Genomic DNA, 72,089 nt, shown 5'->3' on the forward strand with positions numbered 1-72,089 from the left:
AACTGGGACATGTGAAAGGCCTCTCATGTGTCAGGACAAAGCCACTCCATCTGCAGGTGCAACTGTGGTATAATGTACCACAGGTCACAGCCATTATCCAGGGCCATCAGTCCATCTTCAAACTCCACGTGGTGCAGGCTGGACGTGTGGTTGCCATGTTACAAGAGCTGGCTTCTGATCTGAGTGTGCTTTTCAACAGGTGGAAGGTCACCAAAGCCCAGTTACAAGGAATGTTCCAGCTGTTCCAAGATAGGCTACTTACTCATCATTGTCAACAATCTCATTTACTTATTTGATTAAAAAGAGTTAATAGATAAATGCTTAGAACTGTAGACTTTTTTTTTGACTGAAAAATATTCTACCTTGTTACTTGTTTGCCATATTTGAGTATTATATGAACACGAAGAGCTTGAACCCTCCTAGGCTCCAGGGATTATGTGAAATTATTGTGGATCTCTTGAGAGACCCAACTAAGGATTTCTCATGAATAGACAGTGGCCTGCTGTTTCTTTCTTCAAGGTGGAGAAAATAAGGGCTGTGACATTAATAAGAGTCCTTTGTAGGAGCCCAAAGTAAACATGACTGAGGGCCCCCTGTTGCCTGTACTTTGACCCTTGCTTTTTCCCTAATTTTCCTCTTTCAACTGTCTTGTTTTCTTCCCTGCCTTGAAACTTAATTAATGGGAAGCTGTAAGACTTGCCAAAACAGTTCTTGAATGGGATTCTGAGACTTAGTGGAATACCTCATCTCACCCACAATCCCCCACAATCCCCAGCGGGATGCACGGGCACAAGAACACTCTCTTACTGTTGCAAGGGCAAATTCTGCAGCAGCCAAGGACAAATTATATCTGAGCCCCGATTTGATTTATAGCTCAAGAAGTCTCAGGTCCCCTCTGATGTTCATCAGCAGAGTAAAGACAATGTTTGAGCCACCTTCACTGTTTTCTTTCTAGAATAGAGAGTAGGAAAACCCTTCCCATTGTACTTCTTAGGAATCTTCCTTCTGTCCAAGGGACTACATGGATGTTTCACCATAATCTCTCCCAGAGAATCCTGAAGTCCCAGTAGAAGGAGTAACAGTGGATGGACTTCATGCATTCCAAGAGAATATGAGCTCTTTGGGGGTCAGGCCATCTCTCTGCCAGACACATAACAAGCATTCATGCATTTCCTAAATAGTGACTGGCTACACTATTTCCTATAAATAGAACATTAGGTTAACTTCTTTTTCTTTTCATTTATTTATTCATTCTTTTCTTTTTTGAGACAGGGTTTCTTTGTGTAGCTCTGTCTGTCTTTGAACTCACTCTATACATCAGGCTGGCCTCAAACTCACAGAGATCCACCTGCTACTCTGCTTACTGAGTGCTGGGATTAAAGGTGTGCACCACCAGCAGCTGGTTGTGTTAGCTTCTTGCCTAATCTGCAATGTAGATCTGAACCTAGCCAGAACTTAGCATCTAACAGTGCCAAAAGAATGTCAAAAGCCAAGGAAATCTCTGTAGGTGTTATTTGCATAGTTAGTGGTTGGTCAGCATAGATTAGATACTACTGAAGAAAATGAGCACTTTTGATCTATCATAGTAAATTACTACTGGTCATTCCACCAATCTCATTTCAGCCTTCTAGCTATGTTCATCCTCTATTTCTGTTGCCTTTCTTATGAGTTGTGTTTCAAGTTTGAATGCATGGGGGTTTAAATTCCTTCATAGACACAGTAGTATTTTGGTAACTGATGGTTCCCCTGGAAAATGGATGCTCTTTCTGAGATTGCTATTTCTTTGAAGAACCAAGTCTCTCAAGCCCCTTAGGATCTTCATAGGTCCACTTTATTATCCTTATTTTAGACTTTCCTTTTCCTTCTATTTCCTCAATTGGCTTATTAAGCTTTATTTTGCCATCCTAGAACATACCACAGTAGATGTATCTTAGATATTTGCTGTGTGAGGGAAACAGACAATTGGGAGTCAAGGTCATCAAGACACATTGCATCATGATAGGAATGAGAGCAGATGTCGCTGGAGGTAAGAGGGTCGGAGTTAGGACACTCAGGCCTGGTGCCTCCATTTCTTCTCTTCTCCGTTTGTCTCCTCCACATCCCTGAAGCCATCAGTAGGAAAGACTTCAAGACTATTGCTAACGGATTTGCCATTTTTCAAATCAATTTTCTCCAAGTGGGTTCCAAGAGACTTTAGGTCCACAGCTGTAGAGGCCACTTTGTTACACAGTGTGGTAGATGCTGATAATGGCCACCTACCACTTCTTGGCACTGACCATTCCAGAACTTCTCATGGCTCCTCTTTGCAGTTTGACTTTCTCTTGCGAATTAGGTCTGTGAATAGGTCATGATGGCGATGTGGAAGGGACAGATACACCTAAGCAATAGCATGGACTGCTCAGTCATTTTCTCAATGACATGGCTGAATTTGTTTCACACTGGTTCCAGAAAGTCTCCAGAGGAACGTGCTCATTAATACACACTATATTGGCTTTCTTCTCCATCCTTAATAATCTGTATTTACAGCATAATCTTAAGTCCACTTTATAGGAAACAATGCTAAAGATGTACTTTAAATAGACTCCTGAGTTAGGAAATTTGGAAAGTATTAAGCGAAGCTCACATCTAAGAATTGCTTCTTAGATGGAGAGGATTAATTTAATTAGCATAGTCTTCCCATACCAGCATTTTACGAGGTATAATTTTCAGGATCAGTATAGCAGTCCTACTTTCAGACACTCAAATCCCAGCAACACTTCTTTGTATGGAGTATTTTTTCTACAAGCTGCCTATCCTTAAGACACAAGGATTTTTTTTCCCTGTTGGAATCATTAGTTATGAATACCCTGCACAGATTCCCAAATCTGTGAAACTCTGAACTGTGATGAATTCATCACTTGAGTTCCAGGCAGGATGGCCACTCTTGGCAAGCAAGCTTTTCAGGGAGACAATGAGATAGATGACTAGACTCAGGTGCTGAGAACTCAGCAGAGCAAGGATGACCTGAAGAACACCATGGCAGTAATGGAATAACTCACTATATGCTGCAGCTTAGAGATCTCTGTATGTCTCTCTACACCATCCTAAAGAAAAATTGTACTCATTGCTTACAATTTTTAAATATTCCTTCAATATCTTTCTACCCTCCTCTCTTTTGAAGATTCCAATTTGACATGTATCAGGGAACTTGAGGCATATTTGATGTTCATTTTCTCTGCTGTTTTACACCCTCTGGTTCTTTTAGAATGGTTTCTTTCATCTCATCTTCAAGCAATAATCATTTCTTCCATGAAGTCTAGTCTTTAATGTATGTATTTCACCCAAAGTGTCCTTAAAAACATCATCAATCTTTAATAAAGTGTAGTTTTTCTTCTGTGTTTTTGATATATGGGATGTAGTTACAACTGTTCATTGCTTCTGTTTCATTTCTTGGTTCTTGTATTTCTTCTTATGAACTTATAAGTTTTCTCCTTATCTGGGATGTTTTTCTTCCTTTCTTGAATTTTGGTACTTTTAAAAAATTAACTTGACCTCATGTACAAAGTTATAGTAAAAAATACATATGCATTGAAAATAGTATATGAAATTATATTGACTAAAATATATAAATCATAAAAGGATTTTAAGTTCAATTTGTGTCCTTCCCCTTCACAATCTCATAATATATATGAAATATTCTCAAAAAGTCCAAAATTTGAACCATTTCAGGTGAGGGTTCCCTGCACCTTGATTCTCTCTCTCTCTCTCTCTCTCTCTCTCTCTCTCTCTCTCTCTCTCTGTGTGTGTGTGTGTGTGTGTGTGTGTGTGTGTGTGTTTGCATGTCTGTCTGTCTCTTTCTCAATTATTTTCTCACATAAAATATCCTACTTATGGTTTCTCTTCTCTACCCCCTCCAGTTCCTCCCCAGTTTCCTCCCATCACATCCACCCCTTCCTGTCTCTCATTAGAAAAGAACAGGGTAAGTGATATCTATCGAGGAAATTGTTCATTTCTGACAATGTTTTGAATTTTGTGGAGTATAGGTTTTCAAAGTATGACCCGAAGATTCTCTGTATTTCCTCTGTGTCCACTGTTATGTTTCCCTTTTCATTTCTGATTTTGTTAATTTGCATGTTCTTTCTCTGTCTTTTTGTTAGTTTGGATGAAGCTTTGTCTATCTTATCTATTTTCTCAAAAAACCAACTCTTTATTACATTGATTCTTTGTATTGTTTCCCTAGGTTCTACCTTATTGATTTCATCCCTCAATTGGATTATTTTCCGGGTAAGTTTGCTTCTTTTTGTTCTAGAGCTTTCAGTTATGCTGTTAATTCTCTAATGTGACTATCCTCCATTTTTTTTTTTTCAATATGGACACTTAGTGCAATTAACTTTCCTTGTAGCACTGCTTTTCAAAATGTCCCATAAGTTTGGGTATGTTATGTCTTCATTTTCACTGAATTCTGGGAAGTCTTTTTATTTCTTCCTTGACGCAGGAATGGTGCAATTGTGCATTGTTCAAATTCCATGAGTTTGTAGGGTTTCTGCACTTTGTGGTGTTGTTGAATTCTAACTTTAAAGCATGGTGGTTTGATAAGATACAGGGGGTTATTCCAAATTATTTCTATCTGTTGAGGTTTGCTATATTGCTGAGTGTGTGGTCGATTTTAGAGAAGGTTCCATGTGGTGCTGAGAAAAAGTTACGTTCTTTTGTGTTTGGATGGAATGTTCTACAAGTGTCTGTTAAACCCAATTGGGTCATAACTTCTGTTAGTTCTTTATTTCTTTTTAAAGCTTCAGTCTGGTGGTTCTGTATAGTGGTGAGAGTGGGGTGTTGAAATCTCCCACTATAAGTGTGTGAGGTTTTATGTGAGATTTAAGTTTTAGTAATGTTTCTTTTGCGAATGTGGGTACCTTTGTATTTGGGGCATAGATGTTCAGAATTGAGACTTCATCTTGATGGATTTCTCCTGTGATGAATAAGAAATGACCTTCTTCATCACTTTTGATTGACTTTAGTTTAAAGCCTAATTTGTTAGATAGAAGTATTGCTACACCTGCTTGTTTTTTGGGTTCATTTGGTTGGAAAGTCTTTTCCCCAACCCTTAACTCTGAGGTGACATCTGTCTTTGAAGTTGAGGTGTGTTTCTTGTATGCGGCAGAAGGATGGATTCTGTCTTCATATCCATTCTTTTACTCTGTGACTTTTTATAGGTGAGTTATGAACATTAATATTGAGGGATATTGTGATCCTTGATTGTTCATTCTTGTTTGTTTTGGATTTGGTGGTGGTGGTAGTATTGTGTGTGGATTTCCCCCATTTTTCTTTTGGTTGTGGGTAAATTGGGATTATCTATTGCCTATCTTTTTGTGGGTATAGTTAACTTCCTTGGGTAGGAGTTTTCCTTCCAGAACTTTTTGTAGGGCTGGATTAGTTGATGTGTGTTGTTTAAATCTGGTTTTGTCATGGAATATCTTGGTTTCTCCATCAATAGTTATTAAAAGCTTTGCTGGGCATAGAAGTCTGCACTGGCATCCATAATCTCTTAGTGTTGGCAGAACATCTATGCAGGACCTTCTGGCTTCAGTGTTTCCATGGAGAAGTCAGGTGTAATTCTGATAGGTTTATATGTTACTTGGCCTTTTCCTTTGCTGCTCTTAATAGTCTTTCTTTACTCTGTATGTTTGGTGTTTTGATTATTATGTAGCAAGGGAACTTTCTTTTGTGGTCCACACTGGTGTTCTGTAAGCTTCTTATACTTTCATTGTCATATCTTTCTTTAGGTTGGAAAAGTTTCTTCTATGACTTTGTTGAATATATTTTCTGTACTTTTGAGTTGGGTTCTTCACCTTTTTCTGTACCTATTATTCTTAAGTTTGGCCTTTTCATGGTGTCCCATATTTCCTGGATATTTTGTGTCAGTGATTTGTTGGACTTAAGTTTTTTTTCTTGGTCAGTGAATCTATTTCTCCTAGTGTATCTTCAACAGCTGAGATTTTTCTCTTCCATTTCTTGTAATCAGGTGGTTATGCTTGCATCAGTAGTTCCTGATCATCTGCCTAACTTTTCAATTTTCAGCATTCCCTCAGACTGTGTTTTATTTTTAATTGTCTCTATTTCAGCTTTTAAACTTTGTACTGTTTAAATTGTTTGTCTTTTCCTCCATTTCTTGAATTTTTTTCCATTCCTTTAAGGGATTTTTTAATTAAATCAAGACCAAATAAGCAATTTAAATAACCCCTGATGAAATTGAAGCAGTCATCAAAAGTCTTCTAACCAAAAAGGAAGGGCCAGATGGTTTCAGTGCAGAATTCTACCAGAAATTCAAAGAACAACTAATACTCCTCAAAGTGTTCCATACAATAGAAGCAGAAGGGTCATAGCCAAACTATTTTTAGAAGGCTATACAAACCACACAAATACACAACTAAGAAAGAGAACTACAGACCAATTTCCTTCATGAACATTGATGCAAAAATCCTCAATAAAATACTGGCAAATTGAATCCAAGAACACATCAGAAAAATCATCCATCATGACCAGGTAGGCTTCATCCCAGGGATGCAGGGATGGTTCAACATACAAAAATCTATCAATATAATTAACCATATAAACAAACTGAAAAATAAAAGCGAGACTACTATCTCACTAGATGCTGAAAAAGCCTTTGCCAAAGTCTAACAGCTTCTCATGATTAAGGTCTTGGAGAGATCAGAGATAACAGGAACATACCTAAACATAATAAGGGCAATATACAGCAAAGCAAGAGCCAACATCAAACTGAATGGAAAGAAACTCAATGTGATTCCTCTAAAATCAGGAACAAGACAGGGCTTCACATTCTCCCCATATCTCTTCAATGATGTATTTGAAGTTCTAGCTGAAGCAGTAAGACAGCAAAAGGAGATCAAGGGGATACAAATTGGAAAGGAAGAAGTCAAACTTTCACTACTTGCAGATGATATGATAGTTTACATGAGTGACCCAGAAAACTCTACCAGGGAACTCCTACAGCTAATAAATACTTTCAGCAAAGTAGCAGGATACAAGATTAACTAAAAAAGAAAAAAAAGTAGTCCTAATATATACAAATGATAAAGGGGCTGAGAAAGAAATCAGAGAAACATCACCCTTTACAATAGCCACAAACAACATAAAGTATTTTGGGGTAATGCTTACTACAGAAGTGAAAGACTTATATAATAAGAACTTTGAATCTTTAAAGAAAGAAATTAAAGAATATACAAGAAAATGGAAAGATCTCCCATGCTCTTGGATAGGTAGGAACAACATAGTAAAAATGGCAATCTTGTTGAAAGCAATCTACAGATTCAATGCAATTCTCATCAAATCCTAGCACAATTCTTCACAGACCTAGAAAGAACAGTACTTAACTTTATATGGAAAGAAAAAGACCCAGGATAGCCATAATAACTCTGTACAATAAAGAAACTTCCAGGGCCATCACCATTGCTGACTCCAAACTCTATTATAGAGCTATAGTCCTGAAAACAGCATGGTATTGGCGCAGAAATTGACAGGTAGACCAATGGAATCGAATTGAAAACTCTGATATTAACTTACACACCTATGAACACCTGATTTTTGACAAAGAAGCTAAATTTATACATGGAAAAAAGAAAGCAGCTTCAACAAATGTGCTGGCATAACTGGATTCTGGTGTGTAGAAGACTATAGATAGATCCACATCTATTGCCATGAACAAAATTCAAGTCCAAATGGATCAAAGACTTCAACATAAATCCAGCCATACTCAACCTCTTAGAAGAGAAAGTGGGAGGTACCCTTGAACGCATTGGTATAGGAGACCACTTCTTGAACATAACTCCAGTAGCATAGAATCTGAGTTCAACAATTAGTAAACGGCACCACCTTAAACTGATGAGCTTCTGTAAGGCAAAAGTGAACAAGAAAAAACAGCAGCCCAGAGAATGGGAATAGATCTTCACCAACCCCACATCTGACAGAGGACTGATCTCCAAAAATATACAAAGAACTCAAGAAGCTACTCACCAAAACACCAAATAATCTAATTAAAAAGTGAGGTACAGAAGTGAATAGAGAATTCTCAATAGAGGAATCCAAAATGCCTGAAAGACACTTAAGAAAATCCTCAATATCCTTAGCCATCAGGGAAATGCAAATCAAAACAACTCTGAGATGCCATCTTACTCCTGCCACAATGGCTTAAATCAAAAACACCAAAGACAGTTTATGCTGGAGAGGATGCTGAGAAAGGGGAACACTCCTCCTCTGCTGGTGGGAGTGCAAACTCATACAGCCATGTTGGAAATCAGTATGGCGGTTTCTCAGGAAAATGGGAACCAGTCTATCTCAAGATCCAATAATTCCAGTCTTAGGCATACACCCAAAAGTTGCACATTCATACAACAAGGGCATTTTTCAACTATGTTCATAGCGCATTATTTGTAATGGCAAGAACCTGGAAGCAACCTAAATGCCCCTCAACTGAAGAATGGATAAAGAAAATATGGTACATTTACACTATGGAATACTACTCAGCAGGGAAAAAAAATGGAATCCTGAAATTCGCAGGAAAATGTTGTCAGATTTCTTGATGATCACTACTGTTCTGATTGGGTGAGGTGGCATTCAAGGCGCTTTTAGTTTATATTATAGGTAGTTATGGTAAATATTGAAAAAGTAGTCATTTCCCATTTGTGTTTCTTTCTTTGAGACTACTTTGTTGATCTTATTAGTGCATTTGTTGGTAGAACAGTTTTGTTTTTATGGTGATCAGTTTTGTAGTTCTTTAAAAATTCTGGATGTTAATCCCCTGAGTGGAGTGTAGCTGGCGAAGGTTTCTCTCCGATCCTATGGGCTGTCTGTTTGCTTTGTTGATAGTTTCCTCTGCTCTGCCGAAACTTTTAAACTATAATCCCATTTGTTGATTGTTGAGTCTGCCTTCTGTGCTTTAGATGCCTATTCAGAATGTTTTGTCTAAACATATATCTTAAAGTTTATCCTGTATGTTTTCCCTCAGGATTCCTGCATTTCAGATTTTGAGTTAAGATCTTTGATTCACTTAGAGTTAGTTGACTTGTACAGGATAACTATAAGAATTTTATTCTTCTGCAAGTGTATATCCTGCTTTGCCAGCACCATTTTGAATAGATTATCTCTTTTTTTTTCTTTGCATGATTTTGTCCCTTTGACAAAAATTAGGCATCCATTTCTGTTTTATGCCAGTCCTATGCTGTCTTGGCCCTTCAGTAGCAGAATTTGAGGACAGGTGTTGTGATATCTCCAGCCATATTCTTTTCTTTTTAGAATCATTCTGGCTATTCATGATTTCTTGTGGTTCCATATGAATTATTGCTTTTTTGTCTATTTATGTGAAGAATGTCATCAGAATTTTGATGAGAATTGAATTCAATCTGTACATTACCTTTGGAAACATAGCCATCTTCATGGTGTTAATCCAAGAGTACTGAAGATTTTTCCATTGTCTAGTATCTTCTTTTCCAATATCTTGATGTTTTTATTATAGGATACTTCCACTTACTTGAGTATGTTTATTCTGTTGTTTTTGTGATTATGAATGCAATATTTTCCTTAATGCCTGTATCTGCATGGTCATTTTTTTTTTGTAGAGATGGTACTGATTTTTATAGATTGAATTTGTATCCTGGACATTTTCTGAAAGTGTTTATTAGATCCTATAGTCTGTAGGGATTTTAAGTATAGCATCATGCATGCCATCTCTAAGTAAGGATAGTTTGACTTCCTTTTATGTATTTTTATTATTGTCTTATTGTCCTACATCAGACTTTGTGCTAAGCAATAGGTAAAAAGATAGTCAGAAATGGGACATGCTCTGTTTCTCCCTATTTATTACATTGTTGTCTACGGGTTGTATGCATGTGGACTTCATTATTTGAGGTATGTTCCATCCATTCCTATTGTTCTACCCATTTCTATTCTGCATGGCCAAATATTTATCACACAGGTGTGTTGAAAGTCTTCAGGTGCCTTTTCTGTATCATTGGTGATGATGCTGTGATTTCTGTTCTCTAGTTTGTTTATGTGGCTTACTATGTTTATTAATTTCTGTATGTTGAACCAACTTTGCTTCTTCAGGGTGAAACCACTTGATCATCATGACATTCAATCTTCTTAAATTGTCATTGTGTTCTGTGTTGTGGATGTAGAAAAATGGGGGCGTAGTAATAAAGTCCTATCCTGGTGATATAGAGGCTAAAGCTCAGTGATTTGTCAATTAATGTACAAATTTCCAAGCAGTGTCTTAGAAATAGCAATTAAAAACTAAACTATTAAAAGGCCAGAGAAAAGGATAAAAAAAAAATAAAGGATGCAACCAACCAAGCAAAGACAGAATAAAAACATACATATCTACCAACCAATCAACCAACCGACAAACCAACAATGCAGAAAAATGAAGGAAACACGAGAAAGGGAAAACAACCACATAAGAGCAGAAACTAAAATAAAGCAAAGCCTTACCCTCGTTCCAGTCTGTAATCCCTGTTAGCCTTTCAAAAACCAAGTGTTCTGAGCACCTGAGATTCCTAGAGCTGCACCTGTATCAAGTTCAGCCACAGAGAGTGCTGAAGCTTGATGTTGACTCCTGGTTGGTTCATGGCAAGATTGTGTCTTGGCTACATGACAGAAAGGTGAAAGGTGTGGCTAAAGCTGTTGGTATGCATGCTTATCACCACATGGATGATCACTAGGATGGATGGTTGGAGTCAAAGCCCTGGTATCTCTCTGATCTCTGGGGTTTGGTATATTTTGACTGGATGAAAATACTATAAGTTTTATAACATAGAAATGACATTTAATATCTATATGTTCACTGCTAAGATAAAGCAATATCACAAAATTTTGTATATTTATCTTATATTCTTGATATCATTGTACTCTCTATAGAAAATCATGTCATTGTTTGATAGGATCTTTTTTATCTACGTGTATATAGTCTTCCTGTCTTCAAGTTCTTTTTAAAAACATGTTATTAGTTATTACACTGGCTTTACTTTCTAGCACCACATGAGTAAAGGTGCTAAAAGCTTTGTCTTATGTGTACTGTGGGAGAAAGATTGCTCAGGTTTTTTTTCTTTTTCCCATTCATTATCATTTCTGGAGCTGTTTGGTTTTGTAGATACTCTTAAACAACCTGGGCACATTTCTTTCTAAACCTGGTGTGTATGTGTGATCTCTGTAAGTGTCTGTGTGTATCGTCTCGTGTATACGCATGTGGACACTCATTGACATACATGTAGAGGTTTGAGGATAACCTCAAGTGTTGCTCTTCTGTTTCCTCCTTACTTGAGAAAGGATTTACTTATTGTTTTCAGTCAGGCTAAGTCCTGGGATTTTCTTGTGCCCATCCCCCATGTCCCTACAGGGTTGCTCTGTGTCCCTCTGTGTGTTGAGCTTTGACATGAGTCCCAAGGGTTCAGACTTGCATTCTCATGCTCACATGTCCCCAAAGCATCTCTCCAACCTATTTTCCCTGAACATTTTTATAAAATAGATTGCTCAATCTTGTCAACCATTTTTCTCATAAATCCACACGATTATGAGTTTTCTTTCTTAGTCTACAAACATAGTACATTATATTTATTGAACTTTGGATATTTCTGCAATGAAGCAAATCTCATTTGCAAATTTTCTTTTTGTATAATGTGTATTTTATTTGCTTATATTTTGTTATTATGTTCATGAGAAATATTTGTAGCATTCTTTGTTCACACTATTCTATCATTGCTATTCATTTTTGTGTCAGAGTAATACTTTCTGTGTAGAATGAATATGGATAGATCCTATCACCTTTTATTTTCTAGAAGAAACTGTATGCATCTAGAGTTGACTTTATTTAAACATTTAGTAGAAATCTCTGTTAAAATCATATCTGTGTGGGTTTTTTGAAGATTTTGTGTTGCATATTTCAATTTCTTTGCTTGTTATAGGGATAAGCAGTTGATCAACTTCATGTTAAATGAGTTTTGGTAGTTTGAATTTTAAATGAAATCATCCATTTTGTCCATATTATTCAATATTTTTTTTTTGTGTGTGCAGGATTCTTGGTAGTATTGCCTTAAGCATTTTTTAATGTGTTCTTTATAGTGTTGATTCCCTCCCATTGCTTGTATTGCTTTGATTATGGTAAGAGATAATCTGAGACATTTTCTGTCTGTCCCCTATTAGAGATTCAACAGCATCTTCCTAGATTAGGACAAATGACTGGAGCAAAGGACCATTTGCAAAGACAGTTCTCAATTCTCTAGGAATTATGAATTTTGACTGGTGAACAGAACTTTCTCTGATCACTCCTTTGGGAGACTGACTCACATATTGCCCAACCATGTGGATTCACTTCATACCCATCTATGAGGACATACCTAAAGGTAGAATGGATGAAAATCAAAATTATCTGGGACAACTGCGTGAGAACACTGAGATGCAATAGCAGAAATAGTATCCCAACTGAGTCCTTCTTTGGGAGGGATTCGTTTTAATGGAGCAAAATGACCTACACTGATAACTGAAAATTGTGGGAGAGAGCTTGCTTTTGTCGGACACTGTCTTGTCAATAAGTAAGGATACACGCTTCCCCAGAGTCTGTTAAGGAAGATTCAGGAGAAACACATGGGTCAGAAAGCAATTACTGTAGAGAAGATCAAGGTGGCAAGAAGGGCAAATGACAATCAAAGGCCTGAAGGGGCTTCTAATATAGACAGCAGCATTTCATTTTCAATCTCCTCTCATTAGCCTATTGTGCCGGATAGCTTATGTCAACTTGACATGAGGATAGAATCTCATTTAAAGAAATGCCTCCATACAATCCAGGACATTTCTTGGTGATTGATGGGAGAGGGACCAGCCCATTGTGAGTAGGGCCATCCCTGGACTGGTGGTCCTGGGTTATAAACGAAAGAAGGTTGAGCAAGCCATGATGAGCAAGCAAGCCAGTAGGCACCACCCTCCATGACCTCTGCATCTGCTCCTGCCTCCCGGTTTCTGCCCTGTTCAAATCCATGTTCTGGCTTCCTTCAATATAGAAGCATAAGCCAAATAAATCCTTTCCTCCCCAGTTTGCTTTTTGGTCATGGTGTTTCATCACAGCAGTAGAAACCCTAACTCAGTCACCTACGACCCCTTTGAAGGGGGACCACACTTGCACAATCCTTTTGGATGCTCCAACCAGTGCTGCTATAATGCTAGGAAGTGTATTTTAATTGGAGAATGGGAAACACATTTTTATTTTGATTAATGATCCAAGTTACTCAGTTTCTTTATAACATACGCTATTTTTAAACATCCCAATAAAAGTACCTAATAACTCCCTCCAAAATAATTGTATTCTAAAGCAATGTATCTCAGCTCTGTGGTGTAGCAGAATCATTTGGTACAATGATTAATTATATGTGTCAATTTCTTTAGACTCTAGGGCCCAGGTGTTTAGTCAGATACTAGTTTAGCTTTAGTTCTGAGAACATTTTACAGATGTGATTAAAATTGTTGACTTGAAGACAAGCAGATTGGCTACCAACCATAATGCAAGTGGACCTCGGTCAATTAGGTTAGAACACAAGAGCATCCTAGTTACTTTCTCATTATTGTGGTAAAATAAAAAAAACAATTTGAAGGAGTAAAAGTTTATTTTGACATATAGTTTCAGAATGACATCACTGCCTCTAGTTGAACTCTACCTCCAAAAGGTCCCACAGTCTTCCCAAATAGTTCCATTAGCTGGAGATCAAGTGTTCAAACACATGGGCCTGGGGGGGGGACATTTTATATCTAAAACATAACATTTCTGAAAGACATAATTCTGTTCAAGACTAAATGAAGAGAGCTATAATAATAGCTATTCTAGTAAGACATGCCATCTGGTACAGTTATGGCATAAACATCATGGGAGTAACCAAGCTTACTGATGAGATTTAAGTTCATCTTTACAAGATGAAACTCATACCTGGCAATATTATCAGGTTGAGAACCTATGGCTAGAGAGTTCATAGGCCCTAAAGGAAATTTATTACTATTATTCTGCTCAATATACTTAGTATTTAACTGGCTCACAATGACTTATTTTATACCTCTATATGATCAACGCATCATCCAACCTTCATCAGGAAATCTGTGTAGTAGATGGCAATTGATACAGAGAACCACAAAGGGCCAGTTTTCAGAGGGTAAGAGCCGGGAGAGTGCCTAGCCCTAAATGGAATGCATTTACCATGCCCTCCCTTCAAGGCTTGGAGATAATTATTGAAGAGCAGTTGTTTAAGAGCCAGAGGCAGTGGATAACTACCAGGAAATACTATCTTTTTGACACAGCAGGGCAGTTGCACATAGGAACTCACAGCAGTGATGATAGCATGCATGAGACCTAAGCAAAGTTACAACAGACCAAACCCTAGTGTGGAATGGAAGCTGGGCATGGAAGGCCACCTGTGCTGGAGAAACTTTTTATCAGTTGCTAGCTGTAGGTATATGCAGAGACCGTGGAAAGACCCTGGTTAAGTCAACCAAACATTGAAGAATATTTGGGCAGCACTAATTGATCTCTTTGATTTTAAAGATAAAGATACAAAGTAGGATGTGTATGGGCACGGGGTTGTATCTAATAATAGTTGGGGGGACACAAACATGATCAAAGCTGTTGTACAAATTTCTCAAACAAAGAAATAAATTCTGCCCATGCTTCTAGTATCTTGATTTTTCTCAATAGATTTTGGGCTCAGGACAACTGCATCAACTCCTACCTGAATTTCATGCCTGCTGGATTCCAAACGTGTCATCCACACAAGTACGTGAGCCAATTCCATAAAAAGTCTCCCACCCTTTAGAAGACAGATGCCCTACACCATTTTTAGGTAAATTGAATATGTAAGTCAAGGTTTTCCAGAGAAATAAAATAAATATCCCATCTATTTGTACTCTAAAATAGGGGGCCTTACATGTCCTACTTCCTTAGGAAACTATTGCTCATGGTGACTTCTGTATGTTTGTATGGTGTAAAGTAGTTCTTCCTTTTTTGTTTTTGTTTTTTTGTTTTGTTTTGTTTTGTTTTGTTTAACCTTGCACAAAGTAGTGTATACTCTGTTGAGAGGAAACAAAAATTTCCCCTATAGGTTTTTTTTTTTTTTTTTTTTTTTTGGTTGTTTTGTTTTGGTTTTCATGGAGTAACCAAACATCTGATAAGAAGCAGCTTAAAGAGTAAAAGTTTCTTTTGGCTCATGGTTTGAGGGGATATAGTCTATAAAAGCAGGGAGGTAATGACAGTAGAAACTCACTCACAATGGAGCAGATCTGGAAACAGAGAGAGGGGAGGGAGGGAGGAAAGAAGACAGAGAGATGGAGGAAGAGAGGAAGAGAGACAAGGAGGCAGAGATGGGGAGGGAAAGAGAGAGAGAAAAGGAGAAAGCAGGTAAATAGCCTGCTCATTGTTGCATCCCAATGCACCACTCTGAGCTGGAGATGTGACCAACAGTCTCCTTAACGGGGGCATCTCAGAACTCCACTGTGCAGCTTACTGGTGAGAAGGACAAATGCATTCTGTCTGAAAAAATGAACAAAAGGACAATAAAGGACTACCAGCTGGGACATGATGTCTTTGGTCTGAAGGTCGGATAGGAGGCAGACAGGTGTCTGTTGTTGTTTTTAAACTCTCATTTTTAATTGTGTTTGTCAAATGAAGAAACACAAAAGGAAGTTATTTCTTGCTTCTGTGGCGTTGCATAGGAGGCTGTTAGCAGAATTCTAATGCTCTAATAATATCTGTGAAGCTTGAAGAGTAAAGTACCAGAAGTTCCTAAGGAGCACTGGGTATTGCGGAGTGGGAAGCATGCTTTACAGGCAGGAGAAAGCAAAGGCTTCCCTTTGATTTAGTTAATCATCCTACGAAGAGGAAAGGGAGGCCTAAAGGGAGGGAGGGGCAGCTCCCCAGCGAGTACATTGCTTACAACTACAGGATGGGACATTAAGCAAAAGTATTTACACCTCCTAGACTGCATGCATACCCTGGAGCTATAAGTGAAAACTTTTTAACCCTGAAGGTTCAGTTCCATCATGCACTTGCTTGTTTGGGTCTTAAGGCTGGGGACGGTGCATTCATATTCTGGGTCAGATAGTTAATTCTCACTGCAGTGGAAAATAAATGCAAATGTGGAGCCCGAGTGATGGCTCAGTGGTTAAGAGCACTTGCTGTTCTTGCAGAGGACCCAGGTTTGGTTCCCAGCACACACACATGGCTCACAATAGTCTATAACTCCAGTTCCAGGAGATCTAGAGTCTTCTTGTTGCCTTTCTGATACCAGGCACGTACATAGCACATAAAGCATGCACATGCATGCAGGCAGAACACTCATGCATATAAAAATTCAAAGTAAATAAATGTTTAAAACACAATGTAACTGTGAGGGTGGAAACAAGAGCGTTAAGATCTACGCAGTAGGAAGGGAGGGGGCAGGAGAGGGAAGCCGAGTTTGTCTCTGCATCTGCTGATATCCATGCTGTAAACATTTGCACTACAGCTTTTTCCAGCTGTCAGAATGATACAATTGATTGTATGGGGATGTTTTGGATGGATGGGTAGCCAGCTGCTGCATCACTGGTAGGGAGAGGCCAGGGTAATGTTAATGGATTTTATCGCGAAAGCACAGAGTTCTACCTCTGTGGCTAGCTGGGTAACTTGTCTTTTCTCCAAGCTCAACTGTAAAACCGGAACACTCATACCAATCCTTTGGTATTATTAAAAAGAGGAGATTAAACATGCAAATTTATTTAAATCCTCATATTAGAGTGTCCAGTATACAATAGAGCCCTATAAATGTAATTTCTCTTTCTTTTCTTCACAACTATTACCATTTCCAAACTGCATCACTTTTTAATCTTTCCCCAGTCTGTGGGTTTTGAAAATGCCACCCTCTGTTTTAATATGCATGAGAAAATCCTTGAGGTGGTGTGAGGGGGTAGGCACTAGTGGGGTTTAATCTTGTTCTCTTTTCTCTTTCTTTTCCCGTTGCAGCTTTCCTTGCCCCCACAAAGGACCACAGAGTGGCTGGGGCTTTTATAAAGCTATTCAGAAATGTTAAATCACTTGTTTGTGGGTATCCGTGGAGTATGTGAAAAGTCAGAAATTAAACCATTCGAGGTTTCCTGTGGCCTGCACTGCGTTTGGACCTTTAGTCGTTATCTGTATGAAGGTGGGGACTGGCGCTTACACCTAGAGTTACAGCCGTTTGCTTCTTCCAGGAGAGGCAGAGTCATAGAAAGCGACACTAACAGGGGTTGCCTGTGTGTAAGGAGAAGACAGTGTGTGTGAGCCAGTGGCAAGGTCCAGTTGAGTTTGTCCAGTGACCAAAGTGATGCTGACTTTGTACCTCTTACCCAAGACCTCAGGGACAGCGATGATGAACACTCAGGGGAGTTGGAAGGCACCAAGAATGTGTGAACTGTGGTTATCAACACCTTACCGCCTTCCCATGTAAGCCTACTGCAGACTCAGGAGGCAGCAGGAATGTGTCAACTGTCTGTCCTCATTCTTATCCCAATGACCTTCCTAAGCAAGTTCACTGCAGAGTGGCTATCACGCAAGCTATGGAGTCGCCACATCTCACCTGGAATTCCAGTTCTCCCACTCACTGTCGGGCCAACCCAGGATGAGCTCCTCACTCTATTTGAGGCTCAGATGCTCACTTGCTACTCTGTTACTGTGGTGTGATAATAATGGTGTGATTAAGATGTATAAATGCAAGCATGGTAAGGCTCAACATGGCAGCTGCTGTCTTAGAAACACGGTTTGTTTCGTGATTATCATAGTTGTTATTATTCTGTGTTGAATTTTGCTCTGCCTGTGGTGGTGGGCTTTACTTGTGCACAGGGGCTCTTGCAAAGAGGCAGACCCCAAAGGACCCTGCCTAGGACGACTTGTGTCCATTTCTAGTTTCACACTGTGAAGCCTCTCCGTGCGGCTGCAGCTGCTCCGCTATGGAAACCCACAATGAAACTAGATCCTTCTGAGAGTCATAGGTGGGTCAGGCTCTCTCTTCTCCTCAACAGCAATGGTTTCTATTGTCATCTTCTCTTATGGATGGACATTCTGTCTCTGAGTGCTCATGACCTCCATAGGGTCATGAGCTTGGTTAGCTAAGCTGGCCGCTAGGCCCAGGACTGGTTGATTCCAGAGCCCGCTCTGCCGTCTACCCTGCAGGCTGATGGTTTAGGACCACAGTTCTTAAAATGAGGTAGCTAGGCTACCAGTGGCAACAGTGATGTGGTTCAGGGGGCATTAAAAGACTCAACCAGCATGCCTGCGTAGGGCTGGTGTGAGTGTGGGATGCCTCCCTGCATTTGGAAGCACTCTAAGAACCGAGCCTCCTTACACTTCTCTCCTTGCCCTGTCTTCCAGTGTGAGTGAGGGACACCCCTGGAGCCCTTTCCACCATCCTGTTTCTCTTTCTAGGGAAATTCCCCGTAGACCAGGGCATCACTGTAATTAATTCATTAGAATAAATTAACAGCGCTCCTTACATTCTTAGCATGCACCTGGTGCCAATAGTATTTTTAATTTCTCTGCAGCATTTCCCCAAGAGGTGCGGAGGAACCCGGCTTCAATGAGTATTCCATTGAAGTCCCTGCTGTTCCTGGCAAGAGAAACAACTGGGTTGCTCCCCAGGTCCCAAGCGAAGGACCCGCCTGCCTCTAGCAAAATCTTTTCTCTCCTCTCATCTCAACACGATGACTTAGAAACAACTCTCTGATGTTAGATTTATGATTTCATTCCAGGAAACATTAATGCTTTTTCTTTTATTGACATTCTCATCTACTTAGGCCGTTGAAAACACTCGGGGTGGGGTGTGAATCGAGACAAGCTACAGAACGCTGTATTTTGCGCCCTACCATGGAGGAAGAAGGGGCCAGGGAAAACTACCTCCAAATACTGCTCTGTGATTAAGGACATTTGAATAATTCATAGTTAATTATCTTCTGAGGGAAGGCGCTTGATGTTTCTAGCATACCTTTCCTATTTGCACATCTGGCCAAGAGGCTTCAGCAGGAGAGTGTTTGTCAGGAAAGAGGCATGACATGCTGTTATCTCAACAAAAACTGTAGCCACAACAACGTCCAGCGTCAAGGAAACGATACGATATTTAAGATCACAGCCCACGTCCACAGAATGGGGGAGAAAGACACGAGGGTTGGCTCAGTCCGCCACTGAAGTCTCCATGGGTGCTGCTCCTTTATTTTTGCAAGGAGTGTTTTTAAGACACCAATGTTTCCTCATTCATCCCAATCGGTCATTGTCCTTTCCAGGAGCACTGTCTGAGGCTGAGCTGTAGTGAGACTGTTGGGATTGAGTCTAGTGTGACTGCAGTGCTACTGAATGGGTGAGCTCATCAGAAATTTGGTGTCTCACTGTCTTAGCCTATCTTTAAATGGCTGTGCTTTATAAGGAAGAGACGTTTATCAGGTCCCAGGGTTGGAGGCTGAAAGCCCGAGCTTGGGAATCTCTGTCTGTCCAGTTTCCAGTGGCAGCCTTGTGGCAAAGGACACGGAGACCATGGGGACACACACAGATAGATCACAGGGAGCGTGCAGGCTTGCTCTTTTTGTAAAAACTTGCTCTAGAGAAAACCACCCAGCATATTTGTTTTTGTATTTTTTTAATTAATTTTTAAATTTAAATTAGAAACAAACTTATTTTGCATATCAATCCCAGTTCCCTTTCCCTCCCATCCTTCCATGTCCCCCACTGCCCCCCCATTCCATCCCCTGTCTGCTCCCCAGGGAAGGTGAGGCCTTCCATGCTACCCAGCATCTTAAGAGAACTATATTAGCTCCCTCTGAGAGCAGTGCCCACAGTGATTTAATCACCCTTTTCTAGACCCCGCTCTGAAAATCCCCATCACTTCAATGCCACTAGTATGGTGATTAGACTCCAGCTCATGGACCCCGGGGGGCACATCCAAACCATATCCAAGTCATAGCACACCTAAAAGGAGACAATGGCGAGGACTCCACAGTTCTCACAGAAGTAACTGCAGGAGGGCTGTGTGAGAGAAAAATTGAAAGTATGTTTACTAATATGTGAACCTAGGCAAAATTTTTAAAATGTTCTTTTTGAAACCACTCCTGGACTCACTGCTGCTGGCCTGAGAGAACCCGGCCTTTGTTATGTCACGCTGATGATGGTGGTCTCTCTGTGTAGCTAACTCAGAGGCTGAGGGGTTGGGGAGGCCAGTGAAAATCCTCTGGCTTTGGAAAAGCAAAGGATACTGGTGGAGTTGAATGTGAGGCTCTTAGCCTATGAGGTGGCTCTGTGAATAAAGGTTTCGGCCACCAAGCCTAAAGGCCTGAGTTCGATCCCCAGGACCTATGTGGTAGAAGGCAAGAACTCACTACTGAAAGTTGTCATTTGACCTACATGTCTGAGATATGGATTGCATATGGATTCCACCCACACAAAATAAACAAATACAATTAATTATTATTATTATTTTAATGTGTGAGGCTCTGAGTCAGTTGCTGGGGCATAAAAGGAGAAGGTTGAAAAATCACAGAGAATAAATTCTGATGTACTGTAAATTCAATTTCCTTTCATGTTCTTTAAGTAGTAATTAGAAATACTCTTAAAATATTTACGGTCATTGAATTAGATTTCTTTGATTAATACATAATTTCTAAGCAGGACCACCCAGGGCAATAGCTCACATTTGGGGTACAATTTGTTTAAGAAGCATTTCTAATTGAGCATCAAGTAGAGAGTTAATTGGCAGAAGGACTCAGAGCGCAGAGAAACAGAAGGATGGCTTAAATGGATAGAGAAATCTTATTCCCAGCATTGACTCCCTGGCATGTGTCGTATGATATGAGGCTTTTTTTTTCAGATATATAAACCATTGAAATTATTTGCCTTTATATAAATGAGACAACAACCTTTTTCCAAGGGGGGAAATGCCATTCTTTTGATCTCCACTCAAATCTAACAAGATGCAGTTGAAGAGTGATTTGTTGACACTCAGCAGCGACTTCCCAGTGGCATGGAGCTCTTGTTTCTTCCCCCCCCCTGAAGTCTGCTGACTTTGATCTCTAGGATCTCTGTGACACAGGTAATGCTGTGTTCTGGGCCTGCTTCTGTGTTTTCATTTGATGACTCCACAGGTGATTTCTACCCTCATCTCCCTGAGCTTCTGGCAAAAGTGCAGCCCAGTCCGTGTTCCAAACATCTCTCTGTACTGATGAGTCACATACTGATATATCAGATGTCAGTCCTTTAGCTTCCTCTCAAGTCTGTTTGTTCTTCACCACTAGTGAATACACGACCCCTTCTCCTTCTAAAAACTAAAACTTGGAAGTTTGGAGTCCTCCATTGCCTTGTGGTCTTCCCAAACCCAGCACTCACTCAGTCACAATTCCCTGTTAATGTACCCTGCTCAACACTTTCAACGAAGTGCTCTCCCCACTTCTCACAATAACAAGTGAAAAAGATTGTAAATTCCAAGAACTTTGTTGTAGGCTTTTCTTCTTCAACTGACAAACAAACATTGTGTATACATATATTGTACAACACGATATGACATATGTGTACATAGTAGAATGGTGAATTTCATTAATTAACAGACCATCTGTGTCTGTGTGTAGAACACTTAAAGTCTCCTCTTTTAGTTTTTCTTTTTTAATTATATTTTTATTATTTAAAACAATTTTAAATATACATATGTTTTGATCATATTCTCTTTCCTCAGGTCTTTCCAGATATTCCTCTCCAACCCAACTTTAAATTCTTTCTTAAAAAAAACTAAAACCCAATACAAAAATAAAACCCAGAAAACATATAAATCCACGCCCAAAAAAGGAAAACTGTGGAGTCCATTAATGTTGGTTAACTACTTCTGAAGGCGAGGCCTTCCTGGAGTGCTTGATGTACCCAGTGTTGATCTATTAGAAAAAGCTGACTTTTCCTTCTTCCAGCAGATATAAGTGACAATTCCATTGTTAACCTTTGTCCTGGTGGCCAGGATTTCATTCATCCATTTAAAAAATATATATATAACAAAATAAAACATAATAAGATAATACAAAAACCATCGCATTGAAGTTGGACAAGTCAAACCAACAGAAGGAAAGGAGCCCAAGAGAAGGTTCAAGAATCATAGCTCTCATTCACATACTCAGGAACCCAATAAAACCACTAACCCTGAAGCCGTAACGTGTACACAGAGGATCTGGTGCAGACGCATGCAGGCCCTGTGCATGCTGCTCAGACTCTGTGAGGTCAACAGCTTTGTCCAGTTGATTCAGAGGCCATGTTTCTTGCTGTCTCCCATGACCTGTGGCTCTTAGGATTCTTCCACCTCCACTTCCAAGAGGTTTCTTGAGCTCTGGGAGGGATGTGATGAAAACACCCCATTCAGGGATGTCTGCCTTGTCCATTATTTGGTGGTTTCATTTAGAACATATGTGTATAATGCTGAGGGAACTTCTCTGTAGTGTTTCCAGACTGTCTCCTCACATGACCCTTAATTTTGACTGTTTCTCCCAGTGTTTCTGGCTTCATCCACTTATAACCTCCCCAGCCCACTCCTCCCATTCCAGGCCCCATCCACCCATAGCTGTCTATTTTATTCTTTTCTAACAAAATCCATCTTACCCCCAGCCACTTACTCTGTACATAACCTCTGTGATTCTATGGGATGTAGCTTGGTAATCATTGACTTAACAGCTAATGTCCACATAGAAGCAAATGCCCAAGTCTTAGTGTCCAATTGCTGTGAAGAGACAAAATGGCCTCAGCAATTTATATAAAGGAAAACATTTAATTGGGGCTTGCTTATAGTTCAGTAGTTTAGTCATCATAACTGAAGCATAGCAGTACAGAGGCAGACATGGTGCTGGAGAAGTAGCTGAGATCCTTTATCTGGATCGATGGGCAGCAGGAAGAAAGAGAGGACCACTGGGCTTGGCTTGAATATTTGACACCAAAGCCTAGTCCCAGTGACACCCTTCCTTTAATAAGACCACTCTCACTCCAACAAGGCCACACCTTCTAATCCCTGTCAAGAAGCACCACTCTCCAATAACCAAGCATTCAAATATATAAGCTGACAGGGGTCATTCCTATTCAAACCATCACATTCTATTCCCTGGCCCTCATAGACCTATAGACATATTATAACGCAAAAATGCATTCAGTCTAACTTTAAAAGTCCCCGTAGTCTATCACAGTCTCAACAAGTTCAAAGTCTCTACTGGGGCTCAACATCATCTCTTTAACTGTAATCCCCTACAAAACCAAAATCATAAATGAGGTCACATACTTACAACACATAGTGGCAGAGAATACACATTATCATTCCAAAATGGAGGAAGGGAGCAAGCATAGTGAGGAGATCCTGGACCAAAGAAAGTCTGACAAACAGCTGGGCAAACCCCAAACACTGCACCTCTCTGTCTGCTGGCAATGTGCTTTTTACATCTGCAATTCCATTTAGCTTTTGTGACCACGGCACACTTCTCTCTCATGGGCTGGTTCCACACCTGGTCTGCAGCTTTCTGTGGCAGGTATCCCAAGGCTCCAGATTCTCCAACATCTTGGGTTCTCCAAGGCAATCCAGGTGTCACCTTTCTTTATGCAACGACCTCTCTGGGCTTCCATTCAGGGACACTCCTGGCACATGCCTGGTCTCAGGTGCTTTTCTTAGCAGTGGAGAGAGATTCCACACCCCCTTTTTGTATCCTTGACTCTAAAACCAGAACAATGTGGCTGAAGCTGTCAAGTTCTTCTATTTGCTGGAGCTGGAACAATGCCCCCTTGTTAAATACATTTCACAGGCGTTATGGTTTCAGCGATTTCCTTTACTGCTTAAGCTTTTCTTGAATTCCTTTTTACAAGTTAGAAGCTTAGTTGGATGGGATCTTGCCCTGAGGTCACTACTCCTTTTATTCCATTCTGCATCAGGCTCTTCTTTAATCTGTTTATCTCACTGGGCTGAGAATTTAGCCCCATTACACTGTACATTTTGTATTTTCATTTGCTCAGCTTGCTTCTTTTCATTATAAATCTGTGTAAGACTGGCCCTAATAATCACACAACACAGTCAATACTAGGCTGTTTTTAATCTCCTCTGCCAATGCCTTTAATCCAAAACTCTTTAATCTAGCCTCAGGCAGACTTTCAGACAAGGGCAAAAAGCAGCCACATTCTTCACCAAAATATCATGAATAAGATCTTCTCTTCTGAACCCTCTTGAGCCAGGCTGTCAAAATCTGTTTTGCCCTTGGTACCACTGACTTCCCCGCTCCTACTAGTGTGGCCCATTAAGCCCCACTTAAAGCACTCAACTGTTGTCCTAATCCAAAGACCCAAAGTCCAAATTCTACCAACATGGAATATGGTAGGGCCTACCACAGCAATGCACCAACTTCTGTCTTAGGCAGTGTCCAATTGCTGTGAAGAGACACAATGACCATGGCATTTTTATAAAGGAGATCATTTAACTGGGTGAAGTTTATTGCATTGTTATCATAGCAGGACACATGGCAGCATGCAGGCAGATGTGGTGCAGAGAAGTAGATGAGAGTTTTGCATCTGGATTGGCAGGCAGCAGGAAGAGGGAGAGCCACTAATCCTGGCTTGGGCATTTGAAATCCCAATGCCCACCTCTAGTGACACAGTTCTTCCAACAAGGCCACACTTACTCCAGCAAGGTCATGTCTCTTAATGCCTGTCAAGTAAGTAGTGCTGCTCCCTAATGACAAAGTATAGGCGCCGACGGGGACCATTCCTCCTCAAACTAGGACCATGTGCCATATTTGTCTTTATAGATCTGGGATACCTCACTCCAGAAGATTTTTCCTAGTTCCATCTGTTTACTTGGAAATTTCTTGATGTTATATTCTTATTGTCTGAGACCTCACTGTACAAATGTACCACATTTTATTTGTCTAACCTTCTGTGGAGGGATATCTAGGTTGTTCCCAGTTTGTGACTATTATGTACACAGAAGCAATGAACATGGTTGAGCAAGTGTCTTTGTGGTAGGATGGAGCATTCTTTGGGCATATGCCCAAGAGTGGCATAGCTGGATCTTGAGGTATCTCTATCCCAGTCTTCCTGAGGAGCAACCATACCGTTTTCCATAGTGGCTGAACGAGTTTGCACTCCTTCCAGCAACAGATGAGCGTTCTCCTTACTCTACATCTTCTCCAGCATGAGCTGTTACTTGTTTTACTGATATTACTTGATCTGGTAGGGTGTAAGATGGAATCTCAAAGTAGTTTTGATTTACATTTTCCCTGAGGCAAAGGATGTTGAACCATTTCCTTAAGTGTTTCTCAGCCATTTGAGTTTCCTCTTTTGAGGATTCTCTGTTTAAATCTTACTTATTTCTTTTTAATTGTGTTAGTTGTTCTCTTGATAATCTTGTTTCTTGAGTTCTTTTTTATACTGTGCATATTAGCCCTCTTTTAGATGTGAAGCTAATAGGAACCTTTCCCCATTCTGTAGCACACTGCTTTGTGTGAATGAAAATATCCTTTGCTATGCAGAAACTATTTAGTTTCATGTGATCCCACTTACTAATTGCTGATCTCAGGGTCTGTGCTAATGGTGTGCTGTTTAGAAAGTCTTTTCCTGTGTTAATGAGTTCAAGGCTATTCTCCACTTTCTCTTTTATCGTGTTCAATGTATCTGATTTTATATTGAGGTCTCTGACCTATTTGAACTTGAGTTTTTTGCAGTGTAAAAAGTATGGATCTATTTGGATTCTTCTATATGCAGTCATCTAATTTGACCAGGACCGTTTGTTGAACATGCTGCCTTTACAATGTATTTATAGGTGTGTGGATTTATGTTTGTGTCTTGAATTCAATTCCATAGATCAACAGGTCTCTTTTTCTTTATGTCAATACTATACTGATTTCTTTTTTTTACTATAGCTTTGAAGCACAAATTGAAATTGGATATTGATACCTCCTGATGTTATTATTATTATTATTTTTTAAATTCAGGATTGTTTAAGATATCCTGCTTTTTTCATGTTTCCATATGAAGCTGGAAATTGTCCTTTCAGGCAGGATCTGTGTAGATTTGTGTTGGAATTTTGATGGTGATTGCACTCACTCTGTAGATTGCTTTTGGTAAGATTACCATTTTTACTATGTTGATACTACAAATCCATGAGCATGGGGGATCTTTCCATTTTCTGTTACCTTCTTCAATTTCTTTTTTCAGTGTCTTGAACTTTTTATCATACAGATCTTTCACTTGCTTGATTAGAATTACCCAAGGTAGTTTATATTATTTATATTATTATATTATTTATGATAATACATTATTTATATTATTCAGGATATTATAAAAGGTGATATTGCCCTAATTTCTTCCTTATTCCATTTGTCATTTGTATATAGGAGGTCTACAGATTTTGTGAGTTAATTTTATATCCAGCACCTTATTGAAAGTGTTTATCAGCTATAAGAGTTTCTGAGTAGAATATTTAGGGTCACTTATATATACTGTCATCTACAAATAAAGATATGTTGACTTCTTCCTTTCTGCTTTGTATCCTTTTGCTCTCCTTTAGTTGTCTCATTGCTGTAGCTGAGACTTCAAGTACTACATTGAGTGCAATGGAGAGAGCAGATAACTGAGTCTTGTTCCTGATTTTAGTGGAATTGCTTCGAGTTTCTCTCCAAATTGCCTTTGTTATGTTAAGGCATGTCTCTTGTATCCCAAAGCTCTCCAGGACTTTTTATCATGAAGTGATGTTGGATTTTGTGAAGGGCATTTTCTACATCTAATGAATTATTATATTATTTTGGTCTTTCATTTTATTTATGTGGTGGGTTACATTTCCTGATTTTCATATGTTGAACCATCCCTGCATCTCTGGGATGAGGGCTGCTTAATCATGGTGGATGATTTCTTGGATTCCGTTTGTAATTGGCCTGTATTTCCCTTTCTTTGTTGGTCTTCATGTGGGTATCAGGGTAACTGCGGCCTTGTAAAGTGAATTGGGAAAATTTCCTTCTCTTTCTATTTTGTGGAATCATTTGAGGAGTATTAGCAATAATTGTTCTTTGGAAGTCTGGTAGAAATTTGCTAAAACCACCTGGGATTTTTTGGTTGGCAGAGTTTTAATGACTGATTTTGTCAGTTTCTCTTTCTAAATTGCCTATCTGATCTTGATTTAACTTTGTTAAGTGATATGTATTAAGAAAATTATCCATTTCATTTAGGTTTTCCAACTTGTTGGAATATCGGTTTTTAAAGTATGCCCTTATAATTCTCTGGATTTCCTTGGTATCTGTTGTTATCTCCTTTTTCATTGCTAATTTTGTTTTATGAAAGCTTGCCTGAGGATTCAGAAAGCAAAGCCAGCCTCACGCTATAGAGATCAGGCAGTGGTGATACATACATCAGCAGCCATAAGCTAGGAGGTAGTAGAACACACCTTTAATCCCAGAACTCATGATTAAGAGGTAGATGGATGTCTGTTAGTTCAAGGCCACACTGACTACATGAAACTGATCCAGTGCACAGAGAAACAGCTCATACAAAGATGATCTCAGCACCTGGGACACACACCCTTAATCCTAGCACTAGCCGGGTATAAAAGATAGGAGCAGGGTCTTCAGTAGGCTCAGTCTCAGGATTCATTCTACAGACACAGTGAGGATAGGAAGACATTGAAGTCTCAGGATTCTCCAAGCATGGTGAGGAGAACATAACCCTTTGGGATTACTGTCTGAGTAGCCAGGATTGCCTTTCAGTAGAGTTGAGAGCTAGTGGCCAGCTGCTTTGCTTTTCTGAGCTTCACCTTGAAGTTTGTACTCCACTATCTCTCTCTGGATCTTTTATTTATTGTGTCACACTTTGTTTCATTGAGTCTTTGTGTTGTTATTGTTTGTTTTCATTTTACTGATTTCAGCCCTGAGTTTGATTAATTATTGATGTCTACTCCTTTGGGGTATAATTGCTTCTTTTTGTTCTCCAGCAGTAATTCTTAACCTGTGGATCAAGTCCCCTTTGAGGTTCTAAGAATCCTTTCAGAGGGCACACATATCAGATATCCTGCATATCAGATATTTACACTATAATTCATAACACTAACAAAATTTAAGTCATGAAGTACCAACAAAAATAATTTTATGGTTGGAAGGGGGGCCATCACCACGACATGAAGTGTTGAAGGGTTGCAGCATTAGGAAGGTTGAGAACTACTGTTCCAGTGTTTTCAATTGTGCTATTACATTAACAGCATGAGATCTCTCCAAGTATTTCACTTAGACCCAGTTTTATGAACTTGCCTCTTAGAGCCACCTCGTGTCTGTGTGTGAAGTCTAATTTGGAGGTCATACTTATTGAGTAGGAGTTTTTTTTTTTTTTTAATTTAATTATTATTTTACATGTCAATCCCAGTTCCCTCTCCCTCCCTTCCTCCTTCCCTTTTACCCTCTCTGCCCTCTCACATGCAACCTGACCACCCTCCCCTCCCACCCCCCTACCCCAATTCCACATGTAGGGCAATGCCATCCAGGTGGGATCATGTAGGTCTGTCAGGTCATTTGAAGTAGGGACTAGGACTTCTCTCCTGTCTCTAGGTTAAGGCAGTATCCCTCCATGGGGGATGTGTCCGCAAGGTCCTTTTGTGCACCAGGGATACATCCTGGTTCCACTGTCTGAGGTCCCTTAGACTGCTTAGTCTTTCTGGCTGAGACCCAAATTCGGGGCGGGCAGCTGAGTATCTGTCTGGGGGCCTTTTTCAGGTCAGCTGTCTCCATGTGTTTCTGCAGCCTGGTATTGTCCTCTCCTTCTGCATCTGGGTTCTAGTTCGACTCAGTGTTTAGGTGTGGGTGTTTGTTCCTGTTTCCAACAGGTACTAGATGAGGGCTCCAAAGTTGTTCCATTTCCATAAGTTTTTCTGTTGTTTCTGGTATTGTTTATGTCCAGCTTTAATCTATGATGGTCACATGGGATGCAGGGTGATATTTCAATTTTCTTATATCTGTTGAGACTTGCTTTCTGTCTGGGTATATGATCTATTTTGGAGAAAGTTCCATAAGGTGTCAGGAAAAAGGTATACTCTTTTGGGTTTGTGTGAAATGATCTGTAAATATTCATTAGGCCCATTTACTTTATAAGATCATCTAGCTCCAGCCTTTCTCTTTAGTTTTTGTCTGGATGACCTGTCTATTAGCAAGAGTAAGGTAATTCCACTATTAGTGTGTGAGTGTCAATATGTCATTTAATCTATAGTAGTGTTTCTTTTATAAACTTGTATGCCCCTTGGTTTGGTATATAGATGTTAAGATTGCAGTGTCCTCTTGCATTTTTATTTTAATGAGTTTGTAGTGTTCTTCCCTATCTCTTCTGATTAGTTTTTGTTTGAAGTCTATTTTGTCAGATATTAAAATGGCTATAACAGCTTCTTTATGTCTATTTGATTGGAATAAATTCTTTTCATTCTTCCACCCTGAGATGATATCTATTCATTATGTTGAGGTATGTTTCTTGAATACAGCAGAGTGATGGATCCTGTTTTCACATCTATTTTCTTAGTCTGTATCTTTTTATTAAGGGAATTGAGACCATTGACATTGAGGGACATCAATGAGCAGTCATTGTTGATTCCTGTTTCTTTTCCTCCTTTTGTTCTTGTTTTCGGTGGTGGTGGTGGTGGTGGTGGTGGTGGTGGTGGTGGTGTGTGTGTGTGTGTGTGTGTGTGTGTGTGTGTGTGTGTGTGTGTTTCAGCAGTGTAATATTGAGGACTTGTGGTAGGGTTGCTGGGCTCTAGTGGAGACATCTTGCCCTTGTTGTCATTAATCGTAGTTTATGCTGGCATTGAGGCATATGGAATTGGGAAAATTAGAGATCTAGGTACTGATATCCTTGTCTTCATTTGGTGGGTATTTTGTTTCTTGATTTATGTTTCCTCTCTGGTTCTTAAGAGAGTGCCATGGCTGTGTGTTACCTGGTAGGAAATTCTTTTACAGGGGGATTCCAAGTAAATTTGTGCTTCTGTGTATTGGAGGCTGATGCTTAGGAGTGGGAATAGGCTGGGGTGGTGCTGAGAGGTTCACAGGAAGAATACCAACAGGGTGTTCCAGTAGCATCTGCATAATCTCCTGGATGTGGCTAGCTCCCCCAGTGCAGCAGGCGGCAGGAGGCAGGGGGTGGAGTCACTTCCCAAGGCTCACCTAGCAGTGTGCATTGCAGTTTAACTGAAATTCTCTGTGCCAGATGGGTTTCTGCTAACGCTGACTAGAATACCCTCAGTAGTAGATGGGGCTAGGTGCTACCATTTAGCGGGGTCTTGGGCTTATGTTGGTGCCTCATGTTGAAGGGCATCTCTTGGGTCCAGCCAACGTGTCCAGTCTGTACCTGAGAGGGGCAGTGTGGTAGTGTGGATTGAGGAAAGAAAAACAGACAAGAGACAGAAGATAGAGTCAGCAGAGCATCCCAGTATTGCTCAAAATTCTTATACACCCCAACCAAGGGTGGGGGTGGGGGAGGCAAAAGGCTTCTTTATCATGATACAAGGAACAAACAGACTTAATTACTTCCTTAAGTCTCCAAACTTTTAGTAACCACACCTCAGATCAAACCTCTTGTTATCTGGCCTTGAGGATTAAGACATCCAGAAACCTTAGATCAAGTATTCTGTTACCTAGGCAAGACATCCACATCTTAGGCCAAACATCCTTCAGCTGACACACTTTAGACATTTAGGATAGTTTCGAACTCTCTGACCTTAAGTCAACATGGAAGGGAGCCATTACTATAGACCCTGACAAACTTAGTGCTGGGTTTGGATTGGAATTATACCCTTAATACTTGTTATATTTGTTGTACTTGAGGATGTTATTTCACTTACTTATTGCTTAGTTTCCCTACATTAAATGGGAAGCAATGATACATATTTTACTGAGTATGTGTGAACATTGAATGAAATTAACTATACTTGTGGTTTTCAAATGTGGCTGAACTCAAACTAGAAACCTGTGGCTAGAAATGAGTTGATGATCAATTATCTACAGTTTTTGAAAAAGTGGGAAATGGTCAGAGAAAGGCTCCAATTACTCAAGGCTTTTGGTGTTTTTTTTTTTTTTATTTTTTAGCGGTCACCTAGTCATGGCAGGTGAAACCTGCTATGCCATTCTCTGACTTGTATAACATAAGGAGATACTCATAGTCTTTTGACCTTAATTTGACTTCAAACTCAGCACTGTAAACTGTGTGTCTTTAAGTTGGTCCCTTAATCCCCTGATGAGTGGTCACCTGTCTCCAATTCCTCTCAGAGGAGAAGACTGATGAAAAGTGAGTATGCCATCTGCCAGTTCCCCAGCCCTTGCCCACCAAGGACAACCTTCCCCAGCCCTTGCCCACCAAGGACAATCTTCCCCAGCCCTTGCCCACCAAGGACAATCTTCCCCAGCCCTTGCCCACCAAGGACAATCAGAGGCAACAGGGAGCCTGGTCAGGGCAGGAACTCATTTTATTGATCTGAGCAGATGTTTAAGTAGGCTTCAGGGAAGGGGCAGGGTTTCAGTGGGAGGAGTTGATGATGGTGGGTGAAGAGACTAGGGAGGGCCAATAGCATTGTTTTTAATCACCAGTTACCAGGCAGAGGTCACCTTCTTTTGGGCCCTGTGTAATCATCGCTTTACAGACGTGCAACTGGAGACGGGTCTCCACACTCGAGGCAGGCTTGGGTCATGCCTTTAGGACCAGCCTGGGCACAGGCCTGGGGACTATCCCCAGACCTGATGCCCCACACCCTGAACCCCACGGTGCACATGCAGGTAATAACATTTTAGTGTGTAGTGCTTCTGGAAGAGTTAAATGAGGAAATGGATGAGAGTAATGTCTCCAACACTGTATATATCCGTTCCTGACTTTACCTCTCTGCTCCTTTGCTCTTCCTGTAGTAAAGCATGTAGGCCTTCCCGGCCATACTGCATGCTCAGTGGCTCTTTTAATAGGCAAGGGAGAAGAGCTCAGCGAATGCTTGTCGTGCGGATTCTAGAGTCATGACACCAGTGTTTCAGAGGGAACTTAAGTCTGGGATGATTTCAACAATTTGACACTCTTACTAATCTTTATTGATTTTAGAGTGGAAGACACCTGAGCTTGCTCTTCCAGGTGACATTTCTTACCTTTGCTTTCCGTTTCTATTTCTTTATTCATGTGAAATGTTAGTACCAGCTATGGTTCTCTGCTTACTGTCCAGATAAGATTCAGAAGAGCCTTAAATGGCTTATCTTCATTTTAACCCTGGTACGCTGAAATGAATTTGTTGTGATACTGGAAATACTGAAGAGTTCATTTCTTAACAGTACATGGAAGAACCTCATATTCGGTTGACATAAGAAAGTGAAAGCAGAAACCAGTTTCCTGCCCCTGGAAAACTTAGTCTATCGCTGCTCACACCCCTATCTCTTCTCTTCCAGGCTAGTCTCTTGATAGCCTCTCCTCCTGTGATGCCCACTACTTGCAAACAACTCTCCCCACCATAATATGGCAATTAATGAATGGAAGAAACCCTCCCCTTCACAACACTGTAATCAATCCTTCCCACAATGCTTACCTCTAGTTATATCTCTCCCATGAAGTGGCCTCTGAGAAGAATTATTATTTGAGTTTGTCCAAAGGCATCTCTTTATTATTTATTTATTTATTTATTTTCTGGGAATTCTAGGAGATGAGCAGAAACAATAATTCTCTGAGTAGAACCCAGAGAGGCACTTAAGTATCCTTCGGGTATCTAGAACTGTCTGCAGACTAAATAAGCAGTATGTCTGGAACATACCTCAAAGCTGCTTTTCAAGTCTATCCACACACTTTTGTGATTAATAGTTGCTTTAAAGGTGTTGCTGAATCCATAGCAGCCTTTCTTCTTATACAGTTTCTCAGTTGACTAGTTTAACCTGATATTTTCCATGACTAATACCTTATGGACAGTAATTTAGTCCTTCATTTTTAAGTGAGGGGACTGGATAGGCAGCCAGCTTGAGAATGCCTGAAATGCTAAACAGTTCATAAATCTCCAATCATTGGCTGGGAGCTGACTACAAAGTCCTCATAAGGTTCCTGATTGATCTATTTGGGATTCCATGTGAAACCCGTTACGGATCTTTAAAAAATACCTTTGAAGAACCTATTAATTTTCCCCGGGAATTTACTTTGAAGTATAGAAAGAATGAGAATCACTTCCTTTTAAAGAGGATTATTTTCCCAAGCACCACGTTGATTAACGTTGATTAACATCTGGACCGTCATTTAAGGAATGCTCCCACCCCCCCACTCCATAACAGGTCTGCATCTGTATGGACTCAGGTACCTATTCTGGAAAGGGATGTTTTTGAGAATTGTGTTTGTTTGTTACACTCACCCCCTGAAGCCTGTCTGATTAGGAAAGGATGGACGGTACACTGCTATCTCAAATATGCTCCATGTTTTCTTTTCCCTGTGGCAAAACAGATTCCAGGTGCTGTAGTGGAAATTTCCAAACTCCCCTCCCAACAGAGCGCTGGGAAACAAGCTAGGAAAACAGTTTGGGAGGGGACCCGTGCCTCAACTCCCCAGCTATGAATCTCATTTGCAAAACCCTCCAGTAAACAGACCTGAAACAAGAGACCGGCATACAATGCTGGAAAAATTCTTCCTTTTCAATTTGTGCTCAGGAAGGAGCCTTGCTTTTTCTGCAGAGAACATAGTAGTTTTCAACATGGCTTGGGCCTACATCCATTCTCCAAGACAATATGTTCTGTGTCTTGTCACTGTGGCCTTCCTACTGTCAGCCTCTGGCTCCAGAATGCATGGCCCCTATATAATGGTCATGTTGACAATAGAGACATTCATGACCACTTGTGTGCAGAACACTCTTTATTTAACCCTCACTTCAGTCTTGAGAGGCACTGACCAGGATCCTCAAATCTTAGAGACAGAGAGACTAATTTTGGAAGTTGGAGGACTAATAGAACCCAAATGTTCATTTTCAACCACTTGGCTAGTTTCTCTCAAACTCTCGTCTGATTGTGAGGCCTCTGCCATTTCCCTCATCTTCCTTTTCTCTTCAGAGAGGCCACACCACTTCCTTCACTCAGGTGTCATTAACATTAAACAGCCTTGCTCTTTACTGCCACACTTAGAATACAACCTTAAAGTGTTCATTTCTGGAAAGCCAATAGTCACATAAAAGTTCTTTATGAAACACTGCAGGACTCACAGAACTGCTATTTTTTAAAAAAGTACCTCATTAGTGGAAACATTTATGATGGTTTTCAGTGTAAAAATTAGCACCGGTGACCTTCGGGCTGGGAAAAAGTAAGTGTTTAAGGGAAACACTTAATCTTACTAATGAGGGCTTTTTCCTTCTTGCTTTTGATGGTAAAGAGAGATGGCGAGGTCTACACAACAAATGACTGAAGTCTCATGATTGCTCCAACAGATACTAAATAACTTCAGAGAGGCTTCCAGACTATGAAAGGCAACGAGAGAGTCAGAAGCACAGAAAGCTTCTAACTAGCAATTACTGATGGCTTCCCAAGTGTCAGATCCCGGATCAAAGATTTTATATAATGTCTATCATCCATAATAGCCTCATTTTCTGCTTCTCTGACTTTTATAATAGATGTTTCTCTAGGGTCCTTTTTGTCACCCACTATGTAACTAAACTCACATTGCTAGGACAGCATGAATCCCGCCAGCCATCTCTGCAGTGACCAAGATGTGAGTATCTGCAGAAACACTCAGGGTTAAAGAATAACTAAGCTTTTGTTCTTCAGTTGAGGCATGAGAGCCAGAAAGATTAGTTGAAACTTCTATGACCCAATGCACAGTTACTCTCCAGCACAAGACTGCTGTCTCCCTAAATTCTGTAACCCAGCTGACGCTAGATGCTTCCACACCTAGCTCTACTAAGTACCCCTACTTCCCTGAGTCTTCCTCAGTGCTCTCTTCAGCCGCCTTTAATCACCCACTGAAATGTATTTACATAACTTTATATCCTCAAAGGAATGATGGTCATTCTTCTGTTCTATGTTATCGTGTATGTAGCAAAGTCTCTAACATTTCCTGTTCCCACATTCTACCATGCAGACTCCACTGAATATCCTATGGACTTCATTTGTGGTTAACCTTCATATTCAGGAAGTACAGCAAATCCTTGATTCAGGGTCTGATTTGAAGAGTTTTACCATTCACAATGTAGACTAGATGGGAAAAGTCACAGGATATCATTGAGCCATTGTCTTTGAAGGAAGGAAGGGCTTTAGTGATGTTAGAACCATGACTACGAGTTAGAAGAGAGACAGGAGAAACACTGAACACTGTGCAGGCTAAGGGTCCTGTCTCTAGGTGTTCTCATCCTGTCTCTATTGCTTGACAGGGACAGGCAGGTTTGGAATAGGCACACAGTGCTGTTGGCAGTAGGAATTTAGAGCCTGCAGCCTGTAAGGCTCTTCAGCTGGCCGATTGCTTTCCAAGAGTAGTAAGTATCCTTTTTTTTCCCTCCCAGATAGACAGAACAGTTGAGTCCTAGCATTGCCTGTTGAGAAGGCAGCAAAGGCTTTAATATTTCATTGGCTGGTTCTATCTAGAAATGATGATCCCTTCTCTGGATGAGGTTCATTGCAAAAGCTGCGATCTCATGGCTGCCTGGGGACTAGAGCGGATATCAAAATCTATGCCGATAAATTTTGTAACCTGGATAGAGTCAGTGGGAGTTTAACGAGTAACTGAGCTTATAGCAGAGGCAATGAATACATAGGGAAGCAGGAAATATAATAGTTCCTTGTTTCTCTAGACTTTGGAAGCTAGGTTAATTCAGGAAAGAAACACCGCAGTCAAATTAAAGGAAATGCACGGTGAGGCAGTAATAACTCTTTCCCCTCCCCACTTCCCTCCCGTCATCAGGGAAATAAAAACGCGCACTTTGTGCCACGGAGCAGGAGGAATTTAATTGGGCGGTGACGGTTCAATTTAGCTTGCAAATTAGCAGGCAGAGAGTGCCAGAAGAGCTCGCCTTGCTTTCTTTATTTCAACTTGTTGCCTATCTGACACAAACGAGGTATTGATTTGTGGTGTCACAGGTGTCACTTCTGAAGGCTCCGTGGCACACACTCCAAAGGGCGCTCAACTCTAGAACAGAAAAGTGGCCAGCTGGTCTCCAGGAAGTGGTCCCTCTCTGGCTTCTTCCCCCCCTAAGCCTCTAAAGAGTGAGTGGAAACAGGGTACTGCATCCTGAGAACGCTGAAATTTAGCCATGCTTCCTGCAGATGGTGAGCATCTCCTCACCAGACATCCCAGCCAACCAGCAGGGCCAATCAACTGTGAGGTTTACAGTAACTACCTCACCAAATTTTTGTCATGAGCCCTTTAGATGCTCTTAGTTCCCTGAGCAGATGGAGAATAGGCTCAAGGAGTTAATGTGGGCACCCTTGTATCGGCAGTGAAAGGAGCATGGATGGCACACATCCAGAGCCATGGAGCCTACTAAATCCAAGTAACCACCTATCCCGTTCCCCACTTGCTCCCCAGCCAGCCCACACTGCCTGATGCCTTCTGGTTCTGCTCCCGTTGGCGATCACCACAGGCATACCCCTCACAGCTATCTCATAAGTCTTCCTCGCCATTTCCAGGCCTTTGGAAATGAATGCTTGTAGGGTGAACTGCTTGCCCAGTAACTCCAAGCCAGGCCACCTCAGCCAATTTAACATTCTCTAGTGGATGTGGAATCTTCTGAGATGGCCAAGTTTTCCCTTCTGATAAGCACTGTGATGCTAGGATCCCAAAGTGAGGAATGGAGTGATAGGGCTGCCAGGATTCACTCTGTATCTTGTGTAAAGGTGAGGAAAGATTATCCATGAATCTACTGCATGCTGATCACGGAGACTGAGAAGGTCACACGAAGCTCAGATTGCGATATAATTTATCTCTACAGGCACACTGGGACCTCTCTAAACCTCCTAGGGGAGCTAATAGGGAAATGTTGGCTGCAGCCCTTGGCTTTTTTGACATTCTTCCATACTGGTCCTATTCCTTCCTTCCTGGTTAATTTCAGATGTCAGTCTGACTTCTAAATACCTGCTTGCATGTCACTTTCTGTTTGTTCATTATCTTGGCATCAGAAATCACTAGAGAGGAGAGTCTGCCTCAGCAATGCCTCAAATGACGTCATTCATCATGGCTGTTTTGCTAGAAATAAATCCACCTAATAATGACTAATGAATTTACAGAACTCAAACTGTCTCTTGGGGCTAAGACCAGTTATTTATCACCCTTTCAAAATATTTGACATGCGCTGCTTTATAAAATTCAGAATGCCCAGTTAACCGTTTATTTCCCAGCATAAGTCAGCTTTCTGGTTAGAGCCTCAGATCATTTCCCGTAAACTCAAGGTTTGAATTCTCTCATCATTTTCTCCCTGAGCCTGAAAGTCTCATGTCTTACATTTTCTGAAGTTCCTAGGAGGGTTGTTTTTCTTTACCCTCTGAGAGACACCCTGCTAGAATTAGGAGTAAGGGTATGTGTACTTTTAAAATGTGTCCTCCGGGCTCTTAGTTACAGCCAAGTTTGGACAGTGTTGCCTCGGGTGTCTCTGAACATGTCTACAGGTGTCTCCTCCACTACAGTAGGTTTATACTTCCCACGAAAGCCTGTTGCAGTGTCTTATTTTCTCCTCAGCTAGGTCATTTATCTATGGGCTTATCCATTCAGTGAAATACTTGGTAGTTACTAGAGCAAATTATTGTTGGGAGATTCATGTAAGTTAATGTTATTTTTATCCTCAAGGTTCAAATGGAGTCTAAATCCCTGCGGCTTATCTTAAGAATTAAATTGGCAACATAAAAAGGAGTATCCATTCTCTCCCAGAGATGGTAGGTGTATGAAGGGTATAATGATCAGATTCTGTATTACTCTCTAAGACTGGGCTGGAAACCCTATTAGTGTATGTTCAGTCTCTTGAAACATACATGTTGGAGTGGAACACTGTTTACCAGTTTGTTTAAAGGAATTTGACAGAGAAATCTGTTTATTATGGAAATGTCATGGTACAAATCTTTGTTGATTTGGAAGCATTGCAAAGAAGACTCGAGGTAGCCGGAATGGAGAGGTCATGAGTAGTTCCTTCTGGCATCTCAGGAACCCTTGGAAGGCCTTTCTGGGCCTTCCCTTCCCCACTAGACATCCTCAAGTCCCCTGTCCTCTCACTGGGCACATCATTTGCAGATGGGTGTACATGAGTGTTTCTGCCGCTCTCTGCTCTTCCATTACATTGCAGACACTGTGCTGTCCAGTCAACCCCTGCAAAGTCCCCCAGGGAGAAGAGCTAGGCCTTGTCAGCTCCATTCTGAAGATGAGAAGTGAAGCAAACAGCCAGAACCAGAGTGGCAGCTCACATCCGACTGACTCCGGTGTCCATGAACTTCCTCAAGTATTAGCTCCACTTTGTATCCACATGCAAGCCGTGTCTCTCCTGCAGGCAATCTGAAAGAACATTTAAAAGAAATCTCAGCACATATTTAGGGTTAGTGTTCAGAATTTATAGTCAGAAGCTCAGTCTCTCATCTGGAATAAAATGTCTTTAACTTCCTAGAGAGCCACTTTTAAGTTGGAGGTAATGCCCTTGAAAACTTCCAGGATGAGCAAATTGCAATCTCTTATTTCTGAGGACTGCGTCACCCAATATTTTCACAGAATAATAGGTCTTCAAGTGGCAGTAACTTAAGCCTACAGTTTATTTCCTTTTACAATAGAATTGCAACAATCCATAATGAAGAATTCAATAAAAGCTCTTTCCTGGTTACTGAAATCAAAGTCTAAACTAGACTTTTAATTTACATACAGGTGCACTGAGCAATCTTGAGCAATCCCCGTGGTTCAGCTTCTGCTGTCGTTTCCTCTACCCCAGGCAGATCTCAAGCTGCATTTCCTTCTTTAGCTGTCCTTCTCACTCAAAAAAAAAAAATCCTGTTTTCACTACCCATCAAGTCATCTTTTGATCCTGCCTCAGGTCTTCACAGTTTCCCCTCCCTGCACTTCTCCAGCTCCCTACCCTCACCTCCTCCCTACCCCGCACCCACTCCCCACCTCCACTTAGAAAGGGCAAGGCCTCCCATGGGAATCAACATAACATGGCACATCAAGCTGAGGCAGACCAAGCTCTTCCCCACTGCATCAAGGTTGGACAAGGCTTCCCATCACAGGGAACAGGTTCTAAAGACCCAGGTCATGCATTAGGAGCCTGCTGTTAGGGGCTCCACCAAAGTTCTTAGGGTACTTCCTCATGTGAGTCATTGTGATTCGTCACCCTCTTAAAACATCTAGCCCATTACTTCCATCAGAAACAGCACTAGGCACAGATGCATGTGCAATGTGCAATGTTTGTTCTTCTAAAGCGATCGTTCTCAACGCCCCCTAAGGCTGCAACCCTTAATGCAGTTCCTCATCTGTGGTGACCCCCAACCATGCAATTATTTTCATTGCTACTTCGAACTGTAGTTTTGCTCTCGTTGCGAATTATCATGTGAATATCTGATATGCGGATGTTCTTAGGATGTCCCTGTGAAAGGGCCATTAGACTCCCAAAGGGTCTGTGACCCACGTGTTGAGAACCACTGCTCTGAACAGTTTTATGTCTAGCTTCCTATCATATACACAGACTTGATTTTGTGAATATATGTAAAATTTAGATATAACAAATGAGATTAAAACATTAGGAATTTGTTTTTCTAAGGTTGGCTTATTTATTTCATATGGTTACCTCCATTTGTACGCTTTTTTCCTGCAGGTAATATGCCTTTGTTCAACAGAAGCCTTCTTAATGGGCCAGGCTTTGTTTTGTCCTCACCCACCCAATCTCAAGCTTCTTTCTGTTTGTAGCCAAGCTCCTTTGTGATACTTTGCATATACTTGCAACCCGTGCTTTGGATTCTGGTCCAAAGAGAAAGTTTGGTTGGAAAGTAAGTTGTTGTCTGAATCCCATATCCAGGATGTATTTTTACATATTTGGATAGCACGAAGATGAGATCCAGACAAGGATAAGATTTGGCACTGCTCAGTTAGGGTTAGAGATCAAGTCTACATTGCTGAGGAAGAGAAACTATTGGAAATGTTACTAAAAATGTTTCTAATACTACATGGTGGCTTTTGCTAGTTCTTTCCAAAGGCAAATTCACAGAGTGCCCTGAGTTGTTGTCATGAGCATGGAGTGTGATGCTAGCAAGTACCTGGTGAATGCTGGGACTCTAAGGCTCAGAAGTAAGCATTAGATTGTTTCTTTTCTCTGCCTGCATGGGCTGGTAAAGCATATGAATAAATATATTGTTTTTATTCCTATTTCTGATTTCTTAGTCCTTTTTTCTTCTTGGCAGCCCCTAATTTCCTGAGGATCTTCAGTTTCTGAAGCTCGTTTTCACGGAGTCTTTTTGCTTGATGAAGACCCTGTAGAATGCCCAAGGCCTCCCAACAGTAGAATGTTATTTTACTTTGTCTAGGTAACACTCAGTAGCTCCCTGATATGGTATCAGAATGGATTCAAATTACTTGTAGTAAGTCTATTTAATCCCCTGTTGGTGTGGGAGAAAAATAAGGTGAGGAAAGACATGAAGATAGACTTTAATCTGGCGACTGTAGCACTTGAACCACTATTGTTAGCAGTGACCTATGTGGTGATCATCCACCAACCTATCAAAAAAAATACTATTCTTATAGGTTAGAGTGTTACCCCAGGGAGATAAAGGTTACTGATGTAAGCAGTACACACTACGCCTAAACTCAAATCTCTTTGATTTAAAAGCTTATTCTGTGTCCTGTACCCTGATCAATCAGTAGTGATGTCATTCTGACCTCGATAGGTTTTAGAGAAAAACAGAATTTTAGAACAGACTTTTTTTTTTTTTTTTGATAAAGTATTTGGCTTCTATATAAATGCAAATTTCAACTCCTCAGCTGAGATTAACATGAGCTCTAAATTAAGAGGAGACCCAAGTGAATATGTCCTGTTCATTAAAAGGGACCCAGCATCATTCTTCCCCGAAAGGCATGATTTCCTCAGGAGTGCTTGGGTCTGAGTTTATTTCTTTTCTGCTTCTTACTAACGGGCTGCAATTTCATCTCTTCCCAGGGGACAATGATTCAAGCTTTTGAGGTTACAGATAAATAAGTGTCAAGCTAGCACACTGCAGTATCTGTATTCATTTTTACTGGGGTGAGGGTTTAGAGGAGGTGACAGGAAGCAAAGCCATGCACCAAAACTTTTCCATTGCTATCATGGTGACAAGAAACTGGCCCAGAGTCCCACAGCTTAGGGAGTTAATGTGCCAATAGCCCAGCTGTTGATGAGAATGGATACGGAGAAACGGACACAATATCTAGAAACCCTTCCCCCAGGCTTCTATACCTCCAGCAGCAGGGTGGGGAAGCCTGCTGCTGGAGGTATAGAAATGTTCAAGTCTACTCCATCCTTTTCATTACTGAACGGCATGTAAATGCGTCTGCCATAGGCCTTAAATCTCTGCTTCAATATGGGAGAATGAAGCAGGTAGAATCAAAGACAAGTCTGTGTGGGGCCATCCCTATTTGGAGTTATTCTTAACTGGCTGCATACTGAAATCGTTTAGCAAATGTTACAGAGCTCCCAAAGTTTAGGACCTTTTCCAGACAGGCATCCATCCCACAGTCCATAGTTCACGGACTTGGGAGTCTTTACGTTTGTTCTCCATTCTTGCTCCAGAACTTTTTCTACTGTGGGATATAGACCATGCCACGAGGAGAGGGGTTACTAATGTCTCCTTAAACTAAGATGATGGAGGTGAAAGGGTGTATCCTTGGTGGCCTTACAAGAGGAATGGAAGAAGTGCTGAATACAAGGCTGTCACTCCAGTGCTTAATATGCCACCAACACTTCAATAACTAGCACCCATATTTAATATTCACCATACCTTCCATGGTATCTTAAAGCCCTGTAATATAAATGGTATTCTCTATTTCACCATAACACACAGAAGATTCATGTATGTAGACTAGAAATGGCTGTATTCACACTGGATGCAGAGACACGGATACAATATTTGGATTCCCCCCACTGCAGAATTTTACATCCTTACCCACAGTGAGTGTACCCTCATACTGACTATTTCAAGTCTATTCTATCCTCTTCATTTATTTAAAGGTCTGTAATGCTACTTAGCCAAGGCCATGTAACTCTCAATGGCAGAGTCCGTGTGACATCTGTAGAACATTTTAGCCTGTTAGAACCGTATTCCCCTATGAAAAGAGGGAAGGATACTTAACTGAGTTTTAATTTTATAATCAATATGTTCGCTGTGAGAAAAGATTGAAACACCAAAGAAAATATAAGGTGTCTCCTCATTTTGTATGATTTCTATTCCTCATTTCTCAGACTATGTAATCTTTTGGATGTTTGTAAAATTTATACTATGTACGTGTAATAATAGCATATACATATTTTAAAGTATGTATACTTTTCTACAAAGATATGAACTACATACATTCCTGCTTCAAGATTTTTCCTTTGTGTGTATATACTTATTATTGTTCTATGGTTATGAGATACTATTTTGTATTTAGCAAATCTTACTGGCAAGGACCATTACATAGTGTACCATTGACATATTTGAGCAACTATTGCTGCATTCCTACTGGTAGAGTTTGTGTACTCAACCTCTCTGTACAGTCCAGGATTCCTTCTGTTGGCCACATTGCATTGCCATTCCTGTCCACAGGCTTGTTGGTTCATCAACCTTGGGGGATACTTAAAGAACCTCCCGGGCTGAAGTGCTAGACTGATTCCATAATAGCTTCTCATCTTGGTCCAGCTTGTAGAAGCAGAAAGTTCTGGCACCAGCTGCGGATATTTCGTTCTAAGGACTAAATGAAGCAAATGTTCTAGCCTCTATTCCCACTAGGGAAATTAAACAGATATTTACAGGTCCAAATTGTTCATGTATCATTCTCCTCCCCCAGCCCACAGTCATTCAAGCTCACTCAACTTACCAGTGACTCCAGCACTTTTAAAAGGGCACAGAATCTTATTACTTCCTATTAATAATTCTTCCTACTTACTCCAGGGAGCTCTGAACAGTGACAGCATCCTACAGACACACCCAGATGCCAGATGAGTTTTATATTGAACTGAATTGGTCGGTGTCCTTTTTTTTTTTTTTTTTTTTTTTTTTTTTCTTTTTCAGCTAGGAAAGGAGAGATGGCTGAAAGCCACGATTAATGCTACTGTCTTGCCTCCTTTACTTCCTCAGCTCATCACTGTAAGTAATTACCTACCTGATCCTGGACAAGTCCTTCTGTTTGGCTTAAGTCAGGTATTGATCATTTATTTAAGAGTTGTCTATTCCAGGGAAAGTGAAAAAACTTCTTTGAATTAATTTTTGGAGCCTACTGTGGTCATGAATAAATATCTTTCATTTCAGACAATTTACATCAGCAACTGCTTAGTTGGGGGAATTTGTTTCCTACTTCCAACCTGCTCCTCTGAAGATTGGTTTTCTAACCACTCTGGAAACAGTAGTTTTAAATTGACACATTAAATTTTCAGAAATGCATTTGACTTGTCATGTCCTGCCTGTGACGTAGCACAGTATTTTGAGGGGCATACACGGTGCTCTGGTTGGAAGAAAGGACTTGCAACTCTTGGCTAGTGGGGGCAAACATTTTCTCTCATAAGTTAGAACTCTGGGTAATAGCTTGCATGACTGGAGGGTGCAAGACTGCGCTGATTTTTGAGCAAAAGTAGTTGAAAACAAACAAAGCATCTAATAAGCAATTTTAGTAACAGCTCCTGCTTACTGAAGCTTCCCAAATGTGCATTTTTATGAGCACTGAGTAAAATATTAAAAATGTGCCTTAAAATTTTAAATTGCTTCTGAATTGTGTCGTCTAGTAAGAGACGATACTTTGAGGAGAAGGTCCTCTTTGTGGTATGAAAGTCACATGCGTGTGCATTTTTCTGCATGTTTTGTGTCAGGTGACCTTGGCATTAGTATATTTCTGTTAATTTTCAAGCATTTCCTTATTACTCAGTGCTAACATTTCCCTGTAGTTTGAAAACAATATTTTCTGATAAGAGATTTTCTTCTCTTTAGGAACATACTATGCCCCCATCATTTAACAAGCTATTCAGAAGTTTTCCCTATGCTTGCACTGTTCAGATCAGTTTCTGCTGGCAGGGTGGCCAGACCATGTCTGTCACATGTAATATGGAGAACAGTGGCTCTGGTACATCGTGTTCCAAGTTACACCCATCAGGTTCTCAGCACCATGCCGACTTCTGTACTCTGTTGTTCATTCAAGCTTAGGGTTCCATATTTGAATAGTTTCTACCTTCTCAAGGAGCCAGTTTCCAGTCCCCTCCTTACCTTAGACTCTCCAGGATCACAGTCAGAGTTTGTTAAGGCTCTCTGCTACTGTAACTGTGTAGCTGAATTGCATGGTAGGGCCTCTATGAACACTGCTGTGAGGCAGGGCTTGGCAGCTGAGGGGCAACCCAGGCGTCGACACAGGTGCGGTAGAAGATGGGAAATATGGCTTCCCTTGCCCCCTCCCCCTTGACCTCTTTGCTGCCCTACTGAGTTCAAACTTGCCAGTCTCCAAACCTCAGGGATGCATTCAAGGCCCAGGGCCTCTGCAGCGTGTGAGCAAGAAGGGAATAGGGCAGTGGTTTTATCTGCTCCTCAGTGCTCCCAGCACAGGGTTCCCAGCACAGGGTTTTATCTGCTCCTCAGTGCTCCGAGGAGTATGTGGAGATGTGCTGGATAAGACACCATGTTTTTAGGGTGTAGGTTTATGATAGAACAGAGAAGACATTCCCAGCATTAGCTTGAACTTTCCTTTGATCTTAAACTGATGGGTAAGGTAGAAAATACACTATGCCTCCTTAGCTAACTCTTAAGCCTATTTTTAAGTGGATACACTGTAGTGAGATAGTCCTTCGGTGGCACTGACCACGCCCATTGGGGGTGGAGCCATGGGTGGAGGTGACCTGTGGAAGGAGGTCTGAGGGGGCGAGGAAAGGGGCTCTCTTTCTGGCGTGACTGGGACAGAGGATCGGGTTGAATTTCCTGGTGTTCATCTGTCTAGGTTGTAAGTTATTTCTCCCTGAATAAACATCTATTCGGCCTATTTGTTTATCCTGATCCTTATTTACCGCGATAATACACAGTGAGCACTCCTGTGAGTTGGCATATAGAAAAAACAAGAGTGGAATTTTCCATAACTTTGGAAAAAAGAAACACAAAAACTTTGATATCCAAGGAATGCAGCTGATGTAAAGCCAAAGACTCTAGTGCCAATATGAAAAGCCATTACTGGAAAGGATGGGTGGTGAAAAAACAAAAACAAAAACAAAAACCAAACGATATATACTCACCCAGAATGTGGGAAGCAGCGCTCATCCCATTGGCTCTGGTCTGGGGCAGAGTGCAAGGGAAAACAGAGAACCAGTGTTGCACTGATACTCTTCCCTCCTCTTCCGCGGCCACCATCACACGAACTGCTCTGCCAGGCCACGGTCTTCCTTCCCACTGACCCAACTCTCTGTGGTTCAGGTCTTCCCTCCTTCACAGGGTATTTCAGGCATTTGCTCACAGTGATGGGAAAAATAGCTAACCTTGAAATGGCGTCAGGGATGTATCGTCCTCTGTATCTCGCTGTTCCTCTTCCAACCTGGGAAATACCCTGGACACTGGGCAGAGAACCATCTCACAGCAGGCCTGGCTCTTAGTGCTCAAAACGATGGAAGCCATTATGATGATGAAACTCTTTGAAGCTGTTAGACCAAGAAGAACATGAGCGGGGTGGCTACTAAAGCTAATCTGGCATCTGGGTAATGAAGCACAAACAATGCATTAGGGTAAAACTAAGGAAATATGAATAAGACTTGGGCTTAATCTCTTATACTGTGGTAACCGTAGAGCATTAATTACAACAAATGCACTCTGCTAATGTAAGATTTTAGTAATAGGGGAAATTGTAAGTAGGTTAGAATATGGGATGCACTAACTTCTCAATTTTTTATATGTATTTCTTCTAAAACTAATTTCTTGAAAGCATAAATCTTTTCTTAATTTGCAATTTTTATCTTAAAATATAACTACATCATTTCTCCCTTCCTCAACCCTCCCATTCTTCCATGCCCTCCAAAATTCATGGTCCCTTTTTCTTCAATTATTATTGTTACATATGTAATGCATAAGTATATAAATACAACCTATTGAGTCTGTTTGGTGTTAATTGTATGTATCTGTTTTCAGAACTGACTAGTTAGCATTGGGTAATCAATAACGGGGCTCATCTCCAGAAGACTAATTCTCCTCTTAGCAGCAGATAATTGCCTGTAGCTCTTGTTGTCTGGGGTGGGGCCTCATGAGATTTGCCTCTTCCACATCTGCATGCCTACGGATGTTGTCACCATTCAGGTTTTATTAGGCAGCCATATTATGATTTCATGAGTGAGCATGTCTGTCATTTCTAGGAGACAGTCTAGCAGCAGATTCCCTGCATGCCTAGCTCTTACAGTCTTTCTACCCTTTTCCCATGATGGTCCCTGTAACTTAGCCATGATGGTTGTGTGAGCACAATATTTTACTTTATATTTGTCTTAATATTTTACTGTAAGTAGATCTCTTCTTTATTCCCGCTCATTTCCCTTCTGTTTTGGAATATCAGCATCTAATGATAATGGAAACTACACAGGGAGGACAAGTTGTTCAGTTATAAATTCTAGAAAGCAAATTGTCATTTCTCATCTCATTTCATTGGATAGACTGAATCACATGACCACACCTGACTATAAGGACCTGGGAGTGCAATTCTTCATTTTTCCTGAAGGAGAGCGACAAATGATGAACACTAATAATTATAAAACTTTTCTGGTTTTTCAAGGGCAAGATTTCAACTTCTCCTTACTATAGTCTTTGTCTTCCATTTCTCAATTCCCTACTCCCTGGTCTGTGGGTTATAGGCTCGAAGACATAGGTCCTGTCCTAGAGGAATGTACATTTTGGGAAAGAAAATGACTTAATCATCAGGAACTATATGAAGGTTGTTTAAAATTCTGCATCAGATGCTGAGTAGGATGAATTCTCAGTGGGGACTTTCCATTCGGCTGGGCAGGGGTGGTTTCTTAGCAAGCAACCTTTACAAAAGATCAGAGAGAAGAAATGACTTGAGAAGCTGCCATTGGCAATGCCAGGATTGAAGAGCTCAAGTTGAACTAAACATACTTAGCCTACATTTGGACCATGTCTGGCCCAGAGGAGGTATTCTCAAATAATTACATTGACTTAATGACTTAATGACATTTGGAGACAAGTGTTATCCCACAGTAATGGGCAGGTTGAGCCATACTACACTTACTCTAAATGCTAGGACTGAGCAGTTAGCTCCTATCCAGCAGTAAATAGGGCACTGGCTTTCCAGTCATACAAGAGAAGATTAACACTCATTGACCCTTTGCAGACAACACAGCTTCTTAAGCTTCAGGTTGTGAGTGTGCATTACTCAATGTGGGGGGTCACAAAAAATCAGCAACAGTGATTTCTGAGCATGGAGTGATAAAAATTAATTCAAAACCAAATGCTTAACGAGTGTGTGGGGTCTGTAGCAACACTTGCTCACTTTGCATCAGGAGACGTCACCAAGCCTTGGAACTGAGCATAGAGTATGCTCACTTTGCAAGGCTTCCAGATGCATGCATTTATACCACACAAAGCCAATGAATATTATTAGAAATAGTACAGCAAAGATCCTAGACTACTGCATGTTATGAACTGTAATGCTTTTACATATATACAATGGTTTTAGTCTTACCAAATGAAGCTAATGGTTTAATTGCAGAAAATAGACTTTAATTTTTCCTCCCATCATTCTTCAACATGTATCAGATTTATATATGAGTAGATAGTATTATGATAGAAGGTGTGATTTTAAAAATTGCTGTTGGAGTTGCTGACTTGAGTGTCACAATAAAATAAACTACTATGTGCATTTTGGCTTGGGTTTTCGATCATTTCTTAAATGGTCAGACATACTTTTGTCATTTTGTGCTGCATATTTATGCATAGTGGTGTTCTTAACACTGATGATTATAAAATCAAAACATTGATCAACTCTGAAGGATGTTGAAGATGTCTTGCATCGTATGGTATCAAATATTCTGCCAGTTTTAGTTCTTTATGTAAAACTAACAAGCATATCCATTTTGTTATTATGCAAAATCTCTTCAGCTCTCAAAATTGGCAAGATTGTGTGAAGAAAGAAATTCTTTTAAAACCAATTTCTTTATGATTTACTTTCACGTAAATGTTTGGTTTATATGCCTGTTTTGTGTTCTATATTTGTCTGGGTCACAGACAAATTTCTGGGGTGAAAATGCATTTTACCAATTCTATTCTATTGAGACATAGAAGGAAGTTTTGTCTCTACCCTTTCCTCGGGCTTTGGGGATGAACGCTTTTTATCAGATGTGGAGTTTCTTGAAGTAAGGTTGATAGAAGAGGGCATTTGGTGACACTACTTGAAGAAGAAGAAGAAGAAGAAGAAGAAGAAGAAGAAGAAGAAGAAGAAGAAGAAGAAGAAGAAGAAGAAGAAGAAGAAGAAGAAAGAAAGAAAATAGCAACCTGGGTAGGTAGAATATGAGACTCAAAAGTATCCGTGTTCCAGCCCTTGTAACCTGGGCATTTGTTGGGACATACAGAGAGGTGACACAGACTGTACAGGAGATCAAGGTTGTCCTTTTAGGTTGTCCAAGGCTGGCTTTTAGGTGAAGCTACCCAGGTGGATGGTATGAACTTACTAGACTCCATTACGGTGACAGGAGAATCAGGGGGAAAGACTAAGAGGAACAGGTAAAGCTAAGGGGAATCATGGGCGGCAAGGAGAGAATTAAGAAGTGGCTTGAGAAGGTGGCTGCTCTTCAGTAGCTTCAGGGAGCAGCCATAACCAACCACAAGTGCTGACACATAAGTCACAGCTGTGTTAAAAATCATACTTTTGAGTTGAACAAAGAAAAGGACTCCTAAAACTTTCCTTCCTTCCTTCCTTCCTTCCTTCCTTCCTTCCTTCCTTCCTTCCTTTCTTCCTTCCTTCCATTCTTCTTTCCCTTTTTCAGTCCTTCATTTCTTTTCAGACTTCAGAGCATTTAGAAGACAAAATTGGAACCCAAGCACTGAGATACACACACACACACACACACACACACACACACACACACACACACACACAGAGAGAGAGAGAGAGAGAGAGAGAGAAAGAGAGAGAGAGAGAGAGACCTTCTGAACTATATTGGTATTCATGAGGAATTAATCATAAAGGTGTTTTATTGCGGTAAATAAGGATCAGGATAAACAAATAGGCCGAATAGATGTTTATTTAGGGAGAAATAACTTACAACCTAGACAGATGAACACCAGGAAATTCAACCCGATCCTCTCCTGTCCGAGTCACGCCAGAAAGAGAGAGCGCCTTCCTGGCCCCCTCCGACCTCCAGGTCACCTCCGCCCATCGTTCCACCCCCCAATGGGCGTGGTCAGTGCTACAGAAGGACTACCTCACTACAATTCCCCTTTTAGTCTAAAGAAAAGATTTAGGCTTAATACAAAACTATATACAAAACAGTGAATAACAAGTGTGCTCTAAGAAAAGGAAAATCGAGAACAAAATGACCTACATATCTAGTCCTAGGGTGAGGGCATAATGGAGTTTACAATAGAGTTGTCCTAAGCTGGAAAACGTAAGTCTGGTACCTAATATATCTAACTGGGAAGAGAGAATAATAGTTGTGATAGTTTAATCTTCCACCTCATCAAGACCTGAGAAGGAAATTAACAATACTAGAGTAGACAGGAAATGCGGATGGATAACTTCCAAAAGGTGCAGCAAGGACAGAAACAGCAAGCCACCTGAACAGTCACCCTAGGTCTCACAGCGACGTTGGTACACCCAGATTTGGCTAAGGCCAAGAGAACTTGACAGACCACAACAACAGCAGGGAAATAGAATGGCTGTCTTACCCTGACTTGGCAAGGTCAAGCAGTCTTCTATATTTGTCTCCTGCAAGCACATAGGACTGCATGTCCAAATCAGTGGTCAAGGTGGGGGCAATTCTATGCCCAACAGGCCATTAGCTGAGGCGAGATTGAACTCCAGTAGGAGCAACAACAGTGTCCAACATATTTGCGGGAAAGTGCACGGTGCTATCAGGAGCAACAGTGTCTCATGTCAATGGAGTACTAATATTAAAACATTTAAATGCCATGTTCTGCATGTCTATGAAGTGATTGAAGATTAAGCATCTATATCTGACTAATCTCATAGGTACAGGAAATGTGAGTGAAGATAATCTGTAATACTCGGGAACTTAGCTAAAAAGACTGATTAAAACTTTCCTGAGTAAATCAGGAACAAATACTTAAACAATATAACTATTTACATATACCAACATGCAAATCCCTAAAATAGAGGTAGAGTATAAGTGTCAAGACAAGAGGTAGAACTATAAAGGGCAGCAAGGTAAATATCCCAAATTGTATCAATATACAAAATGTCTTGAATACAGGAAAAGTATACATACATAGAATATGGTAAAAAATAATGTGCATAAAATATTATAAGTGGAAACATTTAACACAATATAACAAAATATAAACTTAATTTTACATAGCTTACCACATAAGAATACACAACAATGTAAGCTGTAAAATACTATCTCATTCTTACTCAAATTCTCAAGAAAATAGGCTAATCTACCTATATCCCATCTAAACCATACCTTTACCAACCATTTCCTATTCCTGTCTAAAAGATAAACCCGAGTGTAAGCATCACCCAATCCCAAATAACTAAAACCAACCCAAAGACGATGACTATTATCCCAAAATTCCAAGGGTAGGGAAAGGGGGCATAGTCATATTAATATTACTTCCTGCTGAAATGGGACGATGATTGCTCCAATGGATCCTGTAGGAAGAAAATTTTTAGCAACCAAATTTCTCAACAGAACTGGCTGTGACATATGTAGTTAGTCACTGTGTGGCAGAAAATTCTTGACTGTAGTTCTATTTGAAACTCTGGCCAGGGTGTAATAAAAAGGTGCACCATTACAGCTAGCTAGTCATGAGTTGTCTCGAGCAAAACAGTCTCAAACCGGTTTTAGGGTGATGTTTGTAGTTCCGATGCATCAGGTTGAGTCAAGTGGAAACGGTGATGTGGGGCCCCATCTTCTTTCCGGAAAGTTTAAAGACTGTTGTTAGGAATCGTTATTATTCCTTGTGGAAAAGTTAAACATCAATATTAAAGTAAAATTTTCAAGTTTTAAGGTATGCATTAGGGAAAGACAACAATAAGCATTAAAAGTATGTGAGAAAATTAGGATTTCAGAGAGAAGATTGCATAAGATATGAGTTCCCAGATTTTGTTTTCTTTTGCCTTACACCAATTGGCTTTTTGATTTAAGGCAGAAACCATGAATTTAATCTTAACAACATGCTTGAATTTAGAGAAGGAAAGCCAAATCCAACTCCAAAGCCAGCATTGGTTTACAAATTTTGGGACTTCAGGAATACTAGATAGTAGAGAGAAATAGATTTTTATATAGAAATAGTTTACTACAATTAAATATATATATATATGTATATATATATATATTTTTTTCCATATATCAGATTTTGCTTCCTTAAGTGATTGTTTTTGAAGAGCTGTCTTCTTTTCTGTAGGCACCTACATGTTCAGTGTCTTTTGGCTGTTTGATGATAGGTTTTTTCTGTTTTTCTGTAAAAACAAGAACAGAACACTTCCCCTACCTTTGAGAGGCCTCCGCACACCTCATAGGACCTAGTTTGTTGGATGACTTGTCATTTTTCTTTATTAAGATGTTTTTCTTGTTTAACTCGGATCTTGATTAACTTAGATGGTATCCATAGTTTTTTTTCTCCTGTAGATACAAATGCAAAACCCCTACCCCAACATAACACATATCCTGTTTTCCATTCTGAGGTCAGTACATCCTTGAAATACACTGGCTGATTTAGTTCAGAAGTTTTTTTTATTGTCCAGTGTCTTTTTGTAGCTGTTTTTCCTTTTTCATCAGCATTAAGAAAGTTTAATGTTAATAAAGCATTATGTAATCTGTGTTTGGGTGTTTTGGTTCCTCCTGCCTGTTTATGGAGCATTTCTTTTAAAGTACGATTGGATCTCTCAACCACTGCTTGTCCTGTAGGATTGTGTGGTATACCAGTTATGTGTTTTATCTTGTAATACTCAAAAAACTCTTTCAATTTGTTGGAGACATATGCTGGAGCATTGTCAGTTTTTATTTGTGCAGGTATGCCCATAATGGCCATTACCTCTAAAAGGTGCGTTATAACAGAATCAGCCTTTTTAGAGCTCAGAGCAGTAGCCCACTGAAACCTTGAAAATGTATCTATAGTGTGATGTACATATTTTAATTTTCCAAATTTTGCAAAATGAAACACATCCATTTGTCATATTTTATTCTTATTTATACCTTTAGGGTTACTGCCTGGTGGTAAAGGAGTTTGGTTATAGAATGAGCAAGTAGGACATTTCCTTACTATTTCCTTGGCTTGTTCCCAAGTGATAGAAAAATCCTTTTTTAAACCTTTACTGTTCACGTGGTGTTTCTTATGAAACTCTGAGGCTTCTAGCACACTTCCTATCAATAAACGATCAATTTCATCATTGCCTTGTGCTAGAGGACCTGGCAGACCCGTATGGGATCTGATGTGTGTTATATATATAGGATGTGTCCTCTTTCTGATAGTATCTTGTAACTGTATAAACAATGAAGTTAATTCTGTATTGTCAGGAATAAATTCTGCAGTCTCAATGTGTAAAACGACTCTCTCTGCGTATTGAGAGTCAGTAACTATATTGAGGGGTTCATTAAAATCCATAAGTACCATGAGAATGGCATACAATTCTGCCTTTTGTACAGAATTGTAAGGGCTTTGAACCACTTTGCTAATATTTCCTGATTTATATCCTGCCTTACCTGATTTATTTGTATCAGTGTAGAATGTATGAACTCCAGAAATAGGTGTTTTTCTTACAATGCGTGGAAGAATCCAAATCGTTTTCTTTATGAATTTGATTCTCTCAGTTTTGGGATAGTTGTTGTTAATTGTTCCCAAAAAGTTACTGCAAGCTCTCTGCCAATATTAGCTTGGACTTTATGAACATGTGTTATTCAAGCCTTACAGTAGCTCCCTGAGGTTATTCTTACGTTGCATGTTAGTAAAAAGACATGGGAGGACTTGTCTGAGTTCATAAAGCTTGATGACTTCAGATTCAAATCTGTAGTTGTGTCATCCAAGTACTTGTCTTTCCTTTTAGGCCAAGCTCTCATGCCCCAAACAGAGAATTGTACAATAAAATGTAGACACAGTAGAATGGATGACTGAAGAAAAACAGTTGCATGAGAAATAAACGCAATGATCGTGATGGGAGGTGGGTTTTGATATGGACTAGAAGGGAAGGAAAACGTTGTCTTATAAAGCAATAGTGATGAACAATGGAAAAATAAGAAGATAGGCTAAAAGCTGCAGTAGGGCACATTTCATGCTGTCATATTTCCTCTGTCAGGTTTCACATGTACTAGAGCCTTCTAGGAAACAAATAGCCCAAGACGGTGGAAAGCTAGTATTTACCAAAACATCTGTCTCATGGGAGAGGCAGCACCAAACAGTAGTAACTAGTCATTGTAATACCTTTGATTCTTACTTTTTACTTTGAATTATGTGAATGTGTCTGTGTGTATGTGCATATATGACTGCAGGTACTCATGCACCCTAGAAGAGGGTGCTAGATCCCCTAGAGCAAAAGTTGTAGACAGTTGTGAGCCTCCCAGTTGGTGCTGGAACTAACTAGGCACTCTGGAAGAGCAGTGCAAGCTCTTGACAGTTGAGTTATGTTTTCCAACCCCATCTTTGATATTTTTTGAGCAGTTTACCCCTGCCACCTTCCAGCTGCTTACCTGGTGCCTAATATACAGCTGATATGGAGTCTCTTACCTCCTTTCAAGGATCAGGTTACAGCAAGCACCCATTAAAGGCCCAGTACTTTTGGCAGAGACCCAGATTTGAAACTATTCACCTTTTCCTTCTCCTTAGCAGTCATGTTTAGACAAGCTTTTCTAGTTCCTCACCAATGAGTGAAAGAAAAAAGTACTTTCATTTGAAACCACACTTCAGTATCAAAGGCTGCCATTTATCCATTCTTATTTCAGTCAAAGTTATTAATATTCAAGTTGGCACTATGTAGAGGATTAAGCTTACTATGTATTCTCCAGCCATTTATGCTAATTGTAGTCTCATTTGTATTGAAAGATTCATAAAAGTATCAAGAGACACTTTATATTGAATTAAAAACTATTGCACTGGGTGTTTCAAGGCTCAGAAAAGAACAATTATTAAAATATATTACTCAATTAAACATAGGAATCTGCATCTATCTCCAGAAGTTGGACACACAGGCAAAGTGTCAGCAGTTCAAATGGGTGCACTAATTCTTACTGCTACAGCATCCTGTATTTACGTGAAGTTTGGCAAGGGGCAGGCAGGAAGTAGAGATAAATTGTCAGGATGAGTCCAGAAAACTCAAGCTTATTCTGACTCTCTGTATTCATTGTTGATGGGGAATGTCCATATATATATATATATATATATATATATATATATATATATACATATATATATATATATATATATATATATATATATATGTTTCTCTTATTGGTTGATGAATCAAACACTGTCTGGCCAATGAGGCAGGAAGATAGGCGGGACTAGGAGACAAGGAGAATTCTGGGAAAGGTAGGCAGGGAGAGCCTGACCAAGACAGTTGCCATGTAGTTGACAAAGGAGTAGAAGGGCCATACATTTTCTGGAAAGCCAAGACCATGCAGAAATACATAGATTAATAGAAATGGGTTAATAGTTAAGACAGAGCTAGCCAGTGAGAAACCCTAGTCATCAGCCGACTGTTTTATAATTAATATTTGTCTCTGTGTGGCTTCTTTGGGGCTGAGGAGGGTGGTGGGACAACAAAATCCAGCAATACATTGTAGTTTTAATGCAAACTCCCCCCACCCTGGCTGCCACCCCCAGGGTTCCTGTGTTTGAGCTCTTGGTTCCCAGTTGGTGGTGCTACTTTAGAAAGTTGTAGACATTTCAAGAGGTAGATCCTTGGTGAAGGAATAAAGTAACTGCATGCGGTGATATATTGTTTATGATTTATTGAAGCCACTGTATTTTAAATAAATACCAAAGCAGCCATACTATTTAGCTTTAGAAGTCGGGCGATAGTGATGCACCTTTCTTTAACCCCAGGACTCAGGAGACATTGGCAGATGGATCTCTCTGAGTTCAAGGCCAACCAGGGCTAGAAGAGGTTGAATCAGTCTAAAAGAATAACAGAGCCCACGGCTTTAATCCCAGGACTCTGGAGAGGCAGTTAAGACAGGAACAGGGTCTCAGTGCTGGTATTTTGATGTTGATTCTCCAGACAAACTGAGGAGAGGCAGAAGTCTGAGGTTTGAGGTGAGCTCATGGAGACAGGATCAGCCATTTCAGCCTGAAGTAGAGGTAAGAGCTAGTGGCCAGGTGCTTTGCTTTGCTTTTCTGATCTTCAGCTTGAAGCTTGAACCCCAACATCTGTCTCTGGGTCTTTTATTTTTCCTGCTGCATATCCTCACACCTGGTCTTCTCTGTTTCTGGACTGTGACTAGTGCCTTCCTTGCCAGGATGGACTGCAGTCCTCCATAAACTACAAACCTAAATGAATCCTTCCTTTGTAAGTTGCCTGCTGTCAGATCCTAGCAATGAGAATAGAAACTGGTACAGTTCCAGGGCAGGGGAAACTACTCTGGCCAAAGAAGCACCCCCCCCCCCCGGGTATTGATGTGGTTGGTTTTTGCTTTGGGTCAACAATCTGGTCCCAGATGAAGACATGGAAACTTATTATTAATTATGAATGCTGGGCTTTCGCTTAGATGTGTCCCACCAGCTCTATTAACGTCATTTAATGTTTCAATTCATGTTCATTTGCCTCAGGGCTTTTTACCTTTCTTTCATTCTGTCTTACTTTCCTGCTTCCTCTGTGTCTGGCTGGCCGGCCCCTGGTGTCTCCCTGATGCCTTTTCTTCCTTCCCTCTTCCCTGGAGCCTAAATTCCTCCTCCCACTTACTCTTCCTGCCTGGAAGTCCCACAAATACCTCCTCCCTTGCTGTTGGCTGTCCAGCTTCTTATTAGGCCAAATGGACGCCTTAGGCAGGCAAGGTAAAACAGCAATACATCTTTATGTAGCTAAACAAATATAACACATCTTTACATAGTTTAACAAATAGTCCACAACATAAACATATTCAGCACAGCTTTACATAGTTAAACAAATACTCCGCAACAATTGAACTGTGAATTTCCAGATGATGTCTGTCATCTACTCAGCCTGAAGCTACTTGAGTCTGAGGGACTCGGAAAGGAAAAAACCTGAGTGAGAGTGTTTTAAATAGCATCAGCTCTCATTGACACAAATATCCCTCTTCCAAGGGTCATGAGCCAGTAGAGTTCCTTCTTGAAATACTCATCCTTGTCCTTGGCCCAGGCCTTTACCTGAACTCCAACTGTTCAGTGGTATGGCAGATTCTGAATTCATCAGAGCTCCTGGTTTTGCTGCAAACGTCTTTGGCTAAAGTGTTCAGCAAGTCCAGAGTGGACTGGCAAGTCCAGAGCTGCATGGCAGGGGGTTTTGGCCTCTGGTTTCTGGGTATATTAGATGTATGCTGCCTGCTGCTTTCTAATTTTTGGCTAGAGCTTTGGAAGAGAAAACCTTACATAAGAACGGAAAATAGCTAGGAGGAAGGAAAATAGATTATATTATTTCTAAAACCTCTCACCAAAAGTTTTGTTTGCTGTCTAAATAAAGAAGCTTGCTCTAAGGCACCTGGAAACTTGGGGTTTAGGATGCAGACTTTAAAAGTCAAGGGCTACTGCCTGGGGAGACTGTTTAGTCTGAGGCACGGATGGTCCTCAAGTCAAAGTGTCTGGCATGTTGTAGTAGATTCTCAATAAACACTGAACAAAACCTGGGTATCATCACAGTCTTTGGAGGAATCCACAATTGACCAGGGAGAGGTTTGCCTCAGGATTTAGCAGATACATCTGAAAATCCCTCAATATGAGAACACAGGAGAACTTGGTGTCAACATTGTTGGTTCACTCTTTGCCCGGAGCACCTTTAGGTGTTTGGAAGCACAGCTCTCTGTTCTGAGGATCTCTGAGCTGGTGGCTCAGACACTCTGATGAGGATCATAGTGACTAAGGCTTTTCTTGAGCTCAGTTTTTCGGTACTCAGCACCACGGGGATTACAGCAGGAAGCAAGTACTTAAGATTAGCCGAGGTTGCAAAGCATGAAGAACCGGTTTGCTGCTGATAGAGTCTGTGTGTTGAAGGGGATCAGCTGTGGGTTCTCTAGAACTTCAGGGCAGAAAGGGAGGACATACAAAGGTAGACACCGTGAACTGTGGGACGTCCTTCTGTGTGAGATTCGTTAGGCCTCCTTTAGTCTCTGAAATCCTCACTGCTGCCTTGCATTCTTTATTATGCCCTCTCTCTCCTGGGTATGTAGTTGCTTCATCGAAACTATGATTTTTTTTCCCCCATCAGTGCCTACACACACTAAAGCTACCCCAATAGGAACTAAATGAAGACATGATCGGGATGGGGAATGCAGAAAGCTCTTCTCATCCTCCTTCTCATTTCAGTCATATCTCTTGAGCAGTGCCTTGGGCTATGTCACCCACTCATCCCACAAGAACTCTTCTTTCTAAGGTCAATGCAATCTCCATCGCCCGCCCCATTATGCTGCTTACTTCTCCTTGCACTTGCTGGGGTCAGCGTGGGCCTTGTTCCTTCTCTCTTGTGTAATAGTTTTAAAGCACAATCTCAGTTTTTACTCATACTCCCAAATGAAAAGGCTGGGTTGGTCTAGCTTCCTTTCGAATCTCAATGCTCTTGTGACTGCTTCCTCCAACAATGGGTGGGTAACAGAGGTGTTGCTATGGAAACTCTGAGGTTGTATATTTGGGGGCATGTTTTCTCTATGGAAAAATGAGCCAATATTTCAGTTCAGTCACCTTGAGTTTCCATATGCAGGGCCCCTGTGTATACATTATAGTTGACAGCCTCAGCTGAACTTTAAGCTATAATCAATGGCCATCTTGAATGTTCATTCTTTAGATGGCTGTAACCTTGGCTGACGTCTTTTTGTGGACATACAGGGGACCTCTAGTGAGGCCTGAAAGTTCCCAACCCACAAAGTCATGCACAAAGTGAGTGGATTGTTTTAAGCACTGGCATTATCAGTCTATTAGTTACACAGAGGAGAAATATGCTGATAGTAAATTCATGTAGTAAATTCTTTTGTTTTGGACCCAAAGTGTCTCTGTACTTCAGCTTTTCCAAACTCCATACAGACAGTACAGAAATGGTCATAGGACTCATGTACCTCACTCTGACCTCCAGTCCCGCGGCCCAGCGAGGACCGCAGGGCACAGAACTGCCCTTCTTTGACTCTTTGGCCACCTTTCATTCCTGTGATCACAGAGCTTCCAAGTGTGCTGTTTGCTCTGCTTCTTTGCATAGCTCCCTCTCATCCCTTTGACCTGAGATGATGTCTTGGGAAATGGCACATCTTCAGAGAGCGCTTCCCTGAGGCTAGGCTCCCTTGCCTGTTGTTCTGATGTAGCTTTTAACGACTTCTGTCCACAGTTATGAGTGTTCTTTCACAACTCTTACTTCAAAGCTAAGGGCTGGCCTCGTTGATGTGTATAGTCATGGCAGAAGGAATGACATGTAAATGCTGTCACTATTTTCCCTACAACCCCTAGCATAACGCCTGACCTGACCAGGGTAAACATTCGCTTATTATTAATTTAGCTTTTACTCAAATAGAATCTTCATTCATCCACTCAACTAGCATTAATCATGATAAAGGCTAATAATATTCATTAGCCCAAATAAGTAGCTGGCTCAAGACAGACATATAAATGTCATTTCTCTAATGCCTCATGATAACACTCTGAAGAAGCAATTGACCTCCTTTTATAGAGGGGAGAACCTAGCTACAGAGAAAACAAGCCGATTTTCTGAGGCTGTTCAGAGATCAAGGCCAGAGCCAAGAGGTGACCACAGGGATGTCTGGATGCACACGCCACGCTCTTGAGCACCGTTCTTACGAGGGTGAGGTGAGTGAGGTCACAGCATCTTGGGAGAGAAGCACTACTGTGACACCAGTACCTGTCCTCTGGCTTCTGCTGGATGGCTGCAAGCCAAGTGTGCACTAAGGCTGCTATCCCCACATATGGATTTAAGGGAGAGAGAAGCAGAAGAGAAAGAATGTCCCCATGCCCCATGTCTTTCTTTATCACAGAGGGCATAGGATGCCTGGCATCCTTACATTTGCCACCTGGGGTGTCTGGTGAAGCCTGCCAATATGGGGAGGGGATGGGGTACACACCAATGTTGAGGAATTCACTGAAACAGAGCAGCAGACTCACTCTGTTGGCAACTGTGCCTAGTCATTATTTAGGAAGCACACTGACTACCACGCCCCATTGGTTAGCCTGTCTGCAAAGGGGCTGCTTACACACAACTGTTGTAGCCCAGGCTGCCTGGTAAGCAGGTGGAATGAGGAAACTCATTGCTGTCAGGTTTACATTGCAGAAATTAATTGTTGTTGTTGCCCCTACTGTTCAGGGTTGAGCAGGCTGATAACTTGTACTGTTGCATTAGCCTTTCTTCATTACTATGAGATGTGTATGGTCATGGCCTCCTAGATCTAAAGAACTCAGCAATGAGCAAAATCGAAGTAAGCTTGTATAGACACGTGGCCTCTGGTTATGAGGCTGGCTGTGTGAGAAATATGCTTCACGAAGAAATCTGATCCAGTTTTCTTAGTAGGTGCAGAGTTTCTGAGAAATGAGTTTGGACAAATGGAAGAAAGAGGCTGTCTTCATGAGTGCAGTGTTGGCACAATCTGACACATGGCCTGGGTGGATTTTGCCTGTGGATTGCAAAGCTCATTCCTTCATGACTTGAGCTACATCCCCTTCTCAAGGAGTCATATGCTTCATTACATACCCACCTACCATGAAGGCAACTCTAAAAAGATCATCCATATGCAAATTACATAATTTAAGTCCCAAACTAGGATACTTCTTGAGGGTGAATGAGAATACTAAAATAATAAATGGGAGGATATTTATAGTGGTTATAAATTCTGACTCCTCTGGGCAAAGTAGGAATATTACTTAAAGTTAGGCTCCAATGAACATTCTCATATGTCCTCTCAGTAACAAGTGAAAGGAAATGCAGCTCATAGCCCCTAATTTTAAACAGTATCGGGGCACAAGTTGGGCGCTTTCTCCTTGGTTCTTCTCACTAGACCCCTATTTGCCTCTAAAATCCTCCATTTCCATCTTAACCTGAGTGTAGGGACGCACTGTTCTCAAAGGGCTTCGGAAGCATGCACCCCTGAAACACACAGAACATAAGATACAAAACATGGCACTTGCTGCCATTACATATATCAGTAGTCTTCGTCTACACCTCAGGCAACTGCAATGTTTCCGGTGTCTGGTGAGGAGATCACAGCAGACAAGGAGTTGAGCATTTGAGCGGAGCACAGTTTATCACTGACCAAACTGTCCAGCCAGCAGAGAGTTGGATAAGAAAGAGAGCTGGGTGCAAAAACAGACTTATAATTTCCTCCTTAATGGCCACTATATGGATCTCATATCTTCCTAGCCCCTCTTACCTGGGCTGCCAGACTGCAGGGCTGGTGATTCTGTCCTTCTAGCTAAGATTGAAATGAAGGATTCTAGGGGCAAACAGGGGTCCAGTAGCAGAAGCAAGGGAAACGCACCCGACTTCTATGAGGACAAAGTCATTCATGTATGGTATAGAGACGGAGCTGTAGTCCTTTGGAAGACTCTGGCACGCATGTTCTCTGGGAGTTCAGGAAGCACAGACTCCTGAAACGGTAGGCAATGAGACCACTTCAGGACTGTGGTGCTTCAGTGAGTATTAAAGTGTTCCCTGTAAGCATGAGTGATATTAATAACAATAATAGACAGCATTTGTGGAGGACTTATCTGGCAGGCACTATTCAAAACATTTAACTTGTATTTTCTCATTTAGACAGAATATTAGAACTCAAAGGGAATGGAATGAATTTAAACGAATTAAAATTGAAAGCATAATTGTAATGGCAATATTTGAATCCATATTTAAAATTCCAAAGGGCTAACTTGAAACCTTGCGGGGAAAATCAAATTTTTGGCATGCAAGAAAATATAGTTTTTTTTTTTTTTAAATGCATGTAAAAGTCAAATAAGCTGATGAGTATTCAGCACTATGCTGGCAAAACATATAAAGCAAAAAAACCCAGTTAAGTTACAAGGAGGAAATGACAGGGAAAAATGGCAACGATCAACTTATACATATTTTTTGTCACCTCATTGACCAACAGATAGGACCTGAGTTCAGTTCCTAGCACCTAGCAGTTCACAACTGCCTAAAGCTCCATCCACAGGGGATGTGACACCTGTTTTCTGTATCTGAGAGCAGCTATAGCCACATGGCACTCACACATACACACAAACAAATAAAAAATTTAGCACTTAATATAAAATGAATTCCAGCCAATTTAAATAAATAAGATTGCAGAACAAATGTATATAGATAGATAAATGGAAAATAAAATTTAAGACGAATTTAATAAATATATACTGGACTTTATGTCACAAAAGAATAATTCTTTATACTTTAAGCTCTAATAAAGCATTTATAAAATTATCATTTATTTTAAGTCACAAAGTATGTTCTAAATTATTTTACCTAGCTAGAAATTGAGAAGCTCACATCTTCTACATTCAAGACAAATTTCTACCTAAAATGTAATAACATGAAAAATTAATGACAAGAATGTACTTTATAAATATAATTACTTAGAAAAATGTAACTCTATTTTTTAGTCATAAACAAAGGCAAAATAAGTAAGAAAGAATTTAAGAGTCAACACTAAGGTAGGAAACATGCAAGATAATGCTAAAACTAAACTCTGAGACAAATAAACTAAATGAGAGGAGAGGGATTATATAAGGAAAACAACAAGACTAGGAAACTAGAAATGATTATTAATGTAAATAAGCAGAAAATAAATATTTTACAAGTCAGATTATTTTTAGTTGGCAAAGCAAGTGATGAGTTCACTTTTTGCAAACTGTTACAGAAGAACATAAAAACATTTCTTCAGTTTGTTTTATGTGCTTAAGCTGCTACGGAAACCCTGGACAACAGAGCATGACTGGGCTATGTATTAACGATGGGTATCTCACTTTCCATTAAGTAAACACTTCTGTGCTTTCTTCTACAAGTGCAGAAACATTTTACTGGTGAGACCCGAGTAACCAAGTCAGTTGCAGATGAGGATTAACATTATGTGTTAGTCTGACTAGGTTAAAAGTTACTCATGAGGGGATTTGAAGAAGTGATTGGCATTAGAATGCACAGGCAGGATAAAGAAAATCCACCCTCAACAGTGTGGAAGGGTGTCCACCTACCCTGTAGAGAGCCCTAGAAAACAAAGAACCCTGTCTCCTGGAGAGACAACCACCCTCACTGCGGAAGGCTGTCACATCAAAGCACCAGGACATTGTCCTTCAAATGCCAACATGTCTACCAGCTGAGTTCAGACTCCCAGGTTTCCTACCTCAGACTGAGTGCTGCACTGTCAACCTCTCTGACCTGAGGACTCCTGTGTCCTCAGGTTTCCCCTTGAAGGACACCGAAGGCTTTCATCCTAAGTCCCTCATACAACTCCCTAAGGTACTCTTGGGGAAACGCTGACTAGTGCACATATTAACAGATCCAAGGAGAAAATTGATTTAATAAAACATGCAGTCAAAAGCAAATCACCCTTAAATGTGACTACTAATTGGGGAACTAGAATCTGTTTTGCCTTTTACACTTCTAAAGCTATTCATGGGGGGCCTATAGCTCTCACTATGTTAGAAAGGCAAGAAAGCCCCCTTTGAAGTCACACCTTTTTGAAGGATGGTTTCTGGAGGAAGAAAATACTTGGAGGAATGATTTATAGAAAGGACTATTATCCAAAAATTAAAACAATAAAAAAATGAATCATGCAATTAAAACTGGGCAAGGTATCTGAACAAACACCTCACCAGAGATGATACATAGCTTTTAGATGAGTAGAGAAAAATATATACACCATCATATATCATCAGAGTTGTATAAAATATTACCACTGTATACCTATTAGAATGGCCAAAATCCAAAGCACTGGCAATAACCAATGCAGGTGAGGATGTGGAGCGTAAGAAATTGCCATTCATTTCTCACTGGGACTCAAAATAGTACACTCACCTTGGAAGACACTTTAAAGGAAACAGAATTTTACAATTTAATCCACCAATTTACATTCCCAACATTTACTTAAATGAGTTAAAAATTAATTTCTAGAAATATTATACACAAATAATTAGAGCAGCTTTGTTTACAATCACTCAAACAAACTTGGAATCAATGAAGAGGTCCCTCAATTGGTGAATAAATAACTTTTGTTCACTCATTTTGGAATATTACTTTGCAATCAAAAGAAATGAGCGAACAAGCCAGGAAAAGATATGCAGAACCCTTCAGGGAAATTTCAGTGACAGATATTGCTCTACACTGGATGATTCTAACTACACGGTCTTCTGAGAAGGCAGAACTGGGGAGCAAGTAGACTTCGGGAGGAGGCTAGACAGGGCACAGAGGACGAGAAGACTATTCTGCATGGAATTACAATCATGTAATACAGAATTAGAAAGCCTTACGCTCTCATGTAAGATGGACCATGGATGATATAGCTATACTGGGATTGGCTCGCTGACTCTTACAAATGGGTATAAAACAGTACAGGATGTGGGGCACAGATATGAGGAGAGGCATTCTCTTTACTTTCCATTCAGTTTTGCTATGAACATAAAGCTGTTCTTAAAATTAAAGTCTCCTCTCAACTTACAAATGCAATCAAAACTGATCCATAGAATTCTACTACTAAAAAAAGGAGTACAGAAGTCAACATATGGAAATAGGGATTCCAAATTGTCCTTTGTAGATGGTGAAAGGTTCCTTATCAAACATGTTATGAAATAATTACATAGAAATCTCTCCAGTAAAGAGATTAACTTGGTAAAATTAAAATCACCATATTAAGGAATTCATGTACCATGTTTACTAAAATCAGGAGCATAACTGTGAATGTTTAGTCAAACACACATGTGCACACACAGAGACACATACATGTGCACAAAAATAGACACACATGTGCGCACACACATACTTTATCTGAAGGAAAATCTTAAAAATTGAAAAGACATATTTTAAATTTATTTAAATTTAAATAATTTAAAATGAAATTAATAATTACTAGATGAAAAGTTTTAATGTATGAAAACTGCTATTAATTTATTCAATGAGTATCAACATCAATCCCATTGGTATTTGCCATTGTTGCCATGGGATCTCAGAGTGAAGCCGTTGTTGCCCTGGGACTCTGTGTGACCAGGCTGAGCAAGAACCCCAGAGGTCTTTCTTCTTTGACTCTTGAGTGCTGGGATTAAGGAAGTGTGCCACCTTATCAGGCCAGTGGGGTCTGTAGGTAATAGGGAAAAGGGAAAGGAAAGGAAAGGAAAATTATAGAGTATGCCTGCTCTACAATATACTCAAAATGATTTATCAATTGACCATATGTGAGACAGAACCAAGGATAAAATGCTTCTGATATATGATACTGTAGCACTACAGATATGGTAACTATCAAAGTCTTGTTCTGCAAGGGATGTTCAGATATCTTGTAACCTATTAAGAATGCATATATTTATAACAATTCCATGTTTTATATGTTTAGTGAAAAATATTTTTCAAGTTAAAATTTTGTTTTGTTTTGTTTTTCAAGACAGTTTTTTTCTGTGTTGCTTTGTATACCAGGCTGGCCTTGAACTCACAGAGATCATCCTGCCTGTGCCTCCCGAGTGCTGGGATTAAAGGCATGTGCCACCACCACCTGGCCTCAAGTTAAACTTTTTAAGTAGTAATTGAGATCAAGGAAGAAATTTGTTGAAGTGGTTACTGGAATAGCAAATGGGTAGCAAACAATTAAACAGTTTGTTGCGTAATTAAGCTTGTGCTCCACCATGTAAAGTAAGGCCAATCCAGATCAGGAAACAGCATAGAGTTTTAAAGTCAAGTAAGTCAGTGCTGCTGTGCACATCTAGGGAGAAGGGAGCTGCTGTTTCCACGGGGCAATTTATTAACATGTCACAGATATTAAAAAATGCATAGCCTTTGACCAAGTAATTTCATTCCAAGGATTTATTATTAAGACATTCTGATTTATAACCAGGAAATATAGGAAATGGCCTCATGTCCAACAATATGAGATTTATTGTGCCAATTAAGAATATTTCAGATCATGAAATATGTTTTAGCTTTGAAAACACAGAGTAGATGTGTCAGATATGAACACTCACAATGTACTCTTAGCAGATGGACAAAAGCAATCATAAACATTTCAAGCACTTGAGGAATAAAATTAGCGGAAGAAAGAGGGTATTTACACACACACACACACACACACACACACATGAACACACATAACATACATACACATGCACATACATATACACACAACACATATACACACATATATGCACACACAACATATTCACACACATATATGCACACAATATACACATAACATACACATACACAACATATTTACACACATACATTTGTATACTAACATATATACACACATATGTATGCATGCATACCAACATACATGCATACATACACATATGTCTGCACACACATACACACATGAATATAATCATTATTTCCATAAAAAGGATAGTATCAGTGATCTAAATTTTCTTCACTACATTTTTGCTTGTTTTCCTTTAAAGTTTTATAGTTAGAAATGAAACACAATAAATATTGAATGGTACAGGTAAACTGCACAAGCCAAAGAACAAACAGGGCTAGGAATTTCACCATCACAAGGAAGGAGGGGAAGCTGTGACTAGGGACCCAAAGGCAGGCAGCTTGCAATGAGAACACACAGGATAAGACATCTGTACTGGGAGAGAATCCTCCGAGTTTAGTCGTTCTCTAACACAGATGAGAGATGGCGTACACACCTGCCAAACCTCCAGGTAGGGAGTTTCCTCTTGGACAGTGGGATTTTCCATTGGCTCAGACAAACTGGAAATGAATCAAATACGTAGTAATACGATAGGTGAGACAGAATCAGCACTGGACTGAAGGAATGCAAAGGTGCATGTGTGGCCATTGTTAAAGAGGGGAAGAGGCTGATGCTCAGCTTCCAACACGTTCCCTCAGCAACTCCCATGGAACTCTGATTTACAGATTTAAGTTGTAGTTTTCATATAAACAAGACCTTAATGATCCTGGAAAATCTCCACATTTTTAAAATAAAATTCATGATGACAGACACTAAGCCTAAGAGCCTACAAATGCAATGAATCATAATCTATATATCTCTAGACACCAAAAACCATGTAGCTTTGTTGGAGCAAAATGCCTCCATTAACATCGCTGAATATGCAAGGCTGTGTCAAATCTCAGACACTGTGTAGGAGGCTGTGCAAACCTGCTGCTTTTAACACTTGATCCACATTCACAGGCAAAAATAAATGAGTTGCATAGAGCTGTCATTATGTAAGTGGCAATGATGATTATTCCCGGGAAGGAATGTTGAGAAGATGCTGGTGCAAAACTAAGTCTTGCTATTGTTAAAATTTGAATAGCATATAGGTGTATAACACCAGGTCTCTTTAATTTACATGTTCCCAAATCTGCCAAAACCTTAGGTTAAAATGCCTTAAACATCACATGTGCTTGGGGGGATGGATGTTTCAGTGCTTCAGGAATGCTGGACCCAGGAGCTCCGCCGTCCTCAGGATCGCTCTACTTTGTACTTTGCTGGTCTCAGTTGTCTGATGGAGAGGGTGCATTCCCATCAGTTTCACACCCACTTTTCTTGATTTTATGATCATTCAGCATGAAACCTCTTTTTCTCTAATAAGATAACACATGTCTGTCCAAGAACAGGTAATCTCCCTCCATAGATGTAGATTCATCTTACCATGTACTGTGTGGAAGAGGGGAATTAGGAAGCCAAGGCCAGGAAGAGGAGAATGCAGGCTGGACAAGAAAATAAGTCAATGTTCACAAAACTGTGCAAGGAGGTGGCTCATGGTTAAAGGGTTCACAGCTGTAGCCCCAAAGTCCTGCAGTGATGTAGAAGGCAGAGGCAGGAACCTCTCTGGAATCTCTTAGGCCAGCCAGCTTGACTTACACATTGATGAAAAACAAAGAGACCTCCGGTCTCCAACAAGGTGGAGGGTGAAGAATGATGCCTGAGGTTGTCCTTGGACCTCCATAAGAACAGACATAGACACGGACACAGACACAGACACACACACACGTGCACATACACACAAGGACACACATACACACACAAACACACTCATACATACACTCACACACGTATGCACATGCACATACACACACAAATGCACACACACACAGACATACACATAAAGACATACATACATATGAACACACATACATACACACATATAGACAAACACATACACACATGGACACACAAAAACATGAACACACACACACATACACACACAAACACACATATGTGCACACACACACAAGGACACACATACACACACAAACACACTCATACATACACTCACACATGTATGCACATGCACACACACACATGCACACACACACACAACACAGACACATACACAAACATACACACAAACAGAAATATGCATAAAGACATACATACATATGAATACACATACATACACACATATAGACAAACACATACACACACATGGACACACACAAAGACATGAACACACACATACACACACACAAAGACACAGCCACACACTCTTTGCAAGGAGACTATAATCTCTCCCGGTGTATTGTGCTGACAATGATATTAAGGACACAGTAACAGTGGCTTGCTAAGCACCTGATACTTTTTTGGTGTCCCACTGAAAGCTGTTCTCACTACACCATAGCTGGACAAGTGTGTGTGTGAGTGTGTGTGTGTGTGTGTGTGTGTGTGTGCGTGTGCACGCACACATACGTGCATGTGTGCATGTGTATATGCATGTTGTGTGCATGTGTGTTTGAATACATGTGTTTAGATCTGAGAACTGGAGAAAGAGGCAAATTATGAAGGAAAGAGGATGTCTCCTGAGCAGGCACGTAGTCTTGTGTCTCTGGATTATCCCAGGCCCATGATGTCTAGCACACTCCAGATGAGTGGGTCAGGGAGAGGGCTTGTGGTTTTCCAATATCACGTATTTCTATGTCTTTGTCTTCCTTGTTAAATTCCCAACAGCTGCAGGACTTATTAAGCCAGAAACATGTTGCATATTTATCAGATGACTTGTTGATCATCTGCCAAGCCCCTCTGGAGAGCAGGAGTTCAGGAGCAGGAGTGAAGAACAAGACAGCAAGTCCTCACCCACTGTCTGGAGCACCATGTTGTTGGCAATTATAGAAAAAATTTCAGGAAACTGGATTATAGGCATGAGTGGGCAGACTGCCTTCTTTGTGAGTCTATTGTTATCTTACTCTGTTTCCTCTGTAGAGGTGAAGTAGCATAGCTCTCCAGCTACAAAAACGGGAAAAAAAACTAAGAGCATAAATGACTGAAAGACTCAAGGTAGCACATGGTACAAAGGTCTGTTGGTTGTTGCCTGGGGATCACCTGTAGTGGATGCCTTCCACCTGAGCATTACCAGTGCTTTAAAGACACACACTCTCTAAAATGTACACACCCTTTGTCTCTCAGGGTTACAACAAATTTCAAATTCCTGGAACATCATCCCAATCATAGAAAAGACTAACGAAAATTTACTGAATTAGTGAATAAACCCAAGCTCTCCAGAACTCAGGCAGATACATTACTTATAATACCAAGGCAAAGTATCCCTCATCACCAGTGATGTCATCTTCCTCAAGACCCCCATGTCTGATGGGAGATGTCATTCTGTAAATATGTTTCTCGTATTGGTTAATGAATAAAGCACTGTTGGCCAATAGGAAAGCAAGATAGGCAGGATGAGGAGACAAGGAGGTTTCTGGGAGAGGTAGGAGGAGATTCAACATGTAAGACCAAGAGAACAGAAGTTTGGGCCCTCTCTCAGGTAAAATGAGACCACGTGGAACTACTTAGATTAATAGGAATGGGTTAATACTTAAAACAGAGCTAGCCAATAAGAACCCTAAGCTATTGGCCAAACAGTTTAATAATTAATGTAATGTCTCTGTGTGTTATTTGGGGCTGGAACAGCTGTGGGACCAGGCTGCGGGGTGGGGGGACCTACTCATAACATTGGTCTCTTTAACACTCTAACACTTACGGCTTTATATCTAATACAACATCTCTGTGTGACATTCGGGGCTGGCATGGCAGTGGGACCAGACTGGTGGATAACAATGCCCTCAACAAATGCTGCTCATACACACACACACTGAGGTGCTTGGGCACCTCAGTCAGTCTCACAAGGGCTGCCTTAAGCATCTCTCCACTGCCTGCTGTGTCTCCTACACCATTTATCTGGAAGAGTAACCTGACATTTGTCTTAACCGAAGCACAAGTACCATCAGATAAAGATGTTTAAGAGTTGGTCTCACGTTGCACAGAATGTGTGGGATCATGATGAGCTAATCCTAGAGTAGTTATCAGCAGAGGTTGAGAGTATGCCTGAGCAGTAGGAGGCCACCGAGGAGTGTGTAGGGTGAGTGAACCATCGTGAACAGGCTCTGATTAAGAGCACATAGACCAGACCTCAGTTTCTGGGCTCAAACCATGGCTCTTCAGTTTGGTAACTGTGATCCCTGGCAAGTAATATAACTTCTTCCTGCATCATTTTCCAAGATGGCAGACCTTACGGCTACGGTCCTTCCAAAGGACCCCAGCCCAGTGTGCCACTTTTCTTCTGCTTTTCCTCATTCCATCACTACCCAGACTTCCCCAAAATTTGAATTTCAACCTTTCTCTAGACCTGGGCAGGGGAAGAAACTTAACTGGAACTGAGATGTGTTTAGCCCACAGAAGAGTGCCTGTTGCGTGCATAGTGACTAACGTCCTTAAATGTACCATCCACACTTGAAATACTTTCCAACGTTTTAATAAGCCCAACCTCTACGGATCAGAAATTGGATGAATGCTTGGTGGTGGCATATAATTGAGGGCTAGGATACAGTAGGTAACAGTGGTTTTAAGTGAGGTTGTTTTAAAGCCAGATGTGCATGAGTTTGAATCTCAGCTTTTGTGCTTGTTAAAGTCTATGACCTGGGTCTGGGTTGTATCTAGTTCAAGGCTGCCAGTGCAACATGAATAATAAAAACCCAGAGACAGATATTGGGGTTCAAGGTGAAGATCAGAAAGCAAAGATTACCTCTACCAAGGCTGGGAAAATCCAAGGCTGGAGACTAATTGCTCAAGACTGATTGCTAGGTCTGGGACCCTGTCCTGCCTTAGATACCTCTCTAGTGCTGGGATTAAAGTGTAAGCTCTGTTTCTCTTTTAGACTGGATCACTCCCATGTAGCCCAGGGTGGTGTTGAACTCATAGAGATCTGTCTGCCTCTGTCTCCTGAGTTCTGAGATTGAAGGTGTGTGCCACCTCTGCCAGGACTCTATGGCTGTGGCTATCTTTGCATTCTGATCTCCAGGCAAGCTTTATTAGATCATAAATAATATATCACCACATCCCAGTTTCCAACCTACAGGTACCATGTAGTGAGATCAAGGTCTTGGAGTAGCATGTACATCTGTTACATCACCAATCATATTATTAGTCCTGCTATTTTTGGTTTAGAAGACTTTATTAGTGAAGGAAGGAGTGTGTTGATTAACATTTTAGTGTGTCTTATTCCTTAGCTCATAGCAGAGAGATCATGAGTAGTATTATGTATTGTACTAACCTAGGCCAAAGAGCCTAGTAGCCATTCAGGATCTTAGTTTCCTCATTATCCGCATGGGGATAATGATCCCTACTAAGTCATAAGGCTGCATCTAGAATGCATTGGTATTTGTCAGGTTATGTGTTTAGAATTGTTCCTGGTACTCACTGTTAGTCTAGAGAAGATGTTCCTAGTTCTTTGAGTTGATGAAACTGTTTCCTGAAACAATAGCAACATGTATTCGTGGTTAGAATGCATTGGGATTTGACACTAAAGGGCTCACTATTAATCTAGAGGAGATGTTGCTAACCTGCTGCCTGAAACAATAGCAGTGAGTATACAGGAAGCTCAGGGTTCCATCGCCAAATCAGTTTATTAAGCTGACTGTGCTCCAGGGGACACACACCATGATTCTGCCTCTTCGGGAGCAGAAATCATTTATTTTTGAATCTCTGAGGCCATCAGACACTTTGCTCAGTAAATGCATGGAAATAAGCCGAAGGCAGATTTCACCATGGGACTAGCTTTCGTGGCACCAGAAGACTCAGGACTGTTCCTGATATCTTATTTCTGATGTGTCTGTCTCTTGGCAACCTTTCTTGAGTAGAGGTGGTTGTTGCATGAACTGTCTACTGGGCTGTCTGTCTGAGACCCAAATATCTTTCCTCTTAAATCTCTTTTAGCATCCTAGCATCGATACCTAGTCTGAGTGTCTGGGAAGGCTGAGGGGACCAGGACTCTAGCAAATGGTTTCAGTGAACTGGTCTAAACACAGCAATAGGGACACATAGGATCATAAGGAGCCACAGGAAGGCGTAAGGAGGTAGCAGTATGCTGAGCACTAGAAAATTATAAACAATTTTATCATGTTATGATATGTCTTTACTAAAACTTAATGTGTACATGGACAGATCTATGAGCATGTACACAGATAT

This window comes from Phodopus roborovskii, unplaced genomic scaffold (genome assembly GCF_943737965.1).
Source record: "Phodopus roborovskii unplaced genomic scaffold, PHOROB, whole genome shotgun sequence".
In the NCBI taxonomy this organism is placed as follows: domain Eukaryota; kingdom Metazoa; phylum Chordata; class Mammalia; order Rodentia; family Cricetidae; genus Phodopus; species Phodopus roborovskii.